At 35.7% G+C, this 55934-nt stretch overlaps 11 protein-coding genes across 16 annotated transcripts; 6 read left to right on the top strand and 5 right to left on the bottom strand.

Moving 5' to 3' along the window:
- The first annotated feature begins 495 nt into the window (after positions 1-495).
- LOC140816196 (uncharacterized) lies at positions 496-3833 on the top strand. Its single transcript, XM_073175288.1, has 6 exons — positions 496-670; positions 1056-1095; positions 1180-1275; positions 2592-2754; positions 2978-3245; positions 3364-3833. The coding sequence occupies exons 1-6, from the start codon at positions 617-619 to the stop codon at positions 3553-3555; spliced, it is 813 nt and encodes a 270-aa protein (XP_073031389.1). The 5' UTR covers positions 496-616; the 3' UTR covers positions 3556-3833.
- A 133-nt stretch (positions 3834-3966) lies between these two features.
- Positions 3967-6445, top strand: LOC140816197 (CASP-like protein 5B1). The gene is made up of 3 exons (XM_073175289.1): positions 3967-4750; positions 5567-5699; positions 6211-6445. Exons 1-3 carry the CDS (start codon positions 4620-4622, stop codon positions 6409-6411), a joined length of 465 nt encoding a protein of 154 aa, XP_073031390.1. The 5' UTR covers positions 3967-4619; the 3' UTR covers positions 6412-6445.
- An 853-nt stretch (positions 6446-7298) lies between these two features.
- On the top strand, positions 7299-9570 carry LOC140816424 (uncharacterized). The gene is made up of 6 exons (XM_073175680.1): positions 7299-7533; positions 7628-7714; positions 7863-7925; positions 8063-8164; positions 8851-9070; positions 9148-9570. Exons 1-6 carry the CDS (start codon positions 7453-7455, stop codon positions 9261-9263), a joined length of 669 nt encoding a protein of 222 aa, XP_073031781.1. The 5' UTR covers positions 7299-7452; the 3' UTR covers positions 9264-9570.
- A 1342-nt stretch (positions 9571-10912) lies between these two features.
- Positions 10913-13937, top strand: LOC140817429 (glucan endo-1,3-beta-glucosidase-like). The gene is made up of 3 exons (XM_073177097.1): positions 10913-12079; positions 12881-13148; positions 13717-13937. Exons 1-3 carry the CDS (start codon positions 11006-11008, stop codon positions 13743-13745), a joined length of 1371 nt encoding a protein of 456 aa, XP_073033198.1. The 5' UTR covers positions 10913-11005; the 3' UTR covers positions 13746-13937.
- A 365-nt stretch (positions 13938-14302) lies between these two features.
- On the bottom strand, positions 14303-20898 carry LOC140817550 (elongator complex protein 1). Its single transcript, XM_073177304.1, has 5 exons — positions 20608-20898; positions 19915-20248; positions 16066-19123; positions 14900-14992; positions 14303-14817 (listed from the first exon to the last, which is right to left on the bottom strand). The coding sequence occupies exons 1-5, from the start codon at positions 20770-20772 to the stop codon at positions 14505-14507; spliced, it is 3963 nt and encodes a 1320-aa protein (XP_073033405.1). The 5' UTR covers positions 20773-20898; the 3' UTR covers positions 14303-14504.
- A 590-nt stretch (positions 20899-21488) lies between these two features.
- On the bottom strand, positions 21489-27906 carry LOC140816802 (protein CHLOROPLAST J-LIKE DOMAIN 1, chloroplastic-like). The gene is made up of 10 exons (XM_073176260.1): positions 27697-27906; positions 27504-27603; positions 27216-27320; positions 27019-27093; positions 26170-26225; positions 25410-25467; positions 25134-25259; positions 24896-24991; positions 22099-22170; positions 21489-21786 (listed from the first exon to the last, which is right to left on the bottom strand). The coding sequence occupies exons 1-10, from the start codon at positions 27804-27806 to the stop codon at positions 21724-21726; spliced, it is 861 nt and encodes a 286-aa protein (XP_073032361.1). The 5' UTR covers positions 27807-27906; the 3' UTR covers positions 21489-21723.
- Positions 27907-30123: 2217 nt separating this feature from the next.
- Positions 30124-30997, bottom strand: LOC140816660 (ethylene-response factor C3-like). Its single transcript, XM_073176052.1, has one exon. It carries the CDS (start codon positions 30859-30861, stop codon positions 30196-30198), a length of 666 nt encoding a protein of 221 aa, XP_073032153.1. The 5' UTR covers positions 30862-30997; the 3' UTR covers positions 30124-30195.
- Positions 30998-33860: 2863 nt separating this feature from the next.
- Positions 33861-35507, top strand: LOC140816744 (rubisco accumulation factor 1.1, chloroplastic-like). The gene has a single exon (XM_073176168.1). The coding sequence runs from the start codon at positions 33907-33909 to the stop codon at positions 35257-35259; it is 1353 nt and encodes a 450-aa protein (XP_073032269.1). The 5' UTR covers positions 33861-33906; the 3' UTR covers positions 35260-35507.
- A 592-nt stretch (positions 35508-36099) lies between these two features.
- On the bottom strand, positions 36100-37787 carry LOC140817438 (peptidyl-prolyl cis-trans isomerase CYP19-3-like). Of its 2 annotated transcripts, none has more exons than XM_073177117.1 (2): positions 37657-37787; positions 36100-36785 (listed from the first exon to the last, which is right to left on the bottom strand). In XM_073177117.1, the coding sequence occupies exons 1-2, from the start codon at positions 37704-37706 to the stop codon at positions 36263-36265; spliced, it is 573 nt and encodes a 190-aa protein (XP_073033218.1). In that variant the 5' UTR covers positions 37707-37787; the 3' UTR covers positions 36100-36262. The 2 variants fall into 2 exon arrangements, with proteins under 2 accessions (XP_073033218.1, XP_073033217.1); XM_073177116.1 differs by having other exon boundaries at positions 37575-37682.
- A 1150-nt stretch (positions 37788-38937) lies between these two features.
- LOC140817437 (homeobox-DDT domain protein RLT3-like) lies at positions 38938-50338 on the top strand. 5 transcript variants are annotated; one of them, XR_012114767.1, is made up of 17 exons: positions 38938-39336; positions 40248-40303; positions 40391-40693; positions 40855-40911; positions 41011-41227; positions 41386-41486; positions 42328-42414; positions 42511-42642; positions 42922-43065; positions 43336-43458; positions 43581-44036; positions 46413-46820; positions 46921-47535; positions 48343-48447; positions 48542-48765; positions 49938-50109; positions 50166-50338. XR_012114767.1 is itself a non-coding variant. In XM_073177113.1 (16 exons), the coding sequence occupies exons 1-15, from the start codon at positions 39075-39077 to the stop codon at positions 48755-48757; spliced, it is 3273 nt and encodes a 1090-aa protein (XP_073033214.1). In that variant the 5' UTR covers positions 38938-39074; the 3' UTR covers positions 48758-48765; positions 49938-50338. The 5 variants fall into 5 exon arrangements, 4 of the variants coding, with proteins under 4 accessions (XP_073033214.1, XP_073033212.1, XP_073033213.1 ...); XM_073177113.1 differs by having other exon boundaries at positions 42337-42414; positions 49938-50338; XM_073177111.1 differs by having other exon boundaries at positions 49938-50338.
- Positions 50339-52072: 1734 nt separating this feature from the next.
- LOC140817398 (GRF-interacting factor 1-like) lies at positions 52073-55642 on the bottom strand. Its single transcript, XM_073177060.1, has 4 exons — positions 55115-55642; positions 53948-54024; positions 52733-52811; positions 52073-52645 (listed from the first exon to the last, which is right to left on the bottom strand). The coding sequence occupies exons 1-4, from the start codon at positions 55193-55195 to the stop codon at positions 52238-52240; spliced, it is 645 nt and encodes a 214-aa protein (XP_073033161.1). The 5' UTR covers positions 55196-55642; the 3' UTR covers positions 52073-52237.
- Positions 55643-55934: the final 292 nt, after the last annotated feature.

Genomic DNA, 55934 nt, shown 5'->3' with positions numbered 1-55934 from the left:
ATTAGTAAAACAAAAAAAAATACAACTAAATGTAAAAATGGAAAGAAGCAAGTATCGGGAGGGAGATAATATGAGCTTAATTAAATAAATGTGGTATATTTCATGAAAGAGTGAGTCTCATGTGAGACCGTCTCACGGGTTATAATCCGTGAGACGGGTCAACCCTACCCATATTCATAATAAAAAGTGATACTCTTAGCATAAAAAGTAATACTTTTTCATGGGTGACCCAAATAAGAGATCCGTCTCACAAATACGACCCGTGAGACCGTCTCACACAAATTTTTGCCTTCATGAAAATGATTGCTCAAGTAAGTTATGTTAGATTATATTTAAATATTAAATACGATAATTTTTATTTCTCGAAGTTAATAGAGAATAAAAAATATATATAATTAGATTAATGATATTTTTATAATTTATCATAATTTTCATTACTAAAGTCCATTTTAACCGGGAAAATATTTTTATTTGGACCGACACATTGGAACTTGCAAACTAAGCACTCGAAATCACAATAACACCCCCAACAGTTTTGATATTGCGGAGATTAACCCCATCTAGCATCACTGCTTGGATACAACGTGTTTCCCGTTTCGTTAATAGATTGAATCCGATGGAAGAGTCCTTCGCCAATCTTCCCTCCAGCCACTTGCTAGGCTCTGTTCCGGTACGCATTTACTGCTGTCTAGCTTTTCTTTTTTTTCTCCTTTATGCTAGAAATTTTGTTATAAGCTACGTTATGGAATTATTTGATCGAATCTGATCTGGTTGAGATATGGATATATCGGTGTTATGAATTTATTACTAGCTCCGAGAGCTTGAAAAATTGACGAAATCTCGTATTCGTTTGCGAGGACTACTTTTATTGTCAATTTTTTGTTGGTAGTCGTGGCTGTTGTAATTAACTAATCATTAGCCAACAAGAATTTGGTGTGCTTTGATGATTAATTCAAAATTATGATTACAAATGTTTGGAAACCAAATTGAATCAGCTGCCCAGCTGATATTTTAGATTAAATGAAATCATAGTTCCATGTTAAAAAAATTTGCAGGCTGTTGTTAGTGGAGACCAGAAGACCACCAATAAAGAAGGTATGAGCTTCTATATCAAAGATCCAGTTTTTGATGAATCTTGACCACCAAAGCTTACAAGTTCCATTTTGAAACTCTATGTAGTTCCTGGTGCAAATTTGCAAATATTTCCTCCCAACAACGGTGGAGGTGGGGGTCAGGGTCAGGGTCAGGGATATCAAACTGTAGGTGGTGTCAGTGGTGAGAATTTTTCCTCATCAACTCTTTGATGGCAGTTATTTTACAGGGATCAGAGTGTGTCGAACTGCAGCATTTTGTATTTATGTTTTGGTTGAAAATTGATCGTGTCTGTGTTCTGGTAGTGAAGATTAAAGCATTACTTTGTTTTCTATCATCCAACAAAATCCCTCCACTTTTATTAGCTTCTAATTTTACCGATTATGCAAATACATATTTTCAAACAGGGTTGAAGTAGGTTTTGAAAGCGGTTGTATTCTGTAAGTTCTTCGTTATGGTAGAATAGCTAAAAAAATATTAGAGTACTACAAACTGTGAGTGACCGGATAAAGTAGGTGGATAGGCAATTAGATGTGAGATGCCTGGAAATAATAGAGAAGGGACTGAGATACATTCTACCAGTCCCCAGTCCTTTCTTGAAAGCATGACCTGGTGGTACTTTCACTAGTCTCCTTTCTAAAGATCGAGGAGCACCAGGGTGTTAGCTCCTTCATTCGGGTGTTTTTGCAAGTAAGGCCTGCTATGCCATGTGTAAATTCTGAGCTTTCATATAAAATATTGATTTCTATTTCAAGAGGAAACTGCCCTGCTTCTTTTTCTATCCGCAAATCACCAAATTCATGAATAATTTTCTTTATCATTTAAGAGTACAACACATTATCAACCAAAAAAAATAAAAAAAATGTCTCATTGTGTGGTGTTTACCAATTATTATGGAATTTACCCAAGGTGATGTAATTCTTCTTTTCATATGTGGGACTTTTTTTTATTATGTGGGACCATTCACATAGAAAGTTGAATAATAAGATTCACGCATCTCTCTCTCTCTCATGTGAGCCATGTGTAGTATTCAGTCACAAAATTTTGCATCAACTTTGTTTCGCCTACAATCTACATCTTACACTGGAAATGGAATCACGAACAGTAATGGTAAAATCTATGAATTCAAGTAAAAGTATAGGGATCAATCTAATGGTTTTCAGGTGAGTAAATCTCATACAGGTTTTAGCGAGAATGGAATGTGTCACTTAAGATGTGCGGTGATTTTTTTCCTGCTGAATGCACAATGTTAATTTGCTGTTAGTTCTATCTTTTTCTTATCTCGTATTAAGGAACTCACATATTACTCTTTATGCATGATGTTTGTATCAAAGGCGAGCTTCTCTCATGTGAGAATGATTCTTAGATATTTGTGTGGATGATGCATCCATTGTTATCCCAAGTCCTTTCTAAGTGTTGAATAATTGAATAAGTTAATGATTTGAGCTAAAGGATCTTGCTTGTGCAATTTAATTATGTACTAAGGCTAATGGTTGTAGATGGTGGAGAGCAGCAACAAACAAACTGGAAGGGATTCTTTAACATCTCTTCCTACTCACAATATTTCAATGTAGACACAGATACTGTGTTGAACAGATTGATTAGTTCTTTATATCCTACCACTGGAGATTTTGTCAGCAAAATTGATGCAAACCCTGATCTGTAAGTTGTATGGTGATTGTATATACTCTTATTGACATTCTTTTGATACTTAATTTTATGTAACTTCTTTATCAACAAATTTGTTTGTTTTTCCTCCAAGTCTGAAATGAATCAAGCCTTTAACTTTAAATTAAGATACAAGTTGTTTGATGAAGGATGTGGTCCTTTTCCATTTCTGATCGATCAGACTCATCTGGAATCCTTACTATTTATCATATTTCAGTTACGGTCTTGTCTGGATCTCCACAACGTTGGTTTTTGTGATTGCTTCCCTCGGAAACTGTGCCACCTACCTAATGCAAAGAAGCAGCATTTCGTCATGGACCTTTGATGTCAACTATTTAAATGTGGCTGCAGGATCCATATATGGTTATGCGCTCATAGTTCCACTCGCGTACTACTTTTTGCTTCAATATATGGGTTCAAGTGCCAGCCTTGTTCGCTTTTGGTGCTTGTGGGGATATTCCCTTTTCATTTTTGTCCTAAGCTCTGTAAGTATAAATGACTATCTTATAGGCATGAAATCCAATCTTACGCATTCTTATTGCAAGTCATTTATTTGCCAATATATTCAGAATGTGATGTGACGTTTTTTTTGGGTACTTCCAGTTTCTGCTGGTTATTCCAGTTGAATTTTTGCGATGGACTATAATATTAATTGCTGGTGCTGCATCATCGAGCTTCGTTGCTTTGAACCTCAGATCTTATATCCAGAGTAGCCAACTCACGATTGTCGTCATTTCTGCATTCGTGCTGCAAATGGGCTTGTCAATCTTTATCAAAATGTGGTTCTTCGCTTAGCTACATACTGGTATGATTCGCTGACGCTAGGCTGTGCATTCGTTACTGGAAGAGAAAACTGTAAAAAATAATTTTATTTTATATTTTTGGATGGAAATGTTACTACTTACAACCTTTGGCTTGTAGACTGTAATTTGTCGGGCGTTAATATTCTAACAAACTGAAATAGATAAAAATGTGTGAAAAAGGGTGTATTTGAATGTGCAATTAACAAATACTTGGTGATATCGGTTATGTTGTTATAATAGTGGGGAGTTTGGTCCTGCTGGTTTAGTTCATTTAGTTGGTGTGCAACAATATTGTAAAATCTTTTGGTTTTTGTGGACTTTTATTGACATTTATTTCATAAAATTGACATGGAACATGATCTTATAAAAGTTTATGTGTTTTTATTTTTTTTTAAAAGTATAATAACTACTTTTGTATATATTATTAAAAAATATGAACGCATAAAACAGTATCTTGAGATAAGTATTTATTTATCCAAATTAACAATCAACAACAAATTCATCACTGGAAATGTAAGAAACAGATGTAAGATGTTTTTGAACAATCTGTGACTGTCACGTGATTCATCATTTAAAAAAACTTCGAATTTACGCAAATTCCCCATCTTCTTTTCAACTTTATTTTATTTCTGTTATTATTTTTTTGTTAGTATCCGTAAATACTGAAAAGTGGTGCGAGATCGCAGATTATTAGATATATCTGAAATCAGCTCCTCCAACAAATAATCATGACTGTCTACCATTCAATTGTAAACAGAAAGGATTATGTTTTGATAAATAATAATAAAAAAAAAAGGTTTCAGCCTCAATTCCCATTTCAGTGTTGTGAAATCGGAAGATCGTCCCCTCACTGTTCTCCCATTTCCCTCCCAGTATCCCATCTTTCTTTGTGGAGAGAGCAAAGAGAATTTTGACGTATACTGTTTAAAAAATCACGAAGTTTCTTTTTTATTTGATAATTTGAATCCTTGCTTGTTGTGGAGAAAAACCCACCTCGTAGAAATTTAATCCTTGGCCAAAAAAATACTCGAAAATTCAGAGGGTGCTGGAAGAGAGATGAAAGAGGTGTTTGGCGGTCCAGGGAAAAAAAGTGGGCTAGTAATAAGGATTGGGCAGTGTATGTGTGCAGCTAGTTCTATCGGGATCATGGCTTCTGCTTCTGGCTTCTCTACTACTACGGCTTTTTGGTAATTTCTTCCTTTTCTTTTCTTACCGATTTGTTTTTATTTGCTATTTTCTATATATGGGTTGCATTGCATGCGGTTGTTGGAAAAAAATATTAGTATATTACAAATAGTTTTGGGGTTTGGTCGTGCCTACTAAAAGGAGGAAGTGAGAAGTTTTGAAAGAAGAAAAATTGAATAGAGTTTCTGTTTTTGGTGTATTCCAAAGCGTCTCTCATTAAACAGACCACGCATATTAACGTAAATTGCAGGTGGTAGGTAGGTGAGTAACACTTAAAATTTAATGGAGACTATCGTAGATGAATGTGAAACCTATTATGAAAAGTTTCCTAAACGTGTGCAACAAAATATTTGGATTCAAGATGTGTATACATTATTCAATTTGTTAATTTAATTTCCATGCGTGTGATCTAGGAAACATATTCCATTGATCAAAACGATTGCCAAGGTGCCACTAGATCACCGAGGGTTTCAACACAGAACTGGTTCTTATTGACCTAGTTGAAATGTTGGCTCCCTCTTTCCAGTTCTGTTTGATGTTTTTCAGTTTGTCATGGCTGAAAAAGAAAGTTTTTCTTTCATATTTTTTTTGTGTTCTACTTCGCTTTCTCTGAAATCAGTACTGCAAGTTCAATTTCTATTTCTCTGATACTTGGCTGAAATTGAAACAACTATTCTACCACTTGAAATTGCCTGCTTATATGATTTTGAACTCAATAATTTTGAGAGTCTTGGTCAATTCTGCAATTTAAAAACTTTCTGGTGTCTGAATCATGGAATTCACCCAAAGATTGCTAATCTGTTCGCATATTTTAACAGCTACTTGATTGCATCCATGGGTCTTCAAGTTTTGTGGAGCTTTGGACTTGCATGCCTCGACATACATGCTTTGAGATTCAACAAAGGTCTTCATAATCACTTCATAGTCAGTCTTCTTGTTGTTGGAGATTGGGTAACTAACATCTCTCTTAACCTTTGTTTGAAATACTTACATACTCGCATGTAACATTATATCAGTAACAAATTCTTCATTGCTTTCATTTTTTTCTTGAAACAAAGGGATTATCAAATAAAACCTCTAATTATACACTTGCCATAAAGAGAGTTGTTTTCTGGAGTTTGAGTCGATTTAGGATAACACAAAAGCCTAATGCCATTTTATGCAGCACACAGTGTTTGAGGGCTGGGGAATGCTGTTAATGTGAGGGTAATTTCAGTATGAGTGGAAAACTATCTAACATAGTTTTTAGTCTATTTTTAGTTTCACGTTCTCAAAATGCAAATTCAATTTAGCATTATGTGATGGAATGTGTTGCTTGATCTTTGTATGAAACCAAAATGTATGGTTATTTATCAATGTTACATCATTTGGCCATTATATCCTACCGAGATCATTCTTATACCACTGTGATTTCAATCCAAAAGTGGATTTTAAACTCTTAACTAATTCGTTCCTTCTGCAGGTTACAGCTACTCTATCACTCGCGGCTGCTAGCTCGTCTGCTGGTGTTATTGTCCTCTTTACCAGAGATACAAGCTTCTGTGTGATAGAGCCCAAATATTCGTGCGATATGTTTCAGATATCCATAGCTTTGGCATTTGCCTCATGGTTTCTTGTTGCCTATTCTTCATATGTCATGTTTTGGCTTGTCCCATCTTTTTGAACAGAACGGGTTGATATTGAAACTTTTTTATTCACACACGAGTGTTGTTGGCTTATCGCGTCATGTAAACAGAATGAGTTGAAATTCACGTGCGGGAAATGCTTTTTGCGTGTTTGTGTATTATTTGGGAGTTGTATACTTTCGATGATTCCTAATGAACGATGTTGTAATCCCTTCTCCAAACAGTAGCTCTTAACTTGATACTAAAAACTTCAACTTTTCCCTCATGCTTCTTTTCCAGTCTTCTTTAGTGTAGTTTTTCTCCGGTGGGAAGAAGATGTGAGCCGAGGGCTTTTGGAGGGTGGAAATTTGAATCATCCCCAGAAAAAAAAAGCCCATAAAAAGATTTCTCGAAATCTTCATTGTGTTTCGTCGTCAGGCATGGGTCTCCATTTGATTCGAGGATAGGATACTTTTGGTATACATTTGCACACTGCATAAATTGGTGCTTGGGCATAATCTGTCCTTGCACCAATCGTTAGAATGGCTAGTATTTTTTGTGAAGTTCAATGCGAGAATTTCTAAATTTCAATTCAGAAAGTGTTAAAATCAATATTATGTAACGTCATGGGTCATCAGGTTGAATCAACGTAGGTCTCGGCTCATATCCATGTACCACTACTGATCATTGGTCGTTATTATGGTCCAGCATGAGTCCCATAAAATATCCAACTCTTGAAAAGTGGTTTCTTTCGTGTTCATCCACACTTGAACCCAGTACCTAGGTGTTGGTACCAGTTGAGCTAAGTCTATACTTTTTCTAATACCAATTTTGATAGAACTGATTAATTTTACCAAAGTAGCTTTGAAACTCAACACACATGAAAAACTAAAATTAATTATGTAAAAAATGTAGGTATTAAAATTAAAATAGGTTACAAAGCAAAGTAAAGGACCTCCGAGTATTTGAACAAAAACACACGAGAAAATATCCACGAGCCTTTGCACAAACTGCGACTATTGTATTCCAATTGCGAGTCGGCCAGTGTATGACGAAAACTGATCCTGGGTGGGTACCCGCCGCAACGTTCCTAGATCAGAATGAGTGGAGGGGCAGGAACGGCCGATTTCTTCTATAGAGAAGCTCATCGACTGGGTTATGTTGCCCGCTCTGCCTTCAAGGTATCTCCTTTGAACCCAGTTGTGTATTATGCATAGTTAGTGTGTAGAAATGTTATTTTCTCTTCTTTCTTGAATTGGTATTGGTCAAGTGCAGTTGGTTCAGATGCAGAAGCAGTACAAACTCATAACAGCTGGTTCTTCTGTTCTTGATCTTGGGTGTGCTCCCGGCGCTTGGCTTCAGGTAACCGATGGTAACACGCTTATCTCTTTTAGTTACTAGTTTCTTCATGTATCTTGAGGACAAAATGAATGTGATTATCAGTGTTATGTTTCGCTAGCAAATTTTAATGGGAGAAAAATGTAATTTAATGGGTATTATGATGATCTAGGTCGCTTGTCAAAACTTGGGCCCATTGATAAAGGGAGGAGCTGTTGTTGGGATTGACATCAAGGTAATGCCTCCATCCATTCGATACTCTATGCTTTTGCGATGTCATTGTGTGTTATTTTGTTTAATTTGTTTCGAGATAATAAGATGGCTCTTCAGTTTGGTGTTTAGAGAACTGTTTATCGATTTGTGGCAGGACAGAAGGTGAAGGTTCCATCTCTGTACTGTGATTCAAGGGTTAAAACTGTTTGTGCTGATGTTATGAGTTTACCAAGGGAACAAGTTAAAGCTCTCTCTCCCCAGGTATACAATTTTTTTTGTAGAAACGCTCAATTTTCGGATTCTAATATAATTGAGTGTATTGTTTATTGTTTTCCGTTTACTTACTGTCCTTGTTTTCAAGATCAATCTTCTGCAGTTACCTAGTGTTTGTTAATTCGTAATTTAGTTTTCAACAACTCTTGGTCTTGGTTTTGATCTCAAATATTCAACAGAATGTGTTCTTGAGCACTTGAATACATTTTTCAAAGTTCTTTATTTTTTTCATGGAAACTCAGTTGGCAGCAAGGTGTAATTCTGGAATAACAACATGGGAAACATCAAATTTGAGGTTCAGATGCTATGATTGACATAACAAAAAAATTACAAAGAAAGGAAAAATCACAACATTCACATCTGTTTCAGTGGATGGAAATTCAAACATTATTTATTATTTGGGAATTGTTATTAGAGTGATTAGTTGTAAGAGTGATAAAAGTCTCTCATTTCTTTTGATTCATTTGCTGTTTTTACGGTGTTTGAGTTTTTATTTCTTATAGAAGCTAAAAGAATAGCTTATTTCTACATATTTTGGTTTTTAAGTTAAATAGTTTCACAGGCTTATGTTACATTCTCTATGACGATCTATTAATTATTTAAAAGCAACAATTCATTTGTGTTCTGATCTTGTGATATTAAGATCTAGTTTTTTTTTTTTTTTTTGTATTTAGAGTAGAGGCTTCTCTGTGATTCTGTCCGACCTGTGTCCCCCTGTTTCTGGAATCACTGATCGAGATTCTGCTTTATCCGCTGAACTGGGGATGCAAGCAATCAATTTGGCAGTTGGGACTGATGCCCTTGCTCGTTCAGAGACGCGGTCCGATGGTTCTGGTGTACTACAACCTGGGGGACACCTAGTTGTTAAGCTTCTTGAAAGTGAAGATGTAAAAGGTGGTTGCTAATTTTCCTAAAATTTTCTTTACCTTTCTATATGAGCCTTTTAATTATTTAGAATTTTTTATCTGCAGAATTGAGCCGAATATGTAAACCACTCTTCCGAAAGGCATCCTGGCTGAGGCCTCGAGCAACTAGATCTTGTTCCAGAGAGATTTATCTTGTTTGCCAAGGATTGAAGCAACCTTAAGGCATCAAGAATTACATATTTTATATTTTCTCGGATGCATGTGGGAAGCATGAGCTTGAAGTGATCTGAGTGACTCGGAGTCAGGACCTCAAGTCTTTGAAAATTGTACAAATTTATGTAGCTCAATTTGGTCGACATGAGCATTGAAAATGACGAGCAGATAAGGAATTCTGAATCTTTTTGGAAGTGACAGCTTGTCAATTTTGTAACTTTATATTTTGCTCTTCTCCAACACAATTTCATAGCTCCTAGTCATATTTTCACGGTGATCCTATCTTTGTTTTGAGATGATCTAATGGTTTGAGTTTATATTTCTAATATTTTTCCTTATATGTTTATTTATTTACAAAAAACAAGTTCCACACATGCGTGGGTAAATTGCTTGAAATCACTGATACATATTTGGGTCATTGATAAAAAAATATTACTTTTTATGTTAAGAGTATTACGTTTATTGTGAATATCGGTACGGTTGATACTTCTCACAAATAAAGATTCGGGAGATCGTTTCACAAATAACCTACTAAAAAAAATATGTTTCCAAAGAAAGCCAGCCTGCCAGCCCTTGTGTACAAAGGGGACGGCAATAGAAAGGAACTTGTTCATATTTTCATCTTCTATCAATTTTAAAAAAATATATAATTATCAGTAATAAATTATATTTTTCACACAGGTTTTGCAAGTAACTATTAATGCCCACAATGATACATTATTTTTATCTAGTGGATTTTATTGTAAATTGTTTGTATTTAATCTAGACTATATATAATTATTTAATTTTTTTAAATAAATCATATTCGGTATTGGAAACGAACTCGACGCTTTTTAAACGCGTAATAATCTTTACCATCAGACAGCACTCCCGTTTTGAATGCGCGTTTTCTCGTAATATGTGCTAACGTGTACAGATAGATTTTTATTACTTACTATTAATTGGACTTTTATAAAACATAAAATAAATGAAAATTATAGTACGGCGAATAATTAGTGTATTTTTCTTATATTAAAAAAAAAACCCTAAATCCAAAAAATGGTTGAAATTTTTATTGGAAATTGTTTGCTTAAAAAATAGAAATTATACATAGATGTGGTCTTATGTGAGACCGTCTCACGGATCATAATCTGTGAGACGGGTTAACCCTACTCATATTCACAATAAAAAATAATACTCTTATCATGAAAAGTAATAATTTTTCATGGGTGACCCAAATAAAAGATCCGTCTCACAAATACGACTCGTGAGACCGTCTCACACAAATTTTTGCCTTATACATAAGCACATGCCAGATTTGAAGGTAGTGACAGAAAGATCGCTTCGTTTGTCTGAGAACACCCGCTAGAGCTCAAAATAGATTTTTTCGGATCGATCGCTGAAGATCTTTGATCTTTACCTGGATCATATGAAAAAATTGAAATCACTTCTTATGGACTCGTTTATTACCTAAATCATATCAACGTCACCAAATGGCATCCGATTTTGAAAAGATCATTATCATCGTCATAATCTATTTATATATACTTAATATATTATATAAAATGGTAAAATCTTGAATATTATTATTTAATATATGTATACATATATAATATTTAAATTAATATTTAGGCATTGGTCTACGAAGGATTGCCTTTTATGACCATTTTCTTCAACCATTGGTGCAATCACTCTTCATCATCATTTCTTTATTTGTATGTAATAATCCTCTTCGCTTTCTCTTCTTCTTGCTTTAATTTAACCATTACATATGGCGGTGTCGTCAAGGATTCGTAATTCTCTACTACCTTCCGCCGCCGCTGTCTTCGTCGCCCTCCTCCAAATCACCGCCGTGCACTGCATAGGCGTTAACTACGGCACCCTCGGGGACAACCTCCCTCCGCCTGCTCAAGTCGCCGCGTTCCTCAAAGACAAGACGACCATCGACCGTATTAAACTCTTTGATGTCAACCCAGACATCCTCCGGGCCTTCGCCGACACGGGGATACTCGTCGCCGTCACCGTGCCTAACGGCGAGATCCCCAGTCTAACCAACGTTCGCTACGCCCGCCGTTGGGTGGCTGAAAACATCAAGCCATTCTACCCGCGGACGAAGATCAACTACATCCTCGTTGGCAACGAAATCCTTCACTGGGGCCCACAGAATCTCATCGACAACCTCGTATCGGCCATGAGAAGCGTCCACAAAGCTCTTCTCCTCTCCGGGATCAAAGACATCAAGGTGACGACAGCTCATTCCCTCGGAATCCTCAAACGATCCGAACCCCCGAGCCTGGGCAGGTTCCGACCCGGATGGGACGTCGGGGTACTCGCTCCAATGCTCCAGTTCCTCCGTGAAACGAAGTCTCCTTTCATGGTGAACCCATACCCGTACTTCGGATACAGCCCTGAGAAGGCAGATTTCGCTTTGTTCCGACCAAACAAAGGATATTATGACAGATACTCCAAAAGAACCTACGGAAACATGTTCGATTTGTTATTGGACGCTGTGTACATGTCAATGAAGAGACTGGGATACGGAGATGTCGACATTGTAGCCGGCGAGACGGGGTGGGCGTCGCAGGGGGAGACGTTTGAGCAGCCCAAATGCTCGGTCGAGAATGCGGCGTCGTACAATGGAGGTCTTGTGAGGCAGTACAATTCTGGGAGAGGGACGCCATTGATGCCGCACCGGAGGTTTGAGACATATATCTTCGCGTTGTTTAACGAGAATCAGAAAACGGGCTCTCTAGCAGAAAGGAATTTCGGGCTTTTCCGACCAGATTTCTCTGCCGTATACGACGTTGGAATCATGCGCGCCGGAGCCGGAGCTGCTCCCGCAAAGGTTCGATTTAATTAACTTACACTTTAACAAATTTTTGGATGATATTTGAGATTATTCAGAATTAACAACATGCAAATATATATATATATATATATATATATATATATATATATATATATATATCCAACATGATTAGTTATTTAATTGTGTATAAATTGTTATGCTTTTTGTCATCAGTCTACCATCTCATCTATTAATTATCTGCACAAATTTTTTTGTGACAAATTAAATTATTCGAAGATAACGTAGTAATAAATCAAACTGAAATTGTTAGATTATTAAAAGTGCTTTGGTCGGGCATTTATATCTCCAACTGACAGGGAAAAAAAAAATAAAAACTCACCTCTTTTTCCTTTATTTATCATAATTTCTATTATTTATATCAACATTCATTTGGTTTAATGTTTGAGAATCTAAAGCATAAATATATTATATTTAATTGATTAAAAAAATGTATATGAACGTTAGAATTCACAATTTTCGAAGAAAATTAAAAGAAAAGAAAAACTTAGCACATGAATTTACAGTTATATTATCTGTTAAGCATAAAGGTGCATGGTTCTGCCTTTCCACATGCTTTTTTCTTTATTATGCTTTGTTTATACTTCTTGTGTTCAAATTTTAAGTCTCCCGATTTTATGCCCGAGCTTTAATTATGTAATTGCACTTTTTTTTATTCTAATAAAAAGTAACTTCTATCGTATACAAGAAGAAAAGGTTATGGATTTACTAAAATAAGTTTAAAATAAAACATCAATGATGTATTGATCTGAATGAATATTATATATATGATGGGTGCAGCCTGTTCCTACACCAGCGCCAGCGGCAGGGAAGAAATGGTGTGTGCCGAAGCCGGCGGCAACCGACGCAGCCCTGCAGTCCAACATAAACTACGTGTGCAGCCAAGGGGTAAACTGTGGTCCTATTCAGCCCGGTGGCTCGTGCTTCGACCCCAACACGGTGCGGGCACATGCGTCCTTTATAATGAATGCTTACTACCAAGCTGAAGGCAGAAATGACTTCAACTGTGACTTCGCCGGCTCTGGCATCCTCACTGCCAACGACCCCAGTACGTTTTCATCTTTCCCTTGTTTCTACAGCAATTATTGTTATCCATTTTGGGTATGGAACACGCCATAGTAGTGGCTCAATAGTGGCTGTGGCATTCTTACAAGTAAAATGAAACAAGAAACATGGAAAAGTTAAAATCTAATTATTATCATAATATATATATATATATATATATATATATATATATATATATATATATATATATATATACTATCTATTAAGTGTGAGGCATTGATAGTAACTACCTAGAGAGGACACCAACTTTTCTTCCAATTTTACCCCTTATGTGATATTAATATTACACTTTTGTTTTTTGTTTTTTGTTTTTATTTCAACACACACTTTTATTTATATTTTTTTTATTTCAACAATTCAAATATCAATTTAGTCTCTCCATAATTTGTCAAATTTCACTTTAGTCCATCGATAATGATAAAAAAGATTGTACACACACGCATCGCGTGTGCCGAGTAACTAGTATATATTATGTTTGTGTGTGTATATATTTTACGTCTTTGAGCCCGCCTAGAACCTTTGATCATACGTCATCTATTTGTTTTGGTCAGGTTATGGCGCATGCAGGTACACTTCTTAAATCCACAAGAAGCTGGATGGAACCAAGATGAGGATACGTTGTAACTGGGAACTTCGTCTCGGCATAGTTTATGAATTTTGGATCCTTTAATTTTAATTTTTTTTTTTTACTTTATTAATTCCATAATACAAGTGGAAACTGGCATCCTGTCGTCTATTTAGTCAGTAATAAATATCGTCGGTTTTTTTTTTTAACAGCATGAATTATGTAATTCTTGATTTAACTGATATCTATCAAAATTGAAATAGTGGCTGAAAAAAATGTCATGAACTCTTTCCTAAATTTAATATTTCAATTTGTTCTCTAAACAAAAATTTCATTTTACGTAATTAGGGGTGGATATTGTTACATATTACCGTTTCCTATATATCTATCTATATCCCTATTGGGTGGAAGGGTTATTAAATCGTTTTAGGGACATCGAATCACCCCTACTTTTTTATACCAAGATATAAAAATCCCGTAGTAAATTTATTAATTTCATCTAAACATTATATTAAGAATTATTAGATTACAGTATTTGATTATAATTACCATCATATTAATCATAACCCTAATTATAATAAAGAGCGCAAATAAACGCTTTAGTTCTTGTACATACATCACAGTAGTATCTGTACATCAGCCTGCCTCAAATGGAAGATAGAACTTAGCCCAGGTTCAAAAACATTGTCGAGAATTCACTGTTCTTGCTATCTCATGCTTTAGAAAGTAAATTTTACAGTGCGCAAAAATAACATGGAGAGTTGAAGGAGAGGATCAAGGCAATACTTTTGACATCCAAGAGAAGGCCTCTGAATTATGCAGTGGTTCCTTGCGCACATTCTGAATGTAACGTTCTAACAAGAACACATGTTCATCAACCTTATCACTGGGCATCGCATCCTCAGTTAACTTTACCGCTGCGATTTGAGCGACCTGGAACTTTTCAGCACTACGCTGTAATTTCCGAGCAGTTTCTTCTTCACCAAGCATGACAAGACAAGTCAGTAGAGATTTAAGCTCACATTTTGCTCCTTCGGTTAGAGACATGCCCTTCAAATGCTCTACTAGAGCCATCTCCTCACTCGGGCTGGACAGCAAAATTTACTTCTCTTATGAGGGGTTTTCCCCCGATTAAGGTAAATAAAATATACGAAGAAGCAATATTTTACCTTCCAGCTCTTATTTTTCCTCTATTTCGCTGACGCCCTCTGCCCCTGGCAGACGTGCTCAGGGAAGTCGATGCAGCTGAACCCTTTTTGGTCCTGCTCAAGATAAGTGAGACAAATAGTACAAAGCATGTCCAAGTGAATTCGAAGATTTCACAATTTGGTATTTGACGGCATCATGGTTTTAGATAAAGAAAACAAAAGTCCATCGAAGCCAATTGGCACCAATTTGTATCACTGAAAAGTAGAAGTCAATAGATTACTGATGGTAATGAGTGACCTCCCAGCCTAGCATGATTCAATAAGCAGAGACAGAATAAGAATCTCCCAGCCTAACACTTAATTGCTGACAAAGTCTTAGGATTGTAAGAAGGATATGAGAGTAGAAAAGAGAAATGAACATTACCAGCGGAATACAGGAGAAGACTGGCAAATGAATGTCAGTTCTTAATTATAGAAGTTTAAATTTGAATTCACATTCGACTCATGCCTTTGACATCGATATCTAGATCTGCCAAGTAGGTGCATATAAGATGATATCCCACATTTGTTACATATGGAAAATAATAGTTACACACCGAGATAAGAGAGGGATGCTTCAGGCTTCAATTGCATCTAGAAAGATTCTATTAGAGGCAGCAATGAAATATAGATGTTGCACCTAGAATAATATTGGAAAGATGAAGTGAAACAGTGTAACATAGTCTTCAGGGGAAGCAAGATGACACTAAATTTAAAAGACAAGTTTCTGAGTCAATTATTTGGCCCACTGTCCTCATGATATTGAGCTTTGGTTAAGGAAATGACTACATATTCAGAACCAACCCTGAGAACCAACAGTGAGGAAGCAGGAGTATTGAACATCTAAGATTGTTCAACCGCTAGAACTACCTGTAAGGAAGTGGGAGGAGATACAGATAGCAGACTTGATTGGCCACTCTAAAGGATGATTGCAAAAATAAAAACCACTTGCATGTCACAAACAAAATGAATCAGCCCAAGCAGCAGTAAGATTTAAGGGTATCCTTGGTCCATAGATAGAGCAGGGGCATCAAGAGGAGGAAAATATACATCAGTGGCCAACATTACTAGCAAAACTAAGTAACTCTAAACAAAAGGAAGTATGACAAAACTATATGCTAGAGAGAGCTGAAGAGTAGGCAACTTACCCTGTGGTATATGCACTCAACTCACTGAAAGTAGTGCTAGCTTGTGAACCTGTTTCATCATCAAGATAGCCCACAGATCGCTCGTCAGATTGGATTGTTGCAGCAAGTAACAATCTTCTTTGACGAACAGCCAAGTAGCGGGTCAAGTACTTGCCAGCTTTTTCCATCCCTTCATTGTATTCTCCAATAAGCAAGCTAGAACACTCCAGAGAAGAACTTTTCACTACTGAAACCAGGTCGCCTCTTTGGTGCAGAAAAGCAATTCTCAAAGCCTCTTCCCATTCTCTTGCTTGGACCAATAAGCTGATACCATTGTTTATATCACCACAATAATCTAATACTATTTTAGCAGCATCACCTAATTTACCAAGTGCCTGAAGCTCCTCGCAGAGTTCACGCGCCAGATGCAAAAGCTCATCCTTCCCAAGTTTAATGAGGCCAGCTACTGTCAGAACCCCCCTCCAATTGCCACAAGCACGATAAGCCTTTAGAGCTTTTTCTAGATGGAAGCTACACAAATAGGTGGTAGCAGCATCCTCAAAGCATTTTGAAGAAAAAAGATGATCTCCCCATGCTTCAAGAATTTGCCGTTTTTTATGCGGCTGATCAATCAACTGAAGACCCAGAGGATATAGTTCAGGAACGTTCATCATCAGGTCTGTAAAATCTTTATAGTAAGGGTCTCCCGCAGAAAAAATGTGCCTGAGAGCACTTTCATATCTTCTCAGTTTAAGGTCTATTTTATACTTCATCAAAAGCATTGGCATGTTTTCCAGTTCTTCAAGTAGTGGCAGAAATTCTTTAGGATCCTTTTGTGAATTTAACGCAACAATAGCGGCAAGATTTAAATCATAAAGCCCCAAAGCAGCTTCAAAAACCGCCTCTGAATCAGACAACCATAACAGATGCTTCAGAGCTTCCTCGGACGAAGGGTAAGACGTTCTCTTTGAATCATCAGTTCCCGAGAGCTCCATTTCTCGGATAAACTTTACTCTTTCCAAAGCCTGTTCCAGAGCTGGGGGGTCATTTTTAGCTAAAGTGGTCAGAATGCAAATCTCTCTTGAAGGACTATCCTCGATGTGCTCCTCAAGCGCCTTGTGGATGGCCATCAGGACTGAGTTTACTATATTATCACCATTTGAAACCTTTACGTCTTTGCACTCATTCTTTATGTTATGCGCGGACAAGTGATTTTTGTACAGTGTCTCCATGATATTTATATTTTTCAAGCCACACACAAACTCTGTTATGTAGCTCAAATTCCTCACCTGTCTGACAAAATCTGCAGCTGACTGAACAAAGGTTTGCCAACCACAACGGTCAACAATAATATTAAAATCTATCCTATGTCGTCTTACCATGAGCAAGGCATCTCTGAAATGGCCTTTGTCCAAAGAATTTACAATTGAAGCAAGGACCAATTTTCTGGGATACACACATTCAAGATTTCCTCGAGGTGTCTGTAGTATGATAGCAGACTCATCTCCATGGAGGACACCTACAACCTGGGCCCCTCTCTCCCATATATTTATATAAAAGCTTTCAGTTTCAGACTTTCTACTCTTCACAATAGGCATGAAATTCTCATACTTCTGGTCCAATTCTCCACGCACGATATCACCAAAGTCAACAATAAATAGTAAATTCTGTTTCGTTGCAATCACCAAATGAGTCATTGTTGAATCACCAGAATTCGAGTAAAATGAAAAGCTTCTGCAGTTCTTACATAATATCCTTCCCTCAGTATGCAAGCTGCCATTGTCATCAAGCCCAAGGAGTAACAATTTATCTGGTGTAAAATCTCCAACTTGAGCAATATCCATCTGAGGGCAGGACAACAAGAAATTCTTATTGTCACACTTACGAAGACTGGCTCCTCTATTTGTTCCAGCCTTTGGGATGTACTCAGATAATTTTCCACCATCAAACTGAACAAATGCCAAAGATCTATGAGATGGCACAGGAGCTATACCAATAACCACCCCTTCAAGATAAATCTGACTCGAAATTTCACTTTGCCAACCTGAGGATGTCACTGAACTAGGAATTTGATCTTCAGAGCAACTGATCTCAATTTCCATCAGGTAATAACCTAGATTGCCATCCTTATCAAACGGGGATCTCTTAGTGCCATCACTATCACCAAAATGAAAGTAGGAAACACCAAGAAGCACGTGTGAATCCAACAGAGACAGATGTAGCAAAGATCCAAATTCTGTACCAAAATATGAAGCCTCAACTTTAAAATGGTTCCCTTCCAGCTCATCCCATTGTTCAAGCAGAGGAAGCTCCACAATACTTAAACCTCCATCTGACAGAGATGCAACCAGACGATTTTGTGAAACTTTGGAGCAGTAAGTCATATCACGAATAGCGCTAGGAAACTCCAAGCTAAAACAATACATAGGAGGTGGAATCAGGGACAACGCTAATGGGGTTACTAGTATCTTTGAGCCATCAATGACAAATGCTGTTGAATTATCCCTTACTGCCGTGACCCAAACAAACTTATAGCTTATAATTTGGCCACTGAGAGTCCAACAAATCAATCGAAGAGGTTTTGTCGGATCCCACATGAAGTTCACTTTATCATTCCTTGAATATCTAATCTCCTGCTTTAAGTACCAGTGATTATTACTAAAAACCCAAATCTTGAGAGTATCGAATGTTTCATTTCTAACAATAGCAGCAAGAAGATCAGAGCTACAGTTGAACCTCAGAAAGTCTATAGTAGCCTCAATTCCCTCGTTGATACTGAATGAGCTTCTCTCTAAACCATTTCTCTCAAAAAAGACTATAGATGGGCATTTCTTTTCTTCAATTCGATAATAGACAGCAGCAATTTTTCCTCCACTTTGAATCCAGTCCAATGCTGATCCCATGAAAGGCCTTGGTTCTGAGACAGCATGGAGCGCCCCTGAGTCACGTTCCCAAATTTTAAGCTTTTTATTTGAGGGAAATGAATCATGCGCCTTGCTAAGAGCTGCAAAAAACTTGCCATCGCCCCTCCATGAAATGGGATTGTCAAACAAAACTTCGGCAGAAGATGCTAATTCATCTGAAACACAATCCAACACATCATGTGAATAAACTGCACAACTCCATCTCAATCCTAAAGTTCATTTATTCTTGAGTGCTAAACTTTTTTGCAGTATAATGACAATAAAAATGTGAAGGATCATAGAAAAAGTCCAGGACACCTCCCTCTTCCTAAAATGGGATCGATAATGTTGACTTTTATATTTCACAAACTATTGGTGTAAATGCTATTTCTCATCTGCTCACACTTCCATGATAGTTGCGGTATGTTTTTCTGAGCATCTTCTCCACGCTTCCTTCATAAACCACGTCACTCTATGCAGGAAAAATTTTCAATTGGAATATAAATGTTGCCTAGTAATAAAAAAAGAAAGCCTGGAAAGGGCACAAGAGGAAATTGTCATGTGCAAAGCTACCAAAAGATAGGAGCCAGTTGCAAAAATGAGTAAGTGCAAAATAACAAGAGGAATCTATTCTTGAAAACGAATTTTCGCACAGATCCATTTGCGCAAGTCTCCACGAAGGAGTAGGTGTGAATGTGAGAGATTTTGAAAACATTCCAAGGCATTCCAAAAATCTCTTTTTGAATAAAGTTAACTCCTAATGGAATCTTACCATTATATCACAAAACTATCCAAATACAATTTTATGAACTACCGTCATTAATAGCGAAAAAAGTTTCCTTCAAACCCCGAAAAAACAAGCACAAAATGAAACAGATGCCATCAATTAAACAACATAAGAGGCAGCTTATGACATGATTGACTCAAATCAAGTTTAAATTTAAAGAATATGGTAAAAAGTCCTTACGTACGTCAATATCTTCTGACAAATCATCTCGTGCCATCTCATACAACAGATCCCAATCAAGATTCATCACTAGAATCTGCTGAAAACCAGTGATCATACCGAACAAATCACCATCTGGACTTAGTGAGATGCACCTGACACCACCTTCGACTCGTCCAACAATTTCTGTTGCATTATCATCCACATTAAAGAGTAATAGAAGACCATAAGAAGTTCCCAAGAGCAAGGCTTCCTTTTCCATGACGTATTCTAAACAAGTAATGTAATCTCCTGCTTCTAGATCAATGAGCTGAGCAGAAGCAGGTGATGAGGTCTTACTCCAAGCTCCTTCAGTCTGGTTACGGAAAAAGATTCTTCAGGAGATATACAGATACAGAACAATAGAGAAATCTAGAAACTTGGTTCATAATCATCAAAACAAGTTTGGAAAAAGATTAGCCCTTCCATTTGGACAATTTCACAAATCATGAAGTTTTATCAAAGACAAATCTTTCTTATTTATGCAGCTTCGCTAGGCTCATTTGTTATAAACACATGCATAATATCGTGATTCATAACACTCATCCGTAATATTCATACGACACATCCAAAAAAAAACATTAAATCCCATCTCCGCTAACTTCTGCAAGACAGTACAACCAAGAAACAACAAAACAACAGAAAATAATAAATTAAAAAATAATGTTTTTATACTTGAGATGAAAGATTCGGCATTGTGTAAATGAAATTGGAGGATGAAGCGAAGAAGAGGAGATCTCGCTCAACGTCAATGGCCGACAACCGGAGGAACTCCTCCGCACTTTCAGACTGTAACTGCAGCCTCGCAGCCACCTCCCAAGAAATCTTCAGATTATTCATCTCTTCCTTTGCACGATTCCTCGGTGGATTTTTCAATTCGATTGGCAGTTTGTCGTTGGTCCAAGCCTACAGTACAATTACATCGCTGAGGTTTTTGTGGGTTTTAGCTGAAGGTCGATGGAGAGTGCAAATATATTAACCTAATGCATTATCTGCAGCCAACCCCCTGAAGTTTGAAATTATTGCAACAGCAACCACGTTTTCTTTTTTTATATATATAACTTGCCACATTTCGGTGGTCGCATACTCGCATATGGGATTGTTTAATAATCCAATTTACTTAAATATTTGGTTATAATTTTGTGTATTGATTATTTATATCATGATGATTAAATTCGTTAATTATTTATTTTATATAATCAGAATCATTGGATGAAAATTTATAATATTATCTCTAGTCTCTTTGATTTTATTTTCATTTATTAATTATTAAAAATGAAAATTTTATAATTTACATTCCATCCCAAATTCAATATTATTCTTTATTCTAGTTAAATATTTTAATAAAACGAACCTAACAGGCTATATCAGCCATTTTATACACACGAGAGAAAATTAGAAAACTTTTTAAAAAAAATTTAAAACGAGCAATTTAGTTATTTCAGGGCCAGAATAAAAAAGAGGTGTGTTCCCAAGGACGAAGCCTACTACAACAGAAAATAGCAGTTTTTATATAGTAGGCATGATAAACTTCAAAATCACAATTTCATAAACCATTAAAATTAAAAGCAATATTTTTTTTTGCATGGAAAGCAATATTCAAGATAATCAAAAGGTTAATATATATATCTATCACCACATTCTAATCTAGCCTCTTTTTTGTAGTATATGATCTACCCTCTTTCAACTCCCAATCATACAAATTTGCCCAGAGCCCGGTTTTAAACTCTTAGTCTACTCCGAACTTTCATGCGAAACTTGCTGTTCACCCAGAGAAACATTGGAAAATTGTCACCGATAGAATGAGGCTAGAACGTAGAGCATGAGCGCCGTTGACACAGTTACGAGCAGTTCCTGAGTAAGGCGAAACAGAGTTAAATTGCAATTAATTTCTTGAATTTTATAATTGATTCGATGCATGCCATTTTGCACAAGATGCTAAGTTTTAGGCCATCTAAATGAACGACAAATCATTCACAATTTGGTCTATCGCATTTCGTGTCGCGCACTCAGCAGAACTTTTTATATTTTCCCCGTGTTCCTCATTCTATGAGGCATGAGGAACGTCCAGTGGTGGTATACAATTTCCTTGGAAATGAATCTGATTTGGCCATTTTCAAGTATCTAATCCAAAGAAAGTATGTGGTAGACGGCAATGGTTGTTACCTGGTTGTTGTGCAAGAAAACCGGCACATAGCCAAGTGAATATTCGACTACATTCAGAATACCAGTGTATCCCTACAATTTAACATTAGAGAAACTGTCAGTGTACAAACCGAGCCAAATAAGCCAAACAGAATACAACTAACTTTAACCTAAATAACTGGATTTTGTAAATCTGTGTTTAGTTAATGAAATGTTATTATATGTGGATAAATCATATTGAGACTAGTAAACTAATTTTATATGATGTCAAACAATGAAGGATAAGCAACAACATGTGATTCAAAGGAGAAGGGGACTTTGTGGAAAAATGTAATTCAAAGCATTTACGGTCTCCAAGACAACAGGTGGGATTTGGGATTGGCCAAGAATGCTACTTTCCGAAGCTCCTGGAAATTCATTTCTTGCACTTTCCCGGCAATTCATCTTATGTGGGGTTCGGTCTTGAGAGGGGGCAATTTCATTCGGTTTTGGGAGGATGTTTGTGGGGGAGTGAGTCCTTCTTTCAAAGAACGTTTTCCTTCTTTGTTCAGAATTTGTACATTGTCAAACAAACCTATTCAGTGCTTTGTAGAGGTGGTCAGTGTAGAAGGTAGACAATCTTTTAGGTGGGATGTGTGTTTTAGGAGAGATCTCAATGATTTAGAGATGGGTGAGTTTGCTACTCTATCAGGTGTGCTAGATTCGGTCAGGGTTCAGCTAGGTATGGAGGATTACAGGATGTGGTTGGGGGATTCATCGGGTTTGTTCTCGATCAAATCTTTTTACGACTCTTTCTTTCCTATCTATGACTTCCCTGTCTTTCCTTATCATGATCATATATGGAAATCACTTGTCCCACAAAAGGTTCAGATTTTTTCGTAGACTGTGGCGCTGTGTAAACTCCCTACATCAGATTCGGTGCAAAGAAGATGGCCAACTTGCGCATTAAGTCCTCAATGGTGCACTCTATGCCAGAACAACGAAGAGACTCAGGATCATATGTTGATGCACTGTACCTACTCACGATGTTTATGGAGTAAGGTTATGCAAGAGATCGGATGTCAATGGGTGTTTCCACAGAGGGCAAGAGACATGTTCATTATCGAACCGGGTTTCCCTTCACGGAGCAGCGCTGGCACTTTATGGTATGTCATAGTTCATCTCACATTTTGGAGCATATGGATAGTGAGGAATAACAGAATTTTCAGCAATAAAAATGTCAGCGAAAGCGAATTATGAGAAATCATTAAGTTCAGAGGGCGTACTCATCTTTCGATATCAGATGTTGTTAGGGATTGGAAGTTTGTAATGATTTGACGATAATGTTTAGCTCTTAGTTCTTGCAGAACACTCATCCGCTATTATTGTACTAACAAACTTTCATTATATAATTATTATGTTTCCTATCAAAAAAATACTAATAAATAATCTTATTTTTAGTTTGTATTGCAAAATTGAGATTGTTATTTTTATTCATGTAAGTTATTTTTATTCATAAAAATTATTGGGTATTGATATTATTTATTGCTTAAAAAATAAAATTAATAAATTGAGCAAAAAAAAACTATGAATCAAGGATAAAATCAAATGAAATGTATTAAATAATATATTAAATTATTCGATTTTTTATTCAAGTTTTATAATTTTTATAAATTAGCTTTTCATATATTATTTTTTTGGAAGTAAAGATGCAAGTATCAGTAATAAAAATAATTATTAATCACATATTTTATTTATGATAAATCATCTGGTTTTAAAAGCTAAATTAGGTAACTATTTATAATCTTTACGAGTTAGTACGAGCCATAAAAAAACAAGTAAACATGAGGTTAATAAGATTATTAGTATAATCTTATACTTATCATAGTAAGTAAACATAGCCTAAGTCATCGAGTGTATCTGATTTAAGTAAGAATGAATGAACCATAATGATTCAGCAAGCTGAAATGATTCAGTAAACTGGTGATCGTTCGAGAAATAGTTAATGGAAAATAAAACAATTAATGAATCAAATACTGGAATCCTACTTAGATAAACCATGCCACCTACTCAACTGGATAATAGAAACTTTGTCACAGATCAGATAATGGGAATCTGTCACTAGTATGTGGAAATAAGGAAGCAAAAAGAGAAACCTGAAATATTATCAGAAACACCTAATGACGTGGTAACGACCATAACTCAATACGGCACAGACTCCCTGTCAGGGGAAGGAGTTCTATGAGTAATGATGCATGGGAAAGCCCGTGAGGGCAAAAGGCCCATGTGGTGAGCCCAAGATCGGGATAGCCCATGGTCGTTACACTATCTTTAACGGAAAAGGTTCAGTCCCATGTGGAGAACTTGCTACTGATCAGAAATTTTGATAAATGATGAATAAAAGGACACCCAAGACCATTATTCTCGTTCATGACAAGTGAATGTCACCTTTTTTTAAGTTATAACCAATTTAAACAGTGATGAAAAAGAACTTGCCACAATGCTATTGTCAATCTTGATACATTTTATTGTCATTTTAATCTTGTGGGATAACTGATAAGGAAAAGGTCTGGAGGTTGTCCACTCATGCCAAGTGCAAGGCTATCTACCAAGATGTTTGTAGACTTTAATGAAACTTAAATTTCACTAATTAAACCTTTTGAACACACAGAACAGAGGAAAGATCAATACAGATCAGAAATGTGACCTCGTTACAAGTAAGATTATATGTTTCATCTGAACATGAACTCATAAATTCCAAGATGTTAAACTCAGGTATCTCACATGCACGTGGTGTCAATACTACCTTCAGGTGAAAAAAATTAATTGCTAAGCTTACCAAAGAAGCAAAAGCTATGGTACCAAAAACCAGGGCTAGAGATCGGAGTAGCCTTTTTCCCATTCGCAACATTCTACCTTCATCCTCACCTTCTTCCTGCATTTACAGATATATTATAAGAAATGGCAGGTTGAAAATTCTTCTAGGATGATATTTCCCTAAAAAAAGAAAACAAGCCTTTTTAGGGACAAATCACCACACTATAAAAGAATTCAACAATTTTGTCTTACAATTTTACCGTAAAAGTGGGAGATGAGGGGGGTTCAAATGCTTTTAACTTCTCAAAAATTCGATAGACAAACACGAAGGCTATAAATTGCAAAGGTTTATACTCTGCACTACGTTTGATAAATATCCAAGCTGTCTGCAAAATAAAAACATGTAGTTATCAGTCAATGACCAAGTAAAATGCCAAATAATAGTCAATCTGTCCCACTCTACCTCCTAAATTCCAGCCTAGATAAGAAAACGGAATCCAACAAAAAAGATAAACCACTGCCAAACTCCTACTTACAAATACAGCTGATATTGCCATGTTAATTCGCATATCTTTGACCTCAGATTTGGCAAATCTGAAATATTGACAAAAGGATAGAAGATAGTCAGGTTATGGCAATAAAAACTGTTTCTAAGCTGCAGGAGGAAACGAGATATAGACGGAAAAAGTCAAATAGAACCATGAATCAAAAATCGAAAGCTAACAACACTATTTCCAATCACAAGGATATCTAAATATAACATAGATCCATGGAAAAAGTATACAAAACCAAATGATAGATAATCTAGAGTAAGAATTGTTGAGATTGTGGATTTGGGTCTAACACCACCCAAAAACTAGCTCAATAGGAGATGATTATCTAAGTCTATATATACAACTCTCAAAAACTTATTACAACCGATGTGGGACAACTAACACATCATCTCACGTTCAGAAATGAACAACTGAAGCGTGAAGTTTACAAGACAGGTGGCCCACAAAGACAGTCTAACACATAACGGTGGACCTGAGATATGATATCGTGTTAATATTATGAACTTGTGTTTAACTTTACCCCAAAAGCTAGCTCTACAACTCTAAAGAACTTAATATAGCCGATGTGACGACTAACAAGCATGATCTCATAACACTTACTATCTAGTCGAGCTAAAAGTTTTGTGCATTTTTCTAACTTAAAGAATGAGGTACGAAGGTTAAAGACAACAAGCAGTTGACTAACTTGCAATAGCATTAATATCCACATTCTATGTTGGTGTTGCTTGATGAAAAGGCATACCTTGGGCCCCATGGGACAATTGGCTGCTTATCCGCATACTTTATATCCTTTGAAACCTGAGCTTTGTTCACAAACAAAATTCAAAAAATAAAATAAAATAAAAAAAGCAAATATTAAATTGAAGGAATCAAAATATTAACAAAGAATCATATGATTGCAAACTACAATGGTGTATAAGAAATGAATCCTTATCGACCACAAGATCTACACGCTGATAGCCAATCATATTTGGCACCAGACGTCTTAAAATTCTTAATTAAGTTGGTTTTTTTTCCTGAGAAAGTATATACGCATGAACTATTTCTTTATTAAACTCAAAACTTATATTGCTCTAAATTGCCAGAACACAAAGTTTGCACCTTCTAACCACCAAACCCAATTTCTAGGGAAACTTTTGGTGGATCCAAAGAAGACTAGCATATGGTCCTTCAATGGGATTAACTGTCCTACTAATGCCTTCTGCTCATGTTTGAAGTTTTCTTTCTTGTAGGATTGAGTGACAATTTCATAGATACCGAACTTACAAAATGACTTCTCTAATATATTCCCTTAAGAAACATTTGAATTTTAAGGTTTTGAAATCAAATATTTCAGATCCATACAGTAAATCCATTACACTTTCATAATCAATCACATGGAATCTCTCTAGTCAAATCAAATTAATATTTGCAAACGCAACTTACAGATAACAGAGTACTTGGAATAAACTTGTTTACATATGACATTGCATGACTAACCTTCTTCCTTAATTTATGTTGAGGAGGCAAATCCGTGACAGTAATTCACGAGGCTACTGATCTTAACATTAACAAATCTAGAACGTGCATAAAAATACCAAAAAAAACATACATTAAACGGACCAACTGTCTCGCCCTTCTTCCTTTTCGTCAACTGCGACATCATTATCGAATCGTAGGGCCTTTTCTAACTGAACAAGGACGATTTACGAGTAAATTTGTGGGAATCTAAAGTTTGGAACATTCAAACATCTTCCTAATACATCTAACAAAAGTTATTCTGGCAAAATAGATTTTTAATTAACCTACTCGGGTGGCGGTGGCTTCGTCACCTCTCCTATTAGCATCCTTTAGCTTTTTGGTATAAGCTGCCTTGACCATGTCAAATCCCTCGAGGGGATTCACACCTATAACCTGTATGAAATACACAAATTAGTCAAGCAACTATACAGCGGTTGGACCTACTGGGATCCCGGAGCAACCTAGACAGAGACATTTTAGAACTTGACAATAAAGATTCTGAAAATCCAAGTGACTGGGCCACCCCTAAATAGCACAAATGTAGCAACAAACAGGTAAATGTGCATACTAAATTACCTCGTATGGATTAAAATCACTGTTTGCACCAGAACTACCGGCGGCTGAGAATGCAGCACGCACCACACCTTTGCTGCTCACTGGATAAATTCTGGAAATCCTGCAAAGAATAAAACCCAAATCCTCGATTCAAACGGAGTGGAAAAACCAAACTAAGTTGACGTGAATTTTCATGGCACGACAAATGCTGTACCTGAGAAATGAAGTGGGAAATTGACCTAATGGAGGTGAACCACCTTTGAGGAAGCATCTCCTAGGAAGCAATTGTGAAGTGTTGAGAATTTGGATCACTGGTAGAGCCATGAATTTGAGGAAGTTTGGTGTTTTGTCGGAAATGTGGTCGAGTTAGTGTAGTAGGGATCAGGGTTAAGGTTTTATCGTGAATTTTGTCCCGAATCGTGAACTATCAAATTATTTGGTTAAATTTATTTTTATTTTTTGAAGAAATTTGGTTAAATTTAGTAAACTATCTAAAAATAAATTGTTTAAATATTTAAATAGGATTAAGATAAACAATGAAATATCGTTTAGTATTATTTTGCTTTTGGACAGAGTGATGTCTCTTGTTTTATATGTTTTAAAACTAAGTTCATAATTGTTTAAATAATTTTTATATCTATCAGTTTCAGCTCCTTTTGTTTACTTTTAAATTATTGTCTATATTAAATTTTATGTTCATCCACTTTATAAATAATAATATGATTTCCTAAAAGAAGAACAGGGAAAACAAAAAACAATAATACAATGTCTTCATGTCGTTATCTCACAAAATATTTGAGTTAGTGAAGTAGGTGAGTATACACCAAATTATTTAGAGTTTGATTCTTTCCGTCAATATTTTTTGCTTGAGCTTATCGCATGCACTTATCTAACCATTATTTGTCAACTAAAATAAAATTTTTCACATTGTTGTATCACCGGCTGAAAACATAGTTGACTAAGAAAATTTTCCATTAAAATGAAAAATTTGAATCAAAATTTTGTGATTTTCAATTTAAAATTCTAGATATATGCAATCTAAACTTTTATATAACTTAATAATGTTTATTGATATTCAAAGTAAACTTTTGTATACATTTTAAAAATCATGTAGTATTCAAACTTGACTTTTAAAATTTCTACAAAAAAATCCAGAGATATTCAAGATGTTAATAAAGTTTTAATGATTTCATGTTATTCAAAAAAAACGATTCAACCTAAAAATTCGGATAAACATTTAATTGATAAATATCTCAAACTTGTTTATTCACTTTCATTTTTTTTACAGATAATATAAATACGAAAACTAATTCATTCATTCATTCATTCTGCTCCACATGCTTTTCATTTTCTATGGGGTTTATTTAAAAAAAATTTATTGCTAATGTGTTTGGTTGATTGATACGTTACTATTTTTTTAAAAAATAAATACATTAATATACTTTAAAAATCTATGAACACATATATAAGGATAATGATAATAATAAATTAAATATATTAAATTTATAAAATCACACAATTGAAAATATTTTAACATAATTATTCTATATTTTCAAATATAAATAATTGTTTTATTTATTTTTTGTCAGACATATTGTCAAAAAAAATGAATGAAATATTTTAAGTTTAATTATTTATTAATATTAGAAAAATTGTTATGTACTTTTCAAAAAATATTAAATAAATAAACATGTTGAATTGACTTGAATAATTATAGTTTAATTTCAATAAATTTAGTAGTGGCTTATTTATCATTGAAATTAAATAAAAAGTATTCATGTTTAACTATTAGTTCAAAAAAAGATAAAAAAAAAAAAACACAATCATATATCACAAAATTCATACTATTCTATGAAAAAGTTTACAAATGTCAATAAAAATCTTGTAAAATAAATCTACAAAATTAAATAAAAATCTTTAGAATTTTGTGAGATTCTACAAAAGTCGAGTCTAACTTTATCGATAATTTGGAATTTTTTTGAAGTCATATGGAATAATTACTCGATTTAGTAAACAGCCGTTAATTATTAATTTATTAGCTGATTAAAAATCACTAAATTGATTAATGAACAAGTGGACCTGATAAATCATGGAAAAAAAGTTAATCTAACACAAAGGTGATGGTCTTCGAATTGAGTAAGATAGGGAGAACATACTTCAAATTTGAACATAATTTTCCGCAAAGAATTAAGTTCATTAAAATTTACAAGCGTGTTTAGAACTCGTGACTTTCTGTATATTCTTTCTGTATATTATATTAATTTATATCCATTTCTTCCTCTAAAAGCGTGAGTATATCCATATCCGTAAGTTCTTGAAAAGACAAAAATTTGTATCTCACCGATTGTATTTTATGAGATATATTTTTTATTTGGGTCATTCATAAAAAATATTATTTTTCATACTAAAAATATTAATTTTTATTATAAATATTGATATAATTGATCCATATCACACATAAAGATTCATCGTTTTCTATGGAAAGACACCGCTCTTGTAAAAAATAAGATGAGAGGTGTGGGCAATTTGACCAAATATATTATTCATAGAAGACTTGGAGCCCACACAGCAATAATTCTATCCAATTCTACCAAACAGAATTGATCATCTAATCGATCAATTAAGAAATCGAGGAATCAAAATAGATATATTACATGGAGAGATATATAATTCACCGGTGCTTATAATTAAGAATTTATTTATAATATATCTTTTAAAAATAAAAATCCTGCTCGTTCAGACAAGATTGAGTGGTCCCCGAATTCTCAGACAAACTAAGCAATTCCTCCAAGTAATCCGACCCCAAATCCTCCAAAACCAACGTATTCTCGTCAGCACTCGCTCCGCTTTTGTACTTTTGTTTCTTGGTATTGACTTTTCTTTGCATGGAGTATCTCTTCTTCAGAGCCAACACCGGCGATCTCCCGGCCTCGAATGTACACCCCGTTTCTCTGAGAGATTCATAAACCACTTCCGCCGGGAAATTGAGCACCGCCGCATTGCCACGCAGAGCAAATGCCGCCTGATCATAGGCCATCGCCGCCTCCTCCGCGGTGTCAAACGTCCCTATCCATACCCTCACGCTGTTCCTAGTTGAGTCCCTTATCTCCGCCGCATATTTCCCCCATGGCCTCATCCGAACACCTCGATACGTTTGTTCTTTGACGGACTCCTGCTCGTCGACAAATTGTCCAGAACTTGAATGGTACGGATTGATCTGATCATGCCCATCGGACAAAACTCCATACAGAATCATATCTTCGGAGTCATTCTCATTGAAAGGAAGGAACTGGGATTCAATAGAATGAGCGGCACCATATGACGACGACGACTCGGGTAAGAAATGAGAGAACGGGTCATGTAGGTAGGAAGAATCCATGAATGAATATGATGTCAGTATGTGTGTGTGTTTGTATATATAGCTAGCAAGCTACAGATTTGACTCAGGAGTTTGAAATCTTGGTTTTGATTTGGTCAGATTTGGTAACGTGAGAATGCTAGTTTCTGAATTTGCAGACAAGTACATATAGGGAGCGGGAAGGAGTGATATTAAGACAAAAATGCTTATTATTACGTTCTTAAGTTAGATCATCGATCGATCATTATTAAACTAATTTCCGTCTTCACTCACACGTGGGTCAAAGCATATTTTGACCATGGCGGCATATGGTGACGTCACCAACGATGGGTGGGTGTGGGGTTTGTACTATTTGGTCCACTTGGCAAGAAGGGTGATGTGTAAAGTGACCAATTGGCCATGATTGATTTCACAGGCACCAATCCCAAATAGGCCTATCCATATTATGTGTGTATATTTTTGTAATGGGCGTGAACTGGGACGGAGCCAGAAATTTTTTTGATCTTGAGCTGAACGAGACTAGCGTGAAATTTTTTTTTTGATTAAATTGCGTGAAATTTCCAACGAGACTAGCAGTCATATTCTTGTTTCTACGGCTAAAAAAACCCTCAAGAATGGACTACCAAATTGGACTAACATTTTTTAATAAACTAAAAATACAAGGCTAATTTTTTTTTTAAAAAAAAGCTCAATCCATATTTCTAGTTAAGCCCAAAATTATAGCCTGGGCTGGAGCCCACCTCAGCTTTTGGGGTGGCTCCGTCCCTGGATGTAAACAATAATTGTAAACATAAAATTATCTAAATCCCATTTCAAAAATTTGTGAAGAAAAACATGAAAATACTTTTTAAAGCATTTACAAACCATGTTTAAGTGATTCTAATTGGCTAACTGGCCTAACATGTACATTAGTCATGTTACTAACTTGAACTTGTGAGAAAGTTTGACCATTTGATCGCCACAAAGAAGATAGTTCACTCACAGTTGTGCATGGTCAAAAGTGATTTTGGTGGTGATAAATAACTATGCAGTACTACTATATTTTATCCTTCTATCATAATTTTCCAAAATTTAAATATCAAGCTGGTGCTCGGAGCTAATCTAGTGTGATCAAAACAAAGATTGAGTCGAGCTTGGATCGAACCGAATGTTTCGTAATTTTGATAGTCATTTTATAGTTAGGTTCTGCTATATTATGTTGTCGAAATTGGAATGTTTGGGCACTCATGGTTTAATCGATGAGGTCAAAAGCCATTAATAATTATTAGTGACCGTGTAATTACAAATTTCGGAAATTTTGAACATGTTGGAATGGGACGATGAAGATGCGTGTATGAGAATTTCAGTCTGAAATAATTTTAATGAACAAATTTATGGCACTATTTCGTAAGTATTATGGTCAACAAATTCCAGAAGTTTTTGGAAGTCTTGGGAAATTCAAAGATTTAGTGGTCAAAAGCTCCAAGTAGGAACAAAAAATTTAATTGAATAAGTAATCTAAATTTGATGATTGAAGGGTTTGATTTATCTTGTTTGCCCCAGCGCAAAGAAAAAAGTGGTCTTAAAAGCAATATCAATAAAGGTAGAAAAAATAGTTTTTATTCCTTGAATGCAATAATATGTACACATACATATATAATTTGTGTGTGAAACGAAATATATATATATATTTAAAGCTAATGCACGTGTGACTGTCGATCATTGGCAGATCAACTCGATTAAAATAAAGTTAAAAATGCTTACATTTTAGACGAGGATGGCGAGCAATTGTTTCATATTTTTTTTCCTTTTTTCCGGGTTTTGGAAAAAAATATGACACTCAACCACACTCATAATAGATGTGCCTCGTACCAAAATTATATATATAATTGATCTCATTGGCAACTATTGTTAGTACATTCACGTGTCATCTACTCACCATACATCATCTCAATGATGCTTACATATATATCCCGAGTGAATGATTGGTTTCTCTTACTTTTGATGATTTGAACTTGGTTCAAAATTATAATTACCACGAATAGCTAATTCTGCTCACTTTAACTCAAATTCAAAATTTAATCGGTAAAATAACTTGATGTAAGAAAAATCCTTATAATAATTATTTCGCATCACAATAAATTTTCAGAGTGAATAACGATTATCTATTTTGAATTCGTATTTCATAAACTTAAATACTTTAAGATACCAGTTGATTCATGAGACAAGATGATAAACATGTATAATATTAGAATGATAAATTAATATATATGAATAATATAAATATATGTAACTATAATTTTATTTAGAACTTAACTCAAACATTTGACGAAACTATGATATAAACATTTAGGATTCGTGAGATATTTGTCTCACAAAATAGGATTCGTGAAACCGTCTCACGCAAGTTTTTGCCGTCAGTTGTAAAATTTTAGTTGTAAAGTATATATATACTATTTAACAAAGACAAAATTTTATATTATAAATGAATATTGAAATATAGGTAATTAAAAAATTCCAACAATGTGAATGAAAAAAGGCAAGTATGGTCCATGGCTTTTCTTCATAAATTAAAAGTATCATAATGTACATGGATAGGTGGTTTGGATCGATTTCGTTTCTGGTTCTTCCAAACCGGTTCTTAAAGGAACGGTCTGGTCCAATATCTATTTGAATCGTCCCGTTAAGCATCCTAAGATGGAGACACAATTATTACTCTTTGATGTGCAATATGACTGAATAATTATTGAGCTAATTGGTCACAGATGAATCAGGTCATGTGCAATATACTCGCTTCGATAAAATTATTATTTAATTCGGTGATCATCGAAAAAATATAACTTATTTCACCAATCTCGACACCCTGATATCAATGTCTAACTATTGTATAATCATGTTATGCGCATGGAATAAGAATGAATTTGATTTCTTATCATATTGTAAAAAATAATTTTAGTTTTTCGAATATGTTTTATATTGCCAGAAGATATTGTATTTTCGAATACGATGAGATATTTTGCCTATATGCTATATTCCCATTCATAGAAATCGTTGGACTCACTAGATAACGTTATCCTTCCAATCGCCATGCTCTCCCTCACCCCTAAGCCACTCTCACTCTCCCTATCCAACCCATTCCTCGCCGTCGACCACCATCTACGCCGTTACCAACCGCCTACCCCGCCCTCTCATCCCAAGTTCACACCTATATCTGCCATCATTCTTCCTTCCTCTTCCTCCGCCAGGTCTCAACAAAAGCAACTCTACCATCCTTACCGCCCACCGCCCTCTCCTGTGCCACCCAAATACCGATCCCTCGACACCAGCGCCCGCCTCGATATACTTTCCAATAGATTAGGTCTCTGGTTCGAGTACGCCCCTCTAGTCACCTCTCTATATCAAGATGGATTCATTTCCACCACTCTTGAAGAGATCACCGGCATTCCTTCTATCGAGCAGAACCGACTCGTTGTCGCCTCGCAGGTTCGCGACTCTCTTATTGAGTGTTGTGATTCCGATACCGTGTCCTTTTTTGACTTCCCGGGATCCCCCGAAATTCTCTACGAAATTCGAATCTTGAACACCCCACAACGCGCTTCTGCCGCGAAGTTCATCATAAAGAATGGTTTTGAAGGGAGGAGAGCCGGGGAGTTGGCTAAATCTATGAAAGATTTTCCGCGGAGGGATTTCGAGAAAGGGTGGGAGAGTTTTGATGGGAATTTACCGGGGGATTGTTTGGGGTTCATGTATTATAGGCAAGCCCAAGAGCATAAATCGGCGTCTTTGCTAGAGCTGAGCAGGGTTACATTGGAGAAGGCATTGGAGGTGTCAGAATCGGAACTTGCCAAGCAGAGAGTTTCGGTGGATTTAGAGGGGAAGGATGGAGTGGAAGGAGATGGGAGTGCTGTTAATGAAATCGTGAGGGTTCCGGTTGTGAGGATGTCAGTGGGGGAGGTAGCACAGTCGAGCATAGTGGTGGTTTTACCTGTTTGCAAGGCGGAGGGGAAGGGAACAGAGGTGGAGGAGGCGCCGTGGGAATGTGGAATGGTGGGAGATTTTGGGGTTGTTGAGGCGGAGAAGGGGTGGAACAGGTGGGTGGTTTTGCCCGGATGGGGGCCGGTGGCAGTTTTGAAGAGAGGAGGGGTGGCAGTGGCCTTCAAAAGGGCGGGTGATGCACTGGAGTGGAAAGGCAGGAGGAGGGATGCAGAGGAGCAAATCTTGGTGGTGGCGGATCGAGGAAGGAGAGAGGTGGCGCTCGACGACGCATTTTATTTGGTTGTGAGTGGTGGTAATGGGAGTGGCGAGGAGGGGTTGAGAGTCGAGAGAGGTCTGAAGTTGAAGGATATAGGGGTGGTGGAAAGCTTGGGTACTGTTGTATTGATTGTTAGGCCACCTAGAGAAGACTATGAAGATCAACCAGGTCCCGAAGATTGGGATTAGAATACCTCTTATTTTCTGCTATGTTTGGTTGGTGTAGATCACGAACGTGGTAGGAGTGAAATGGGGGAGCAAACAATAGAGCACAAAGATTTATAGCAAATTAATATTTTGGTGGAATTTCATTTGGATGATATTTGCTTGTGTTGGACTCGGTGAATTATGAGCAAGTATTTTGTGAGAAGGTCGATCTTTATTCGTGTGACGAGTCAATTATGTTCATATTTATAATAAAAAATAATATTTTTTCACGTGTGACTCAAAGAAAAAATTTATATCTCAAAATTGATTTATGAGATCATCTCACATGGATTTATTTATTAAATTATTGTCCACCTTGTTCAGGAGGTTGCTGGATTTTGTATGGGCATTGTGAGCACGTTTTTATATGAAAATTTGTTATGTTATTAACATTGCTAAAGATCCCGTGTGTTATATCCACAATGGGTGAGTTCGTATTTAAATTACCATTTTATAAAATGATTTTATCGGATAAAGATTTTTTTTTTTTTTGCTATTTTTGGAGTAGACTGACATCTTATTTTAATATTTATATTATATTAAACTCTAACAAATGCACGTGTCAAACAAATTAAAAGAAAATCCCGAGGAGGGAGAATATTAATTTATCGATTATAAAACAAATTAATTCTGAAAATAATTTATATAAAATCATAAATACTAATAAACATGTAGTTACTTTGAGTAAAATCTGTACGATATAAAAAAACAATTTGGATTCACCTCACTTTTGTGGCTTATTGTTTCTCTTTTTTTTTAAAAAAATGTCTTCATTGTCAAACATTATTTTTTAAAATGTTTTACCAAATACTATATCAAGTCACAAAATAAGGGATAACTCAAGCCTCAGGAAAAACTTTTTAAGTACATATTTCACAGCCGAAAATTAGAATCTCCTCATTCTGCTAACAGAGACAGAGTTCCGACCATCTATTCTATGGCCAACATCGTTCGCAGTTTGCATTGCGAATAACAATAGCCTTTTTCATTGTAGCTCACCACAATCATCAATCACAACGGTAGACGATGTAGAACTGGACTGGGAACCAACGTTCTCCATCTCCTTCACCACGTCATATCCTTCCACAACTTTGCCAAATACGACATGTTTACCATCAAGCCAACTTGTCTTGACAGTGGTGATAAAGAATTGTGATCCGTTTGTGTTCGGCCCAGAATTTGCCATTGATAACAGGCCTGGCTCTGTGTGCTTTAGTTTGAAATTCTCATCAGAAAATTTCATCCCATAAATCGACTCTCCTCCAGTTCCATTACCTCTCGTAAAGTCTCCTCCTTGACACATAAAACTTGGAATAATACGATGAAATTTACTACCCTTGTAATGCAATGGCTTCCCAGAAGCTCCAACCCCTTTCTCCCCAGTGCAAAGAGCTCGAAAGTTCTCAGCAGTTTTTGGTGTGCTGTCAGCGAACAGCTCCATCACAACTCGTCCAGCTTTCACCTTTCCGATCAAAATGTCGAAGAAAACCTTCGGATTCTTCATCTCTCTGAAATCAAAGATTTACCAAAAAGATATACATTACAAGTTTGCAATGCTTAGGCTAAAAGCTCGTCTAAAATTGGATAGTTCAGTCATCCCTGGCGTGCGTGCAGGTTATGTTCATCTTCCTCTATATTCCTAAACATATCTCCTACCCCTAAATAACACAGCTGCTATTTTATTTTTTTGAATTGAAAGAAGAAATCTTGGGGTACATAATTAAATATTAGGATAAATGATAAGATAATGAAAGATCCTAACAAGATTTGAGACAAAGAAGAACAGGTAAAAATGTAATTTTTTTTAACAGTTCTAAGTTTTTAAAAAACAGATAATTAACGAGTCAACCCAGGTAAAATTTTGGAAAACGAGGATGAATTATAAACAACATCATACATACTAAATTTATGCAGAGAGTAACCTAATTTAATTAACAAGCTGTCCCTTATTCAAATTCAATACTACACCCAAAAAATTACAAAATCACATACAGGCAAAAAAAAAGTGATACAGATGAATAGGAATTATCATTCACATATGCAAACCGCATACAACACCGCATATTAGCCAAATTCATACACCAAATCCAATTCAAATCCCAAGGAAACTCCGGAAAAAGTTGGAAACAACTTTCACAAAAACCAATTCATCAAATGCAAAACAAATGTTCATCCGGTGTTAAATCCCTCTTAGATAAATGAACATTTAACATCAAGAGGATTAAAAACTACGGAAGATACAATGATTTTCAATATAGCACAATTTTTGAGCCCCACAAGCTTCTGGAAATTAACACCTGTGACGCCTTCGATTTGTGCACCAACACATACAAATCGGTTGAAACTCAAATTCCATTAAGTAAATAGAGGGATCCTCACCTAACACCTTTGATGAGCGATGATGAATAGACTGAAATGGCTGCTGGCATGAACTCTTATTGGGTTTATCTAGGGTTTTATCAGTTGATTTACAAAGTCCCCCCTTCTTTTCAAGGTATTTTCAAATTCCTCCCATTTTCTATAATAAGGTGCAAAATAAATAATATCGATTGAGCTCGAGTATTTTTTTAAGTTAAACTCTCGACTACATCCCATTTTTATGCGTAGTTTAGCTCGGTGACACCCTTGATTTTAAAAAAGAAAACAAAAATAATAATATGAAAACGAAGTCAGAAAAAATAACAAATTGCTTTCATAATGAAAAGAAAAAACCAAAATTTTCGTAGCACGATTACACGCATTTTTTGTATAATTAAAATTTTGTTATCTTGAGTTTCAAAATAGATAATTTAGGAAAATGCACTTTCTAATATTCATGTGATGTTCTACTGTTGCAAACTCGGAAAAAATAAAGCAACATGATCATATGAATGTTCCTGACACAACAAAGAAGTTCGAGCTGGAGCTCGGCTCAAGATCACATGAACGTTAATCAAGACAATGAGTTAATCAACCAACAATTTAATTCAGTCCGATTGATTTAAACATGTTTATATATAATATAAGTACGCCAAATTTCAGTGTTTTTTTTTTTTCCGATTTCCCCCAATTTCAGGTACACGCTTGTTTGATTATATTTCCCAAATTTCCATTTTTGACCAATCTTTTGCTTTTCCATTTTTTTAGCAGTTTCTGCACCTTCCAATATAACTATCGTATTTTTAATTAAATATGTTATATTTCTTAATCACAACCGCCTTCTTATACTAATAAAAAAATTAAAATAGTTTGGATTGGATTAAAAAATTAAAGTGTTTGTGTTGAAAAAAGTAAAATCGGTTTTCACATTCGAATAAATGTTAAAAATAGCTTTGTTGTTATTTTTAAATAGAAGTAAATAAGTAATAAATTATAGCTTAAAAAAAGTAATATTTTTTTAAAATAGTTTTTATAACCAAACAATATTTTTTTTTAAAAAAACTATTTATTTTGGAAAAACTATTTTTAGTCCGTTATTGTTTCTCCAACCAAACTCGAATTAACATTTTTTTTTTATTTTTCAGAACCATAAAAAAAATACTTCCCCCAAAATATTCGGAAAGCAGTAAAAATAAAAATGATTCGTGCGTAAACCGGTCGAATAGAACCGGGAGATATTTTTGACACACTGTGCCATAAAAAAGGTAAAAAGAAAAATGGAAATATCATGAACAGTCAACGCAGCAAGAAACCCAAAACCCTACTCCTTAAAACCCCGTTCTCTATTCCTCACTCTGACACTGAGCTTTTTCATATCTTCGTAACCCATTTCCCCGATGGTTGATTGAGCCGAGGAGCTGGAATTTCAATAATTAATTATGATTAATAAAAGGCTAATCAGTAGCCGAAAGGATTCCGCGGAATGTGGAAATGGATTGAATTGTGATGGAAATGATTATAAGAAGAGGAAAGGCAGGAAGCATGATCGGCAACGGGTTTTTATGACCGAAAATGATTATAGGAAGCGACTTCAGGAGATTTTGTACAGTCCGGAGCATATTTTGATGAAAATTTTCAGGAAGGATGGCCCGACGCTGGGTGATCAGTTTGATTCCCTTCCATCCAATGCTTTTCTCCGCGGTAAGAGATTCACGAGCAACTGTGTGCTTTCTTTTAGTTTGTGTGACGAGTGTGAATCTGAGTTTTGGAGGTGGTTAAAAGTTTTATTTCTGATGATAGTATTTTGTGGTTCATAGCGTGAAATGATAAGTGCACTTCATGAATTATGAATTCCTATCATCGCATTTCTTTGAGGTGAAAAAGGTCTCGAGGAAATAACTTACTAGCTTATCGATCGGTGCGTTGGTAGAATGCATTGTTATTTTCTGCTGACTTGACTTCGTGTTATGTAAATATTGTTTTATAAAAATATGTATCTTTTATTTCTTTTTATGATTTAATGCTGACGATTGGTTGATAAAGTGAAGAATTGATGGTTTGAATGTTTTGTACCTTTTCCTCTTGTCTAGATTCTCGACTCCTAAAGAGGTTGCCAATGGTAAGGTATATGAGTGGCTTTGGATGAGCCAAAATTTGACTTCTTTTTTAACTTTTGACATACCATCTTTAATCTATCCATTAGGGGTTTGAACCGTATAGATTGTCACCAGCTACATTTTATTTTTGAAGTGAACCTAACTAGTTTTTTCCGTAAGGAACCATTCTATTTTAATTTATAGAATTAGTTATTTACATGAGCTAGCCACCAAAATGAGATTGTAGATAGTGGAGCGTGATTGGGAATATCATGCGGAAGGAAGAATGAGCTGGCATTCTCATGGAGGCTGGAGCTGCATATCGGTATTTGAGTTCCTCGGAGAGCTTGGTCCTATGCCTGAAGCAGAATGACATCTTTTTCTGATTAGTTTAATCTCTCAGATGTCCTCAACTCTTCTCCATATTTGTGCCACTATACTGCCTTGTACTCTTCAAAATTGTCATACATGAAATGTGTCAAAATCATTATCTTGATTATATTCTCTAATGGCCAGATTGCCGAAAACCTCATCATGAAGAGAATGGGCATTCAACCCATAGAAAAAGAAAGGTATGCATTTTTTAAGGGAATTCTGGGAAATGATTGCCCCAATATCCTTTGACCTATATTTATTCAACAGTTTTTTTATTTTGTTAGGTTTCAATGCATGCCATGTTAGACTACCAAGTTTGTTGTGAGAACAGTTCACTCGGGAATAGGCATGGTGCTGGAAAGGGTCCGATGACTGCGAAGGGTGCTCCAACTAAGAAACATGGGATGGGCAAAGGTTTCATGTCTGAAAGCAATGCTCCTGGGAAGAAACATGGCAAAGGGAAAAGTTTAATGACCGTTTGGCGAGTAACAAATCCCGATGCTACAGATTTTTCATATGGTGTCGATTTCAATGAGAGCACCATCCAAAAAAAGAAAAAAAGATTGCAGCGACAACAGGCTATCATGGTTCGCTCACTGTTCTACCTATTTACTGTTGGCTTGTGATGACTGATGATTTTGCATCTTTTCTTGTGCTGTGAAGATAGTTGGTTAAATATGTGTTTATCTAAATATTTGAATTTTATTTCACTCGAAAACACAATAAAAGTCAGTTATTCTGTGTGTAGAGAAAATTAGCAAACAAAGAACAGACCAGCAGGAAGACTTCCTTGAGAAGTAGAAAGGTAAAACATGCTCCAGCTTTATTTATCTTACTAGGAAGTTCATCCATTTTTGGCTGGTCAGTGATCTATAGTTCCAAACTTACCATTCTATAACGGCAGATGGAATGCCAGAAAGTCCAAATGCAGGAACAACCTCATAAAGAAAAATGTGAGCTTGCTCTTGAAGATATGAAATGTCTAGAAAATACCGAACATTTTGCAGTGCTACTTGATGATGAAGAACTCGAGCTTCAAGAATTGCAGGCAGGACCAAATCCTTTATCCTGTTCTGCACACTTTCCAACCAATGGATCACACGGTTGTTCACTTTGCAAAGGTTATTCTACTACACTTTTTACATTTTATAATAGTTGTCAATGTTTCACTTAGAATACAAAGTGAATAAACCATTGCCTTGCAATAAACACATTTCTGGTTAGACTGAGTTTTATGTGCCCCTCTGTTCATCCTTATAATAAGTTTGTACTTTTGTAGATTTGCTTGTCAGGTTTCCTCCAAGTTCTGTGACAATGAAGCCGCCCTTATTTATGCAACCATGGGCATCATCACAAGAGCTTATGAGAAAACTTTTTAAGGTATGTGCAGTTTATACTATATGATTACATGTTGCAGTTGACTGTGGATGCAAATTGTTATGCTTCACTCAATTTTTATGTATGTGCTATGTTAAATAAATTATCTTTTTTCGATAAGACATGAATAAAATATCTCTATTCTTAAGATATTTCCTAGCCTTGGAAATTATGACCCACTTTGACACGTTGCCTATGTAAATATATTTTACATATTATATTATCAGCAGGGCAGTAAGTATTGCACCTTACTACTTTCTCATTTTCGAATTACCTATTATTGCGGTGATGGGTAATTTGAGGGTTAAAGTGCTGTGCTTCTAGTTCTACCTTGGGAGGGAGCTTATTTTCTCTTCAAAGGGAAGTAGTCACAAGAAATTTAACAAACAGGAAATTGCCGTGCTTTTCTCCTTTTTCTTGTTGCTGTCTTGCTGAATCTTCAATATTAAGAGATTTTTATCTTTGATTTGCTGAGCTGTGAAGTCTTGAAGAAAGTTAGACATAGCACTGCGATTGCTAATAGAAACTTGAGTTTGTGTTTATAGAAAATAAAAATCTTCGGATAGATGTACAATAATTTGCTGAGGGTTATAGCATCTTTTTAAACCACATGCCTAGTTACTATCAGCATATTATATATTTATATATGAATTATGTATAATATCAGATGCTGCTAACTTAAATTTAAACAACTTATGTCTACCAATTGTTTTTTCTTTTAGTGAAAACCTTCCTGCGTTATCTATTCGTTATTACATTGGCGTAAAAATCATTTGCTTGACATTTCCACAATTAGGACTTTGCACACCAGTCCTTACTAATTTTTTTTCTGATTTATTTGAAGGTTTTCCAGTTTCTTTGTACGTATGCTTGCACAATCAGCATGTATTCATTCACATTAGAAGAGTTTGCACATGCCTTTCATGATAAGGTAATTTGATGTCACTGTAATGTTCTATTTATTAGAATTTAACGTCTTTCATTTTAATATTTCTGGTTTTCAATGTTCTCTCCTTTTGGTTTTCAGGATTCCTTGTTACTTGGGCAAGTACATTTGGCCCTTCTGAAGCTACTTTTGAAAGATGTTGATAAGGAGCTCGGTAGAGGATTTCTTTCTCATGCAAGCAAAAATTGCAAGTTTTTGCGGTTACTCCACTCGGTGAGTTGCGCTATGTTGAAGCATAGCAAACAACTAGTGATGTCTGTGCGTATTCACTCGTACAAAATGTGTTTTCGAATAATTTACTTGTTATACTTGTGCATCCTACTTGAAGAAGTGGTTGAAGGATTCTACTATATTGGATTAACAACTAAAAGCATAATTCGAGCAATGTTGTGTGAATTACAGATTGGGTGATTATTACTGTCAAAACTAGTTAATTAATGTGACTTTATTGTAGTGTCACTGTTTTAAGTTATGTCCTTCACTTTTTGTCAGCTCGAACATCACACATCTGTTCTAGAATTGTGGCAGAGTTCATTAAACCTCCTTACATGGACAGAAATACTTCGTCAGGTATTGGTTGCTGCTGGTTTTGGTCCGAAGCTCAGCATGGAACCTAAGGAAGCTAGCAACAACAAGGTTTTACTTATATTTTGGCTTGGTCACACTAACTTATGATAATCGATTGCCATGTTAGTCTCTCTTATATATATATGTGTGTGTATGTATGTATGTATATATGAATAATTATACATGCCTTTTTTACTCTTGGATTTTGGACACGTAGCATCATAACTAGTCAACATTTACTTTAGCAGACTGTTTTGTAAGAGATCATGTATCTTATGAACCTTTGTCTGCCTGAATGCATTTTGCTTTATCTTAATCTTACATGGTTTTGCTCTGTAGGAAGTTGATCTAATGGAAAAGTACACCTTACGTCCTGGTACATTGAAGGGAGAACTATTCAATATTTTGTTGAAACAAGGAAACTGTGGGATGAAAGTCTCAGAGTTGGCACAATCTTCATCTGTAAGTTTGTATATAATCATGATAATTATAAGAAAACATTCATTTTCTGTTTGGATAGAGTGAAAATATCAGCATTATTAGGTATTTTGGCTCTTGGTGGGACTATTTGTTTTTCTTTGCAGATTGTTGAATTGAGTCTTGCGGATACATTAAACGATTTGGAAAATATAATCATGTTAGCTCTGTCGGGTGACATGACATTGTTTGAAAAGATTTCCTCGTCTGGATATCGCTTGCGGATCAATGCTGCTGCGAAAGAATGTGAAGACTGGCCATCTGGTTCTGAAGACTTCGGTAGCGTAGATGATACTTCTGAAGTCAGTATTGTACCAGACAATGAGGATGATTCTGAGCATGGGTCTAGGGATTCCAGTCCATTTGAACTTGGCCAAAATGTTTATAAAAATCAATCTGAAATGTTGACAATGTACAATGAAATCGATGAGAGCTATCCAGGAGAAGTGTGGTTGTTAGGACTCATGGAGGGTGAACATTCAGATTTAAACATTGATGAGAAGCTTAGTGCCTTATCCGCATTGATTGATCTACTTAGTGGTGGATCCACTGTCAGAATGGAGGTAATCCCTCATATTGTTCTGCACATCTTTTTCAATAAATGACTATCCATTCAAATGTGTTATTATATGATTATTTTTACAAAATCCTTGGTCGCTCTAATCATATCTTGGTCTGACTTTTACGATGCAATGGATAGAAAATCATTTTGTCTTATTGATTGATAATCAAAATTAGCTTGTTTTTGTTTATCTTTGTCTGTGCTTAATTGATGGAAGCATTCACGAGATCAAACATGTTACCAAACATCGCAACACAATCAGAGGGAAAAATGTTTTATGGAAGAAGCTTGTAAAATAAATGCATTTTCCCTTTTCTGTGAATTTTTAAACGATTATATAAATCACGTCGAGACGTGTAGAAGATAGCCAAACTGGGGAGAAAGCTATTAGAGGAACTGATGAGAAATATCCTTCAATTATATCTTTTGTAAGGATAAGATGATATTTCGAAAGTTGGTGGAAACAACAATCATCCATGTTTAGTGTAGCTTCCTATGCGACACAAGAATTGAACCATAATGCTTGGTCTCATTTAAATGATTTGAATGGTACGACTATCATTACCTCTTGTTTTTGGTACAACGACAGATGTAATCAACCACCGGTATCGAAACCAAAGTCATATATTCTTATCGACCCGTGTTGCTACCTAGCCATGACACTTGGTCCATTCAACCTTTTAAAATATTCAGTGTTCTAAGACTCGGGCTAGGCGCCGCTTGACTGCACCGAAATGGTTCTAGGCAGCAAGCCTATGCAGCAAGAGCGCCTAGGCCCTAGGCGCTCTTGGGCGGGCCTAGGCATTTAATTTTTTTTGGAAACTTTTTTTGGGCTTTTAATTTATGAAAGTCGAATTCAACTGGAACATGATATAAGAAAGAATAATAGGCTCGTGCTTTTAATTTTTTGGGATTGAAAGCCTAACTAAAACCACGATTTGTTGGCTTGTGCTTGCTCTAACATGCTACTCTCATCTTCTTTATCTGTTTACTTCTGCACACATATGAAAATCGAACCAGACCCTAAAGGTAATTTTTTTCTTTATTTGGATTTCTTTTGCATTGGGCCATGACCTATTATTTTGATCCGCTTTAAGCAGAAAAAGCAGGAGGAATGAACCAAGTGTAAATTGGATTTTAACAAAATTTGTGCTGAAACTTAGTCTAAGAACCATTACAAGTTTTTTGATACAGTGGAATCCGTCTAGCGGCGCCTAGTCCCCGCCTAGGCGGCCTAAGCTCTAGGCGCTAGTCTGGCGCCCGACTAGCGCCTAACGAATTTTAGAACCATGAAAATATTTAAGTTGTACTATCATCGTAAATTATAACTTTCCAGACTAGCGCCTAACAAATTTTAGAACCATGAAAATATTTAAGTTGTACTATCATCGTAAATTATAACTTAAGGTATGACACCAAACCAATGATTCTATAATTGTAATCTGTTAGCAACAATATATTTAAGTTATACTGTGTTGACCCGTGTAGCTACCTAGCCACGACACTTGGTCTGTTCTACCTTTTAGAATATTAAAGTTATACTATTACCATAAGCTATAACTTATGGTATACCATCAAACGATCGATTCTATAATTGAAATGTGTTAACAACATTGAAATCTGAAGTTCTTTGTTAAGTGCAACTATAGGAGTTCACCATTATTGTTGTTACTTTTGTAATGTACCGAGGAGAATAGAGATTGAAAGTAAATGGAGGTTGTGATTTTGAAATTTCAGCTAAAACCACGAAGTTTCTTTGTTTGACCTAATGTCCCTCACTTGTATGATGACTGAGGATTGAGTGATGTTAATGAATAAACTAAATACTTTGGTAAAACACGGTAAAAAGACACGATGCCTGTTTAAAAAAATTAATTGTATGGTCTATCAAAAATTTTAGCATCTTTTTTCTTGGTTCACCACATTAAATAAATGATTGGTAGATTCACATCTTGAGGTGTTACTGAACCAGAAGCTGTCTTTTTTCTAGATTAAGAGTCTTAAGAAACTTTGCAGGAATAATTCCTCCTTTCTTGAGCGTATGGACTGTATGTTGCTCAATGTTTCTGTGAAAGGGGAGTGGTCGTGAAACTTTGCAGCATGTGTCATTTTCAACGTGCACTTTCTTCGAGCAAAAGCTGAATGATTTTGGTCCCTTCTTATATTTTAATTGAGATAAATGTGGTGTTATGATATCTTTTGGATGTTAAATTTATCGTTAACTGTAGAATATTGTTGAGCTGTTCAATGGTTTCATCACCTGATTGTTTTGGCCTCTCTTGTTTAGCGAGGAAATATGCTGCTTGAGATTAAAAAAATCGAATTGTTGGTTTTTGTCTATATCACCCTTTCATTGTTTGTTACATTTTTCATGCAGGATCCCTTGACATCAATTGCAGAATGTTCTCAAAATATCAATAGTTACAGTTCTGGAGCAAAAATAAAGAGATCAACCACGAAGCAGTGTAGTTTGCCACAATCAGGAAGAAGTGGGCAAACCCTCGGTGACCTTGGTACTGGTACATCAGGGCAACCTACTGATTCTTTGGTTACTATGTCAAAGATCAGTGATGAAGAAAAGTATGACAACATGAAAATGATAGCGGAGGAATTCGAAGTAGATGGCTATATACATCCTATGCAGTCTATCTTTCTCGGTTCTGATCGTAGGTACAATAGATACTGGCTGTTCTTGGGGCCTTGTGATGAATCAGATCCTGGACACAGGAGGATTTACTTTGAATCTTCTGAAGATGGCCACTGGGAGGTGATCGATATGCCAGAGGTGAAGTTTGTTGCCTTTTGTCCTTAAATAAATTAAAACACAAATATTTTTCACGACCGGGTTTGATTTACTTCTCTGCTTATTTGTTATCTGATTTCAGGCTTTGTGCACTTTGATGTTGACTTTGAACCGTAGAGGTGCCAGGGAGGCCCAGCTTCTGGCATCTTTGGAGAAACGAGAAGCATTTCTTTTCCAAGCAATGTCTAGTATGCACAATGATGTTGAAAACGGGAAACTTGCCCCGTTTGATCAATCTGAAATTAACACTTCCAGGGAATCTAGCTCCTCACCAGTGTCTGACGTAGACAACCATTTAAACTTGAATGAAATCTCAAATAATCTTCCTTCTTCTACTGGCACAGCACTAGTTGAAGATGGTGTGAAAGGGGGACAAACCGAGATATCAGGTCATTCATTAGCTTTTGATGTATATCTGTGGAAGTCGTTTTACTATAAACTCAAAACCGTTACAAATATGAAGAAGGCATTTCTTGATTCACTCAGAAGATGTGATCAATGCCATGACTTATACTGGCGAGACGAAAAGCATTGTAGAATTTGCCATACCACATTTGAGCTTAATTTTGATCTAGAAGAGAGATATGCAATTCATTACGCCGTGTGTCAAGTCAATAGTGATGCTAGTAAATGCCGACGACCAAAGATTCTATCTTCCCGATTGCAGTCGCTCAAAGCTGCAATCTATGCAATTGAGGTATGCATTCGTAAAGCTCACCCTTTTATTTTATATTAAGGATGCATATGAATAAAAGACAATCATTGATATCATACTTAGTACTTACTTCTATTGGCATGAGCCTTCTTGTTGGACACACCTCAGCAGTTTGTGGATTACTTGAAACTGAATTTCGTTATGTATATTTGAGATTTGAAAACCGTAGTTTTATGAGCAGGTTCTGTAGATTCATCCTTTTGTACATATATATGCGTTCAAGGTGGTGGAAACCAATTTGGGCTTGCACACTGTTCAATGACCCGAGTGTATACCCAAGATGTTTTCTAAAAATGCAACTGTAATCGACCTGACTGTTTTATATGAAGATCCATTGTAAAAATTTAGATGTACCTATTTATCAATTTTTGTCTTGCTCTGCCTGTTAACTTGTTTAAAACAAAGTCTGTTGCTGGTAGTTCATAACTTCTTCCATTACTTGTGGGCACGAGTATTTAATATGGAAGGTTGTGTAGGTTAAACTAAATAATTTCCCTTAACAAGGGACTTCCTTTTGTAGCACACAGAGCTTCTCATGGTTAATGATGGCATCCATTGTTCAGGGAAGAAATTGAAACCTGACCATAGACTGCTTAGATTATACTGATCGTTGTAGCAGGTTAAGCAGTTTATCTTACTTTTGGAGCAAGGTGTCCTTTTTTGGTAATATGTTTAGTTGGAAGCATTTATTAGTTTCTTGCAGTTTGAGTTTGTGTTAATATGGGATGAGCAATGCAAATGGCTGCACAAAATTTTACACATAGTTTAAGCAAGTGAATAACTTTGCAGTCAGTTGTACCTGAAGATGCCTTGTTTGGCTCTTGGAAGAGATCTGCTCACAATCTTTGGGTCAATAGGTTGCGAAGAGCCTCAAATTTAGCCGAATTTTTACAGGTGGTTAATAATGCATCCTATACTTTCTTCTCTAATAGATATTTACTTTCAGAATACTATAATAGTCAAATTCTTCCGCTTTACAATGCTTCAGGTTCTGGCTGATTTTGTTACTGCTATCAAAGAAGATTGGTTTTATCAAAATTGTAATACTTCTGGTTCATATTGCATCCAAGACATATTTTCGGACTTTTCGACCGTGCCACATACATGTTCAGCAGTTGCATTATGGATGGTGAAATTGGATTTGTTAGTTGCCTCTCATATGGAGAGCTGTAAATATCAAAATAAATCTAAAAGCTGCAGGTAGACTTGAAGGTACGCATTTTAACCATTCTGAGTGTTGCTTCAATGATACTTCTTTTTTGCAGTGTCTCTCAATAATTCTAGGGTTCTAGTGTGGCCCTAAATTCTGTTGTCGATTCTTCTCTACCTTTTCCATGTGAATACGCCCCCTCATTTGGAGCATGGGTGGTTGAATGACGTGGGAGGACATTCTAGTTTATTTGAGTTGTTGGTTACTGACCAATGCTATTAGAGATTATCTTTTTACGTCCTGATTTTGTTAACCAAAGTTTTATTTCTAATTAATACAACTAAACGTTCATTCAATTTGTTCCCTAGTTTGGTCATTCTTTCTTTGGGAAATGACCTTTCACACGCTCCAATTAATTTCAATGATTGTCCTGTAATGAATTGATCTAGGACGGATCCTTCTGCTGTGAAGTAGTCATAATAGACTATCTCTTGCTCTCGAATATCCCAAATCTACTTAGACCGATCAATTTTAGTTCTTTTTTTTTCTTGATCATTTTTCTTCCTGGCATTTCTTCCTTTAGTTTGTCATTATATAACCAAGTTATTGTTGCGATAATTGTTACAAGATGTGAGAACATTTAAATGCCATGGTAGGAAAATACACTCCATTTACTTTTAGTTTGTATTATTGTAAATATAATAGTCTACAACACCAATGGTTGCTCTTTTCATTTTGTGCCAACTACATAGAAACATTCAAATCTCAAAATGGATTTTAGACTTTTGGTGGGATTCATTTGAAATGTTTAGATGTCTATTTTGTGTTGTTTAATATTTAAGTAGGGTATTGAGTAGAAAATGCAGCAGTTGTACAACTCTTTTAGTTGTTTTCATTTTCTTATCTCAAGATTTTTTTGAATTTTGGGAGACTTTCGAGTTTTGTGAGTTAGTGTTAAACTATTGTTTTCCGTGATTTGGTGTGATTACAGCTGTTGACAGTTCATAATAATTGCTTTTGATTGTTGCATAGAGAACAAAAGAGTTCTCTCTTATAACATTATAAAAGGTGATTCTGTTTCTGGAACTACGTGGTTCAAATGGCTACTTTTCATTTTCTCTGAGTTGCTGCTTTAAGCACCACCATCAACGTTATGTGGTTTCTTGTGTTCGTGCATCAGTAATGGATATAAATAATTCAAATTCTTTGTTTACATTGTCTTGTGTACATGCAGTGCACGGAGGTACCTTATTAACTAGTGGACTTTCCTTGCTGGCCATGAAGAGGACACTCGAATATGGAAGTGAATCGCCTTTATGACTGACGGTTCGGCTTATCTGTGAGTGTCATGTTTCCAAATTCATCATTGCCATGATCGAGGAGTTTCAATCGACGATGATGCTTAGGTCCGAGATTTCTGTTGTCTTGCTCCAACTTAATTTTGATCGACGACGATGCTTAGGTCCGAGAGCGTAGGTATGTGAATAGGGAAAAAAATTGAAATAGAGCCCTACTGTTTTGAAAATATAAACTTGTATAAAATTTGCAAGACTCCCAAGGATGTTATTTTACTTAATAATGAAACTTTTGCTTCAACTGTAATTTATTTTTAAGTTGAGCTTTACCCCTTTTTAAAATTTCAGACTTCCAAGGCTTGCCAATCGTTAGATTTCCTTCTTTGCCAGGATCCGGTTGACTGTTAAATATGGTACAATAGGCCCCATTTTGGATGACAAATTACCATAATTATTATTTAGAGTAGTCTCTTGTGAGACGGTCTCACGAATCTTTATATGTAAGACGGGTCAATTCTACATATATTCACAATATAAAGTAATACTCTTAACATAAAAAATAATATTTTTTCATGCATGAACCAAATAAAAGATTAGGTTCACAAAATACGAGTTGTGAGACGATCTCACACAAGTTTTTGCTTATTAGTTAACCCACTTAACTTTGTTCATCCAAGCAAGAAATTCAAAATCAATAGATTTCAAACTCATCGTCTCAAATCCATCGATCCAAACAAAACCAAATTCTCAACTCCAACATTCCGTAGAACTTCCTCAAAGAATAGCACCAAGGCATAGATGATATATCATAAGATTTAAGTTAAACCACACCTCGTGGACAATAGACTACAATATCGACGAGATTTCGACTACTGTCCCATGTTTTTTCCATTTCTTAGACATATAGTTCATCATTAGCAGTGCATTCTCCAACATCCAAGCCCCCTTCAAATCTTGAACACGGGGAATATCATTAATAATAATTAGCCAATGCCAAAAAAAGCAAATGAACATCTCAAGGAAGAAAGTCCTGTCGACGTCTTTAAATTGATGGCTCGATCCATAAGCAGCTGCAATACGTGCCAAACATTAAATACAAATAACGAGAAGGGGAAAAACTAGCATGCACTCAAGCTTAATTTAAATCGATCGTCATCATGGATCTTTTTAACCTTTGTTTTGTCCTTGTTTTTCTTGTTTGTTTGAAGGTCACTTTGAAGCCAAAGAAAAATTAAAAAAATGTTTGACCAACATTTTTCAAACTATCCCGATCTTCAACCCAGTACAGGATTCCAGTGGACTAATATTGGCCCATAAAAAATGAGTTCCCCGTCCATAAATTCTCTTGAAAAAGTTGGATTTTCTCTCAACTCAAAAAATAATAATAATAATTGTGTTTTTCCTTTTGAAAAATAAATAGCGGTTTGGGTGATATTTCCAAGATTTTTTAGATCAAATATCGTCAAATGTAATCCTGCTAAATGAATCGGGATATGTTTAATTAATTATGTCATCAAAAGACATGTTAATTAATACAGATTCTTATGTTTAAGTAAAAATATATTGTAATATTTAGTCTTATAAACATTATATATTTATTTTATAATTTAAAAAAATATATTACATCCAATACATTTGGATTTTGGACTAGACATCAATCAAATACTAAAAAATGTAGCTTTCCAAATAATATCCAATTTTAAATACTATTGAATATCATGGAAATATATTTTAAAAATAAGTTAAAATTTTAAATATTAATTTCATGATTATCATAATTACAAAGAAAATATTTTTTTCTAGCGGATAATGAATTGAAATCTTAACTTTGAAACCATATGAGATATATATACTAATTTACAAGTTAGAAAGAGAGTTTCCAGGGAAAATGCGAGTATGCAAGAAAGAAAAATGATGTGGGCTAGTGATGCTATTTTTGTATATCCATAAACTGATGCCTACGCACCTTCAAAATCGGATGCCTACGCACCTTCAAAATCGGACGGGAGCATAACATCGCCCACGCGATACTTAAAACTATAAATTTACACGGCATTACATCACCAAAAAGTACTCGAGAGAATCTGAAGATTTTGACACCAAAATAGTGTTCTACTATAGAAGATTACACGTCCATAACAATACCATTCCCAGTTTCGACACAAGTTTCTTACCAGACCCAATATAGCACAACAGCCTAAAGTTCATTTGTCAATGTCGAGGTTCGACATTTCTTACCTTAATTTCCATCATCAGAACCTTTCAAGTAGAGGGTTTCACCCCCATCTCCTCCACGCCCTTCAGCCGAAAAATGGCTCCCCATTTCTTGCCTGCTTCCAACAGAAAGCGCACGTCCGGTGGCTAGCAGGTTATCACTACCACTGCTGCGGCTGAAATCCGGAAAACCTACACCAAGGCTGCCAATGCCGCTTGTGGTATGGGGCTCACCTTGGAGCATAAGTCCACTGCTTCCGGCAGAGCTCATCCCAAGTTGGCTGTGCAAGGCTTGCTGTTGAAGGGAGGAATACTGCTGCTGCCCATAAAGTAGCGAGGAACGAGCAGCCATAAGAGATTGTGGCGTCATTTGTTGCGCTTGCTGGTGCTGCATGTAATGTGCACCAGGCTGCATGATCCCACCACCAGAATACTGCAACACCAAGTAATAATGCAACTAATTAATGCAATTTGCGAAGAACGATTGACTTGAGAAAGTACAGGAAACCTAGTAATGCACCTGAGAGTGCATGGCCGGTGGCTGTGAATCCGCAATGGCGGCAAGATACATCAAGTTTCGCTGCAGACGAGCTTGGTTCCTACAAGATATTAAAAATATGGACTCAAGCAAATGATCGATTCGAAATCGTCGCAACTCTCAGGCCGCCCACAAAAGAGAACTTGGAAATCAAGCAAAAATTCGGGATACGTTCAAAACGGTAAATATAAGGAAATAAATTTGATATCTCAAGCAACGCGCGCTTAAGTAAAGTAAGATGATTGCACGTACTGATCGGTACTAGCTAAAACGTTGGAACACCGATGAAGTTGGAACGCTAAAATAAACCTTCATAAGTTAAAATGGCTTCAAAATCACCAATATGACACAACATTTACCAATTTCAACTATTTTGAAAAGAAAAAAAAAAAAAGCGAACACCACAAGCACAGGTGATCTTTCAATTGTGTTGGTCTGCTAGTTCCCCTCAAGGCTCAAATCATACAATCTGGACTTGAGAAATCGACCATAAATAACCAAGAAATCAGCCTGCTGCGGTTACTCGACAACCACAAAACATTTTTAACAAAAGAAATTTACATGAATAGGGCCATGCACTTTAAAGGAACTCCGTGAGAAAGAAAGCTTGAAAGATACATCCTCGGATCACAAACTTCTGAGAAATTATTTTTTCTTCAAAAATAAAAGAGCCAAGTTATAGACTACTTATTGAGACACTTATTTTCAAAACCATGCCAATGTCTGAGCTGACTACTGGCAAATTCTTGTTCAGCTTGAAGTTCAAAATAATTGCAAATTCATTTTTTTAAAACAAACAACGCATAATCTATTCCAGTGGATAACTATTATTACACAATGGCTCAAAATCGGGGTATTCAGTTCAAGAGCCACTAAAATAAATTATATCAAACAAGTGTTTACAAATAACTGAATTGCCAAATTTGAAAGTTCTTGAAAACGTCAACCATCATGTTTCAAATCAGATCAAGCAAAGAAAATATGGAGTCACCTTTATGATCTTCTTAAAAAGAACCATAAAAAAAAGATGGTGATCTGAAACACTACATCCAAACGATCCCGGAACCCATGGTCGTAAAAAAAATAAGAGAACCAAGAGTCGGTCAACAGAAACTAAATATACTAGTAATCATGCCCAAATCAAGCAAAATAATACAAAAATACCAAGAAAATTGGAACAAGTACTCCTTCACTTACTCTGCACACTCGCTCAACTTCCCAGAATTTTGGCTCTCAACTATCTTTAAAATCAGCGATTTGTTTTCATCCAGATACTGCATAACGTTACAAAATGAGCTTCTTCAGAAAAACGAAGTTAAATGACAAACTCAACTAAAATTTGCATGCAAGTAGAGAAGTTAGAAAAAAAAACAGCGGCTTCAGCAGCAAAGTAAAAACAAATAAGAGGAAAGGATCAAAGAAACTGAAATGCAAAATATTTTTGAAAATAGGCAATTAGAAAATGATACCGTATGAAATAAATAAGAACATGAGACAAGAAAATAAGCACATCATATACTATATTAAAAATCCTCAAAAGGAGGACACGAGGAATAAATTAATACTGCTATAAGAAAAACTAATTAGGCGGTAGTAATAATAAACCATAATCGAGAAACGGTCATATTCCCCAGAAGTATAATGGTTAGAAATTGGGGAAAACTCACCTAGATCACCAAAATCACAAAATGAAAAATCCCACAGGAGAACGAATGGTTAAAAATACAAGAATGGAATATGTACATAAAATCACTGTGTAGGGTTTGTTAATGGAATATCAAGAACAAAGCAAAAAGACAAAAAGATGAACAAATAGAATTCCTCTCAACTCTTTCTCCCAACCACCAAATTAAAACCTAAAAATTGCAATAAAAGATAGCGTCTTTTTAGGCAGATTTATTAAACTCGCAAAGTTTTAAGGTCAAATACCAAACCCTATCAGTACACACATGTCTTGCTATTAAAGAAGATGGGAACCAAAAATCCCAGAATGAAAATGGTGCAAAAAACCCCAAGAACTTTAGGATGGAATGGTTTATATCAAGAATATCAAACCCAAAAAAAGATTACAACTTTCCAGCTAGCAAGACAGTACAAGCAATCAAACACCAATCCCTATCAGAAAACACCCACATGAATAATAGCTGGCCATCTGGTATGGACTCATCAAGAAAATTCAGACCCCATGAACCTAGAAAAGACATCTTTCATAAAAAAAATTCTGCTCCCAAAGTGAAGTCATAAATACCAAACAATGGGGCTTTTTTGCAGAAATGCCAAAAGTGAAAAGAAAGAGCAGAAAACACAGAGAAAGATCAGAGGAAATGGAGGGGATCGGAGCAAGAAAGGAACGCAAAAGAAAACCTGTTGAATGTGATCAGTAGTGACGTTGCTGGGGTAATAGGCCGCCATCATGGGATGTATCTGCATCAGGTGCTGCTGCATACCCTCTCTTTTTATACTCACCCCCACCGATAAAATAACACCAAAAAAATAAATAATATAAATAAATAAAAAACGGTACCCTTCACACACACTAAATTTTACAGGCTATATATAAAATCCTTCTGCAAAGTTTGACCATGAAAAATATGCGTCAACAAGTAAGAAATGAGACGACCCCTCCAGTTTTTTGGGTTTATTATCCGTTTTCTCACAAAAACAAAACTTCACTTGATGTGGAACAGGGACATGGTTTCAAAGTAAACAAAAGGAAGACTGTGGAGCAATCAATTAATATTATCATCGGTGTGTGTGTGAAATGTGTGGAGACTGTACTGCTTAGCTACTTGCGCAGATAATTGCATTGTAGTACGTGAAAAATAATGACAAAAGATGAAAAAAGAAACGCTCTTTTTCTTTTTTTCCCCTCTCTCTCTCTCACACCCTAAGAGAGTGTGCGTGAGGGTAAAAAGAATCTGCAAAAGAAAGAGACAGGGGGTGCAGCAGCCGCAGAGGTATTATTATAAAGTAATGAGAAAGAAAAAAGAGGTTTTACTTTGGGGTTTGGTCTGCAGCCGTGGCTTGGTCACGTGACGAGGTGATGTCCATACTAGACACCCAAAATTCTCAAGAGTTTTATGAATGTACCATTTACTATTATAGCAATTAAGTTAATTATTTTTATAAATCATTTTTATAAAACAAAAATGAATATAAAATAACTTTTTAGGACGTATCATAC

The sequence above is a fragment of the Primulina eburnea genome, chromosome 16, assembly GCF_022965805.1.
Source record: "Primulina eburnea isolate SZY01 chromosome 16, ASM2296580v1, whole genome shotgun sequence".
Taxonomy (NCBI): domain Eukaryota; kingdom Viridiplantae; phylum Streptophyta; class Magnoliopsida; order Lamiales; family Gesneriaceae; genus Primulina; species Primulina eburnea.
The sequence above is the reverse complement of the archived record's forward strand: the minus strand, read 5'-3'. Positions and strand labels throughout refer to the sequence as shown.

Coding starts and splice junctions, on each gene's coding strand:
- LOC140816196 (XM_073175288.1), top strand. CDS start 617: ATGGAAGAGTCCTTCGCCAATCTTCCCTCCAGCCACTTGCTAGGCTCT. Junction 671..1,055: donor ACTTGCTAGGCTCTGTTCCG/GTACGCATTTAC, acceptor AAAAATTTGCAG/GCTGTTGTTAGTGGAGACCA. Junction 1,096..1,179: donor GAAGACCACCAATAAAGAAG/GTATGAGCTTCT, acceptor AACTCTATGTAG/TTCCTGGTGCAAATTTGCAA.
- LOC140816197 (XM_073175289.1), top strand. CDS start 4,620: ATGAAAGAGGTGTTTGGCGGTCCAGGGAAAAAAAGTGGGCTAGTAATA. Junction 4,751..5,566: donor TCTACTACTACGGCTTTTTG/GTAATTTCTTCC, acceptor ATATTTTAACAG/CTACTTGATTGCATCCATGG. Junction 5,700..6,210: donor TTCTTGTTGTTGGAGATTGG/GTAACTAACATC, acceptor TTCCTTCTGCAG/GTTACAGCTACTCTATCACT.
- LOC140816424 (XM_073175680.1), top strand. CDS start 7,453: ATGAGTGGAGGGGCAGGAACGGCCGATTTCTTCTATAGAGAAGCTCAT. Junction 7,715..7,862: donor CTCCCGGCGCTTGGCTTCAG/GTAACCGATGGT, acceptor ATGATGATCTAG/GTCGCTTGTCAAAACTTGGG. Junction 9,071..9,147: donor TGAAAGTGAAGATGTAAAAG/GTGGTTGCTAAT, acceptor TTTTATCTGCAG/AATTGAGCCGAATATGTAAA.
- LOC140817429 (XM_073177097.1), top strand. CDS start 11,006: ATGGCGGTGTCGTCAAGGATTCGTAATTCTCTACTACCTTCCGCCGCC. Junction 12,080..12,880: donor CCGGAGCTGCTCCCGCAAAG/GTTCGATTTAAT, acceptor TGATGGGTGCAG/CCTGTTCCTACACCAGCGCC. Junction 13,149..13,716: donor CCTCACTGCCAACGACCCCA/GTACGTTTTCAT, acceptor TGTTTTGGTCAG/GTTATGGCGCATGCAGGTAC.
- LOC140817550 (XM_073177304.1), bottom strand. CDS start 20,772: ATGAATAATCTGAAGATTTCTTGGGAGGTGGCTGCGAGGCTGCAGTTA. Junction 20,249..20,607: donor TGCCGAATCTTTCATCTCAA/GTATAAAAACAT, acceptor TTCCGTAACCAG/ACTGAAGGAGCTTGGAGTAA. Junction 14,818..14,899: donor GGAAAAATAAGAGCTGGAAG/GTAAAATATTGC, acceptor TTTGCTGTCCAG/CCCGAGTGAGGAGATGGCTC.
- LOC140816802 (XM_073176260.1), bottom strand. CDS start 27,806: ATGGCTCTACCAGTGATCCAAATTCTCAACACTTCACAATTGCTTCCT. Junction 24,992..25,133: donor CCTCATCTCCCACTTTTACG/GTAAAATTGTAA, acceptor CTGTAAATGCAG/GAAGAAGGTGAGGATGAAGG. Junction 22,171..24,895: donor CCATAGCTTTTGCTTCTTTG/GTAAGCTTAGCA, acceptor GTTAAATTGTAG/GGATACACTGGTATTCTGAA.
- LOC140816660 (XM_073176052.1), bottom strand. CDS start 30,861: ATGGATTCTTCCTACCTACATGACCCGTTCTCTCATTTCTTACCCGAG.
- LOC140816744 (XM_073176168.1), top strand. CDS start 33,907: ATGCTCTCCCTCACCCCTAAGCCACTCTCACTCTCCCTATCCAACCCA.
- LOC140817438 (XM_073177116.1), bottom strand. CDS start 37,633: ATGGAATTTGAGTTTCAACCGATTTGTATGTGTTGGTGCACAAATCGA. Junction 36,786..37,574: donor ACAAATCGAAGGCGTCACAG/GTGTTAATTTCC, acceptor CTTTGATTTCAG/AGAGATGAAGAATCCGAAGG.
- LOC140817437 (XM_073177111.1), top strand. CDS start 39,075: ATGATTAATAAAAGGCTAATCAGTAGCCGAAAGGATTCCGCGGAATGT. Junction 41,487..42,327: donor TTATGAGAAAACTTTTTAAG/GTATGTGCAGTT, acceptor ATTTATTTGAAG/GTTTTCCAGTTTCTTTGTAC. Junction 46,821..46,920: donor AGGTGATCGATATGCCAGAG/GTGAAGTTTGTT, acceptor ATCTGATTTCAG/GCTTTGTGCACTTTGATGTT.
- LOC140817398 (XM_073177060.1), bottom strand. CDS start 55,195: ATGCAGCAGCACCTGATGCAGATACATCCCATGATGGCGGCCTATTAC. Junction 52,812..53,947: donor AAGTTGAGCGAGTGTGCAGA/GTAAGTGAAGGA, acceptor AATATCTTGTAG/GAACCAAGCTCGTCTGCAGC. Junction 52,646..52,732: donor CACCGGCCATGCACTCTCAG/GTGCATTACTAG, acceptor TTGGTGTTGCAG/TATTCTGGTGGTGGGATCAT.